Source organism: Spinacia oleracea, chromosome 3, assembly GCF_020520425.1.
Source record: "Spinacia oleracea cultivar Varoflay chromosome 3, BTI_SOV_V1, whole genome shotgun sequence".
In the NCBI taxonomy this organism is placed as follows: Eukaryota; Viridiplantae; Streptophyta; class Magnoliopsida; order Caryophyllales; family Amaranthaceae; genus Spinacia; species Spinacia oleracea.
The window spans coordinates 51,092,362-51,153,309 of NC_079489.1; the positions used below are offsets into that span (position 1 = coordinate 51,092,362).

Here is a 60,948-nt window from a genome sequence, read left to right on the forward strand (position 1 = left end):
GGGATACCAAAAAATGAATGCCAAATCCATAGATCTTGATCCGCAACAGCTTCAAGAATGAGGCCAGCATTCCCGCTACGTCCCTGGTATTGACCTTTCCAAGCGTTAGGGCAGTTCTTCCACTCCCAATGCATGCAATCAATACTTCCGATCATGCCAGGAAATCGGCGCATTTCAATTTGATAAAGGATCTTTCTTAAATCTTCATCTGTAGGACTTCTTAGGTACTCCTCTGCAAAATGCTTGATCACCCCTTGAGTGAAATGCAATAATGACTTTCTTGAAGTTGTTTGACCCATTCTTACATATTCATCAACCCCATCCGGAGCCAGACCATACGCAAGCATTCTGATAGCTGCAGTGCATTTTTGCAATCCTGATAACCCTAGCTTGCCTGCAGCATTTCGTCTCTGCTGCATGAAAATATCATTTTCAACCACTTTCTTCATGATTCGACAAAATAATGGTCTTCTCATTTGAAACCTCCGACGAAACTGCTTTTCTGAATACACTGGATTAACCGCAAAGTAATCGCTAAACAACCGGTTATGCCCTTCTTCACTGTAACACCCCGATAATTCCCTTTTTCTAAAACAACCCTTTTATAAATATAACTATAGAGAATTATCAAGGCATTATCGCCCGTGTGAAAACGTACGGCTTATTCAGAATTTTGCAGCGGAAAACATAAAACTAACTTTTAGGTTCATAAATAATCGATTACATATTAAGTCCAAAACCAATTAACGGAAATAAGGAAATACGAATAGTACGACAACTTTCAAATATAAGTTAACAAACCAAATCACTTAATAAAACAAATATAACTACAAGCTCTCTAATCCTGATCCCAATGATGCATCATCTTCAAACCTGTAGATGGGCAACTCTTATTGATCCTTAGAGACTGCTCACCAAAGTTGGGTCATCACAGGATCAATAAGGCATAGCCATGATCAACACACACAAACAAAGCACGTAATCAGCAAAGCTTAGTACTACATACTAAAAGCAATAATAACCCTAACATGATACTACCAAACGAATCATCCTAACATGATACTAATGAACATAAATAAGGGCAGACAAACATGATAATTTGACGACCATACTTGACTAGACTAGGCTAGACTTATAACAATAATATTATTTTAGTTGAAATAGACAATGGACCGAGTTTTCTAGCTAGAGGCTTCACTAAGGAAGACGAGGTACGGGCGCGACTCCGTAACCTCAGTGACCTGCGATATCGAGGAACGTTTGAATAAAAATAGGACACGGTGATCAATCCGGTCCGAATTAAAGGCCATGGGCTACCACCATGAACCCCAACTCCTGTTTGTCCGTCACTTTAGACGTGCACAGTCTAAAGCTATTGCTACTCAGTTTCACTTTACATGATTTACAAATTGAAACTCTGTTATGACTTAACAATCACATAAGGCATACAAACCACATGTATTCACAACTGTTTTTATCTTGGAATTAAGTAAGTATCATAAAGGGATCAAACAAGATTCATTCCAATTAAATCCAACCTTTCCTTTAATACTGATTAACCCCTCTATATGGGTATAAGGTTTCAACTTACTAAACAAGGTCCTCAACCCTCATAAAGTAGTGAAAAGGTAAAAGGGAACAACAATCAACTGATCTGAATCAATATATACAAAGTAATCTAGTGTTCCCAATAAAAAATGTTTGCATCAATCATCCATACTAACATGTTATAATTCTCATTATGCAATATAGGTTCAATATGTCCATGCAACAATATTAAACATGCAATTTCAACCTGACTAAGTTCGTCAATAATATCAACATCACCAAGTTCAACAATACTATCAACATAGCCAAGTTCAACAACAAATTCAACATGGTTTCAACAATTAGCACACATTCCAAGCACACAGGTATGTACGTACCTTGTATAAACAACTAATAGGCCACTTTAACACTTTCAAATATCGCCTAAAGAAAATTATCCGCCTAAAACAACCAACAAATAATCCCAATCAATTTCTAATCATTCGCAACCATAATAAAGCATTCCAAATACATCCTAAACATACTTAGAACATTCCCCAACATCAAAACTTGAGTATTTGATTTCCTAGCATAATAATTATTGAATCAATGATTGAAATTCGTTGAAAACTCTTCGCAAACATCATACTTTAATTTTCAGCAATATAAACTAATTTCAAACTACTCCAAAACATAATTAACATGTTTGAAATCATAAAAAACAATAATTTCAAAACTATTAAACCTTAAAAATTCATGCTTTAATAATTAAAACCCTATTTTAATCAAAATATATAATCTGAAAATTAGAAATTTCATTGTGCAAAGCATATAATTTAGTTTCTATATTTACGTAATTAAACCATAATTTTAAGCATGAAAACATTAATTAAATTTCATAAACAAAATCAAAATATTAAATAGTTTTAGGGTTAAAGAAATTAACCAAAAAGAGAGGGAATAAAGGGAGTGTTGCCGGCGGCATGGCGGCGCGGCAGGTGGGTGGTCGTCGGCGCTGGGCGACACGGCTGGTGGCTATAGGTGGTCGGGCAACGGTGGTGATGTTGTGTGCGCTTGTGGTGGTAGCTTGCGACGGAGAGGAAGGGGAGAATTGATGGCCGGCAGCGCAGCAACGACGCTGCAGGTGGGCGGTGTCGCGTGGAGGAACGACGAAGGTGGCTGGTGGTAGCGTGCAGTGGTGGCTGTCGCTAGAAACAGAACCACAAAGTGAGGATGAGAGAAGACAATAAAGCAAAGTAAAGGAGAAAGGAAAACGAAACAGAAGAAGCAGGAGGAGATGGAGGAGTACCGACGACGGAGGAGTGGTGGCGCAGCAGAGGTCCGACGGCTGAGAGAAAGGAGGAGGGTTTGAGATTTTTGTGATTTTTACGTGAACACGTGAATGGGGAGAAGAGAAGGGGAGTTGAGTTTCACGTGAGTATTGAAACAAGGATTTGGGTTTATGGGTTATTTGTTTTGGGCTATATCAAATTGGGCTATATCAAATTGGGCTAGGATTAGAATTAAGTTTGGTATTTGAATTCAACACCGCTTAGGATTGTTTTCTAAATTCAATCGTGTTTTCGTAATTCAAATTATTTTCAACATCAAATTCTAAAATTATTATTATTATTATTATTATTTTTTTTGACAAGTGCTAAACAAACATTAAGGAAAGAAAGCAAAAGAAATAGAAGTTGCAGCTGCAGAGGTTGCAATGTCGTGAGCACCTTGAACTTGATCTCGACCTACCTTTTGGATGCTGCACCAGTCGAACATTCTTCCCAGACGCTTAATCTCAGTTATGGTCCAAAGCAGGTTAATGTCAATCGTGCTTTGTTGGAGAAGCATTTCAACCAACATATGAGAATCCGTTAGAACAGTAATATGTCGAACTGTAGCTGTAATGCTCCATCTAAGTGCAAACAAACATGCAAGGACCTCCGCTTGAAGAGCTGACTTCGCTGTCCCTACAGAAGCTCCACCTAAGATCCTATCCGATGTTATCAGAGGATTACTAAGCACCCAACCCATTCCAGCTATCCGAGTATTCTTTTTCCAAGATCCATCAACCTGAATGAAAGACATTATTCCTTGTATCTCTGAGTCAGCAAGTATCCCTCTAAAAAAACCCGGCGGATAAAGCGGATCATTTTCCGGAGGATGTAGGAAACGTAATGCAGGAAATGGATGATTGCTAAAGAATTCTTGCTGCTTCAAACCTTCCCTGATAATAATATACACTGCGAGAACTTCACCCCTTTCATTCCTGAATATTCGGTTATTACGTGATAACCAAAGACCCCAAAGTGTTGCAATGAAATAAATAACCCTAACACTATTCTTCCCATCCTGGCATTGAAAAAGCCGGATATAGTAGAGAACCCAGTCAATAAAGGAAAGGTTCTCATTGATTTCTGAATGGATCGCAAGTGATCCATACCTCCAAACGCGTTTCGCACAGTCACAAAACCTGAAAATGTGCTGAATATCCTCGTTATCTTTTGCACAAAAATCACAAGTAAGAGACAACTGAACTCCTTTCTTTCCAACATTCACTTTTGAAGCAATTCCATTGTGAAACAATTTCCACAAAAAAACCTTCCATTTTGGGAGGATCTTAAGAGCCCACAAAATCTTAAAAAAATCCAAACCTGGATGGGCCTGTGCCAACCCATAATCCTCCACTGCTAACATTGCATATGCTGTTTTAACAGTAAACTTACCCGACTTGTGAAAACGCCAGTAAAGAAAATCTTCAACACTAGTAGAAGGCAATTCTGTTGCCACAATTTCCCTGGCGTCGTTAAACTCAAAACAAGAATGAACCCGATTAAGATTCCAACCAGAACCATTAGGAAGAATAAAATGATTAACTTTCCATGTCGCTGCATTGACTAGTGTGACATTTGATTTAAACTCAGGCACTCTTCCATTGACCCACCTATCCTTACCAGCCCAAACTTTCTTACCATTTCCAATTTTCCAATCACAACCCTTGAACAGAAGATTACTAGCTCGAAAGATACCCCTCATACCCCAAGATAACCTCCGAGAAGAAACATTAGTTATATTACCTGTCTGGAGAGGAAATTGAAAATTCCGCCTACAAATGTCTGATAACACAGAATTTGGATTGCTATGGATACGCCATGCCTGTCTCATTAACAAAGCTTTATTAAGGCAGACCATACTACGTATTCCTAAACCACCCAATCCTTTAGGAAGTTGAATAATCTTCCTCTTAACCCAGTGCATTCCCGAGTTTGCTCGATTTGCCCAGAAGAACCGTGCCAGAATCGAATCAACCTTATAAGAGATTGATAACGGTAATTCCATGCAATTCAGAACATGGGAAGCCATCGAAATAAGCACAGAATTAATGAGAATAAGTTTCTGAGGCTGGGAAAGAGAAACAGAATTCCAGGAGCTAATCTTGTTGACCACCCTATCCACAATAAATTGAAAATTAGTACTCTTCTTCCTCACAAGATCAATAGGAACTCCTAAATGTGTACCCATATTTGAGACCAAATCCATCCTCAAGATTCCTCTGAAATTTTGTTGATCTAACAAAGGAGTATTAGGACTTAGTTTAAAATGAGACTTCTGAAGATTGAGTTGTTGCCCTGAGATTCTACAAAATCTACTTATAGTATTTGAAATTTGTGCACAACTATCACATTTGTTCTTTGCTGATGATGCTCTTTTTTTCTTCTAAAATTATTTTAATTTCATAAATCGTTGAAATATTTAAAACGTATAAAAATAAATATACGTTAATTATATATTTATTACTAAAATTCGTAAATTTTATTTAAATATAATTAACTATACGTTAAAATATATAAACAATGTTTCTAAATTTACGGGGGATTACAATCTACCCCTCTTAAAAGAAGTTTCGTCCCGAAACTTGACACGAAAATTCACACATTTTTCAAAAGTCTTTAATTCATTCTTAGTAGAGAAATACTTGTGCCACTCATGTGCACTCTTTTTCCAACTTAAAGTTGTTTGTGTTACTCAAGAACACATTTTCTTGTGCGAAAAATATCTTTATTTTGCATCAACAAGTATAAGTTGCTAAAAATGAGCATAAAATGCATAAAATTGCTATAAAAATAGGTAAAAAGCGCGAATTTCTATCGCATTCTACCCCTCTTAAAGAAAACGAGTTACGCCCTCGTAACTCATCTCAGGGAATAAGCTTGGATATTTCTACTTCAACGAATCATGTCCCCAATGCTATATTTCCACTAAAATCGTAGCAAGTGGGATTTCTACACTTCTTTCCACACAATTCCTCAACAGGTGTCATCTTAAAGCTTGCATAGTAACTATTGTTGCAAGAAATTCAATAGACTCTAGGTGGTTTTCCCAATTACCCTTAAAGTCAATAACACAGGTTTCAACATAAATTCCGTTAGTAATCTCAATCTGTCTATCGGTTGCAGGGTGGAAGGCAATATTCACTTTCAATGTTGTCCCCAAGATTCAACTGGACCTTATTGCAAAAATTTCAGACTTTTGTTCTCGGTAAGGATCTTACATGTTGCCCTATAAAGGTAATGTCTCCAAATATTCGTAGATAACACCATAACAGCTAACTCTAGGTCATGGGTTTGGTAATTAGCCTTATAAGGTTTCTATTGACGCGACAATAGCTAAATCTAGAAAGCTTCCTTACATTTCTCACTTCACTTGAATTTCGATTCCTTTTTCAACAAGTTGGTCATTGGTTTTGCTTTCTTCCAAAAGTATTTCACAACCTCCTATAATGGTCATCTAGGCCTAGAAAACTTCAGATATCAGACGCGTTCTTGGAATAGGTCACTTACCCACAGCTTGAATCCAGAGACTCCTTCTGGTCAACTTTTCCTTTTTACCAAACCTCATTACACCTTTCATGGATGTATGACTTTTGGGCTTAACTCTTAGCTCTTTCACTAATTCATATAATTCCTCCCATCTTTTCAAGACAACACACGATTTCTAACGATCCTGGACCACTCGAATCTTCTCTAAATTTTATTCCCTTACGTAACGTAGTTTTCAATCAATTTAGTCCTTCACTATTCCGCCAGTGTCACTTATACCCACATGACTTCAAGATTTGTATACTTCATTCATATAAAACTAGATTCTTTCTAAGCGTCTCCAAAATAACTCTCAAGTGTTTACCATGCTCTTTCTCATTCCTTGTTATACGGTGTTTTAGATATAGGTGTCGTTTCAGGATTTAACTCTATAGTCAAATGCTCTAGTTGGTGACATACTCGCAATTCCACTCGGAAACACATCAATGAATTCATTCACACTGGGAACATCCTCGATCTTCACTCCAACTTATTTACTCCCAACTAGCACACTACAGAGAAATAGCTCACACTCTCTATTCATCAATTTCCTCACTCGCATTACAGAAATAACTAAAGGTTCTTGGACTTCTCAAAACATCTACATGAGGTCAATTTCCCAACAAGGTTCCTTAAAATTACTCTCTAAATTTCACAGTCCATCTTAGCCTTGTAAAAACTTAGTCAATCCGTCCCTGGAATTACATCTAGGTCCCTAAAATTAAACTTTTGTCAAATCAGAAGGGAAAACGCAATCTTTTGTCTTCAAAGGCAAGTTCTTAAATAATCTTATACACCTTATGGTTACACCGGTGGGCATAATAACAGGTAAATGAAACATTCAAAATCTACTAATTTCATACTTTTAATAACAAATGACAAAATGAAAGAATAAGTTGCTACCGAATCAAATAATGTTTAACTAGCACAAAATTAATTAAAAAAAAGGTACCATGAACTACGTCTGCAGAACGTTCAGCTTCATTTCTACTCATCACTAATAGTTTGCCCGGAGACTTATCCTGGTTGTTGTTATCATTTGCAGGCTTATTATAGTTCTCTTGATTGTTTTGTGCCCCTCCAGGCTTTGAATTTTGATCTCCAGACTGGTTAAACCTCTCTTGGTTCCCACCTCCATTACTATTTTGTTCCTTTATGTGCTTAGTGAAGCACTCAAACTCTCTATGCCCCCTTTTCTGACAATAGTGGCAATTCACCAATTTTCCTTTACAGTCCTTCCCAGGGTGGTTATTGTTGCACCTCTTGCAGTGATACACTCTCTCGGATTTACTCCTATTGTTGTGCCCCTGACTGTTTCCTCCTCGAAAATTTCCATTTCCATTTTCATTCCTATTCTCATTCATATTCCTCTTGAAATTCCCTTGGTTTTCCTGGACATTAAACTCTTTTCTTTTCTCCCCAACAACATTTTTCTCGTCCCTTATGGACTGCAAACCGTAAATATGAGCGGTTCTCTCATACACATTATCTAAAGAGGTAAAGGTTTCTCCACCTAATCCCAATTGGATCTCATCGGTCAACCCTTGCTCAAACCTCTGAGCCTTTATCTCTTCTGTGGCTACAACCTCAGGTGCGATCCTCGACATCGCTATATATTTGCTATAATATTCAGCGATGGTCATACTCCCCATCCCAAGGTTTATGAATTCCTGCGCTTTTCGTTTTGTTATAAAAGGAGGATAAAAATTTTCCCTCAATGCAACAACAAATGAGTCCCAATTAAATCCTTCAACAACACTTAGCTTAGTTCTATTTTCTTTCCACCATAGACCGGCCTCATCTTTTAGGTAAAGGACAGCTTGGCCTACTTTCATATTTTCGGGACAATTTACCGCCCAAAATAGTTTTTCAAACTCCCTAATCCAGTTTTCTAGGAAGGTCGGGTCTGCTTGCCCCTTGAAGTATGGTGGCTTAACTTTCGCAAACCTTTCAAACATGTCCCCTGCAGAATCGGGGCGCTCGGTTCTTTCCTGGGCTAGTTTTTCCGCCAAGAGGCGAATAACAGCAGCTAGGTCATTATTGTTGGTCATCCTAAAGCGCGACCTGTAAGTAATATATTCTATTTTAGGTTCGAAACTTCACTTAACATTATCCTAGCAATGTAATATCACACCAGCATCCAGAATTCACATACATAAACAATCATTTATGAATGATATTCGCATACATGACATTCAACTGAGAAACAAGGAACAAATTCAATCATCACGAATAATAAGGCAGAATAAAAGAAGAAAACATTCTCTTTGCGTGCCCAAAATAAACTATTGATCCTTTGGATAATCAATGATCTAACTCTATTCCTCAAAAGAATGTTAATAACAATCCTAAATATCCACAACACACCTGTCCTCAAAATAAAATTAAAAGTTCTATGATATAAACATAAACTATTGTTGGCGAATTATGGAATTCTCACATTGGAAACGAATACTTTAACTTTTATTGCTAATTCTATAAAGGTTTAATACATCATTGAAAAGAATAAAGAATAACTCAAACTCTTATTGCTTTAACTTTAAACTGTTGTAGCTTTGCTACTTATTCTCCAAAACATTTAAGAACAAACTAACTATTACAACTTCAAATGTTTAAGGCATCTTGTCTATCTGTTCTTTCCTTGGATATTTGTGAAGTGAAATCTAGATCCTCAGTATTCGTCGATCTTCTCAAAGGATCCTATGTTGGTGTACTTGGAAAGAAGCGTTTTATTCATGAAACAAACAACTTAAGATCTTACTAACGATTTCCCAACCAAAGCATAATCAAAATTCCTCTAAACTGGAGTTAGAGCATGGTAGTGCGTAGGAGAAGTGGGATAAGTTTGGTGGAATCAAACAATTTCTATGCACATTTACATGCAACACTTAAACATTTAACACATGCACATAGCAATTAACTTCTTATGCTAGCAATTAACTACTAATGCACATATAATTCTATCCTATATGCCCTTTCCTATATTACCCATCTCTCATAATAAATCATAATAGGTCAAACATTGAAGAATTTAAAGAATAAAACAAGAACGATTAGTAAGAAAAATTTTTATTAAACGAATTAATAATAAACGAATAAATAAAATAATTTTTTTTTTTAAACGAATAATTAATAAGAAATTTTTATTAAACGAATAAATAATAAACGAATAAATATTTATTAAACGAATAAATATTAAACGAATAAATATACTTAAGGAATAAGATTTTTATTTTATTTTTTTCGAATATATTTAATTTAATTTCGAAAATAAAGAAAAACGTACTTAATTCACATAAACGAAAAGTTTCGAATAAATAAGTTAATTCCGAACTTAAATAAGAAATATTATATACTTTCAAACAAGATAAAAGGAAATCGGCCCCCCAAAAAAAAGTACCAATTTTTGAACACTATAATACGTAGAAGCTCGATTTTTAAGAAATTTATTTTAAATAACTAGATAGTTAGGCGCCTAAAAAAAATTGTTAAAGTAAAACCTTAGCTTCTAGATACCACTTTGCAACACCCCGACAATTCCCTTTTTCTAAAACAACCCTTTTATAAATATAACTATAGAGAATTATCAAGGCATTATCGCCCGTGTGAAAACGTACGGCTTATTCAGAATTTTGCAGCGGAAAACATAAAACTAACTTTTAGGTTCATAAATAATCGATTACATATTAAGTCCAAAACCAATTAACGGAAATAAGGAAATACGAATAGTACGACAACTTTCAAATATAAGTTAACAAACCAAATCACTTAATAAAACAAATATAACTACAAGCTCTCTAATCCCGATCCCAATGATGCATCATCTTCAAACCTGTAGATGGGCAACGATTATTGATCCTTAGAGACTGCTCACCAAAGTTGGGTCATCACGGGATCAATAAGGCATAGCCATGATCAACACACACAAACAAAGCACGTAATCAGCAAAGCTGAGTACTACATACTAAAAGCAATAATAACCCTAACATGATACTACCAAACGAATCATCCTAACATGATACTAATGAACATAAATAAGGGCAGAAAAATTAACATGATAATTTGACGACCATACTTGACTAGACTAGGCTAGACTTATAACAATAATATTATTTTAGTTGAAATAGACAATGGACCGAGTTTTCTAGCTAGAGGCTTCACTAAGGAAGACGAGGTACGGGCGCGACTCCGTAACCTCAGTGACCTGCGATATCGAGGAACATTTGAATAAAAATAGGACACGGTGATCAATCCGGTCCGAATTAAAGGCCATGGGCTACCACCATGAACCCCAACTCCTGTTTGTCCGTCACTTTAGACGTGCATAGTCTAAAGCTATTGCTACTCAGTTTCACTTTACATGATTTACAAATTGAAACTCTGTTATGAATTAACAATCACATAAGGCATACAAACCACATGTATTCACAACTGTTTTTATCTTGGAATTAAGTAAGTATCATAAAGGGATCAAACAAGACTCATTCCAATTAAATCCAACATTTCCTTTAATACTGATTAACCCCTCTATATGGGTATAAGGTTTCAACTTACTAAACAAGGTCCTCGGCCCTCATAAAGTAGTGAAAAGCTAAAAGGGAACAACAATCAACTGATCTGAATCAATATATACAAAGTAATCTAGTGTTCCCAATCAAAAATGTTTGCATCAATCATCCATACTAACATGTTATAATTCTCATTATGCAATATAGGTTCAATATGTCCATGCAACAGTATTAAACATGCAATTTCAACCTGACTAAGTTCGTCAATAATATCAACATCACCAAGTTCAACAATACTATCAACATAGCCAAGTTCAACAACAAATTCAACATGGTTTCAACAATTAGCACACATTCCAAGCACACGGGTATGTACGTACCTTGTATAAACAACTAATAGGCCACTTTAACACTTTCAAATATCGCCTAAAGAAAATTCTCCGCCTAAAACAACCAATAAATAATCCCAATCAATTTCTAATCATTCGCAACCATAATAAAGCATTCCAAATACATCCTAAACATACTTAGAACATTCCCCAACATCAAAACTTGAGTATTTGATTTCCTAGCATAATAATTATTGAATCAATGATTGAAATTCGTTGAAAACTCTTCGCAAACATCATACTTTAATTTTCAGCAATATAAACTAATTTCAAACTACTCCAAAACATAATTAACATGTTTGAATTCATAAAAAACAATAATTTCAAAACTATTAAACCTTAAAAATTCATGCTTTAATAATTAAAACCCTATTTTAATCAAAATATATAATCTGAAAATTAGAAATTTCATTGTGCAAAGCATATAATTTAGTTTCTATATTTACGTAATTAAACCATAATTTAAAGCATGAAAACATTAATTAAATTTCATAAACAAAATCAAAATATTAAATAGTTTTAGGGTTAAAGAAATTAACCAAAAAGAGAGGGAATAAAAGGAGTGTTGCCGGCGGCAGGGCGGCGCGGCAGGTGGGTGGTCGTCGGCGCTAGGCGACGCGGCTGGTGGCTATAGGTGGTCGGGCAACGGTGGTGATGTTGTGTGCGCTTGTGGTGGTAGCCTGCGACAGAGAGGAAGGGGAGAATTGATGGCCGGCAGCGCAGCAACGACGCTGCAGGTGGGCGGTGTCGCGTGGAGGAACGACGAAGGTGGCTGGTGGTAGCGTGCAGTGGTGGCTGTCGCTAGAAATAGAACCACAAAGTGAGGATGAGAGAAGACAATAAAGCAAAGTAAAGGAGAAAGGAAAACGAAAGAGAAGAAGCAGGAGGAGATGGAGGAGTACCGACGACGGAGGAGTGGTGGCGCAGCAGAGGTCCGACGGCTGAGAGCAAGGAGGAGGGTTTGAGATTTTTGTGATTTTTACGTGAACACGTGAATGGGGAGAAGAGAAGGGGAGTTGAGTTTCACGTGAGTATTGAAACAAGGATTTGGGTTTATGGGTTATTTGTTTTGAGCTTTATCAAATTGGGCTATATCAAATTGGGCTAGGATTAGAATTAAGTTTGGTATTTGAATTCAACACCACTTAGGATTGTTTTCTAAATTCAATCGTGTTTTCGTAATTCAAATTATTTTCAACATCAAATTCTAAAATTATTTTAATTTCATAAATCGTTGAAATATTTAAAACGTATAAAAATAAATAAAATAAATATACGTTAATTATATATTTATTACTAAAATTCGTAAATTTTTATTTAAATATAATTAACTATACGTTAAAATATATAAATAATGTTTCTAAATTTACGGGGGATTACATTCACGGTTTCTATCCGCTAGAATACGAATTTCACCATCATTCACAGTTTGACGTCTAGGACCTCGAGGGGAAAATGTGTTTGGTAAATGATGAGTGACGATTTCGTCAATCATTTGATCAATTTCTTGGTTTTGATATTCTTCAAAAGATTCTGAGCTTGAACTATTTTGAAACAACATTTTTTAAATGAGATTGATTGAGAGAATGAGAAGTAGGTGTGAAGATGAAAATGACTTTGATAATGAGTATGTATTTAAAGAGGATTGTTGATAAGTATCTTGATTTCATGATATGATTTTATTGGATTTTATTGGATGTTATTAGATTTTCTAGGATTTTCGATTTGTTGATAAGGTTATCTGGAATTCGTGATAAGATTTTATTAGATTTTGTAAGATTTTCTAAGATTTTAGATTTGTTGATAAGGTTACCTGTATTTCGGATAAGATATTTTTGGACTTTTGTAGATTTTCTAGGATTTTCGATTTGTTGATAAGGTTATCTAGAATTCGTGATAAGATTGACTATGACAAAAATAATAACTAATAACTAAAATATAATACTTCAAGGAAATAAATATATTACATACCACACAATAATACAAGGTTAAAGCCTTAACTAATACAAGTTTAATTAAAGACACAACACGAACTAATACGAGTTTATTGAAAATTAACTAACACAAGTTTACGACTTAAAATCTTAACACACCAAATAAATTATAAATTAAACTGAACTAATTAGTACCACCATAAAGCTCCATAATCAATCTTTCCTTAGTTTGTTCTTCAAATGCAGTTAAATTTCCCTTCGACATCAATATTGGCAAGAACTCATTTTTCATCTTCATCGGTTCCATCTGGAGCCTTTTTCTTTCAATTTCAGCATTTGCCTCAGAAACTTGAACATGCCTCGCCTCTACTTCCATTTGCTGTTTCATCCTGGCTTCCCTTGACATGTCAAACTCCAGTCTCCTTTGGCGAGTCTGGTTCTCTTGAAGCCTCATTTCAGTGTTAGCTTGCAACGTATCACCAAAACTAGAAACTGCCTCTGATGATAATGCCCCTTTTCCTTTTCTTCTAGCCTTAGTTTTTTAACACCATCTGGTCGATTCAGACCCCCAGATACGAAACTGTAATAGCCCGAATTTTAAACAACTCTTAATTAAATAATAAATTATATTTATTAGCTTAATTGCCATTTTTAATTTCTTCTAATAAAATGAGTATGGTTAATTATAAATTAGTATTTATGATCTTAAGGTGTTTTGTGTAATAGTATTGTTTTTAAAAAATAAACTGTTAAATAAACGGTAATTATATTATTTAAATTACGTATTTGATCCTGTGAGGGGGTCGAAAAAGCGCGAGGCTAATGCGTGACCTTGTCCCTCGTGGGTGTGACGATTCTTTTTATTCAATCAAGTGTAATTGGATTTCCTGTGAGTATACACCCAATTGACTAGTAATATAGGAGTCGCCATTCAGTTTTTAACGACAATGAGAAAAACTGACAAAACCCGGTTATCGTGACATAAAGGGAGTGCAATTATGTTTGACCACGACGGCCGTAGGTTCCCTTGTGATCCCTGGTGTGGGGATCTCTCAATATACACCCGCAAGGTAGAGATTGAGGGTTCGGGGGACTGTAACTACCGAGAGGAGTAATTCGCTCGTCGATAACTCCAGAGGCAGGATATCCTTACTAGCTCAGCATAAATAATTGAAGGGACATGCGTTAACTATTAAACTAATCTGAATCGATTTTAGCAATATGCAACATATAATACTAATTCGATCGTGATTATCTGATTTAAATAACATTAAGGGACCTAGCATGATAATCCGATTTCCCAAAAATATTATATTTGTTAGGCGTGATAGAACATTCAAATTAGGTTAGTTTAACAGTTCATAAAAAGGGCGAGGAAAGCGGTTAAATCATCGAAAAGGGACACATTACGACGCACCCTTGAGAGGTGCGTCACGGTTCTCAGAAAACTAACCACTTTGACTTTGCTATTTCTCCTTTTTATTTAACGAATCTCAATTATGGGACAGGATACGTTCTGTTCGATTTATGGATCGATTGCGACAGAACGCGTGAACAGTTTCGCAGCGAGAGGCTTAGGCTAAGGGGTTTAGAATCAATACTCAGAATATATTATGTGTTGTTGTGTCTGTTTCACGTCGAAACTAGGGGCCTATTTATAGGGAAGAGTTCGTGGAAAGATAGAATTGCAGAGTTCTAATCCGCAAAAAATTAGGAAAAGAGACGTACCCAGGTACTTTCAGCGCCCAGGCCTGGGCGCCGAAGATTTCGGCGCCCAGAGCCAGGCGTTGAAAATAGGGTCTGGGTAGTTTTCGTTTAGTCAGGTTCGGATTCTAAAATCCGTAGAGTTTGAGATTAATTTTGAGTCTTTTAGTGCGTATCAATTCGTGACGGAATGCGTCTGGGCCCGTTACGAACTCTAGGCTCGTTAGGATTTAAATTAATACGTAACTCTTATTTCCGAATCCTATTAGGAATAGGATTCTCGCAGTTTTCTATCTCATTTAGGATTTATGTTGGAATGCAACACCTAATTCTGACAGGTTTCTATCTTTTATGATTTGCCACTTTTAGAAGCTACCTTTTACGGTAGTTACTATTTTTAGCGGGTTTCCATAAATAGCAAGTTTCGGGTGAAATGAAATGGGGAATCGAGATTCGTTTATTTTATAGGAGATGCATTGTCAAGTGGAGTTTTTATGCTTTCATCATCGAACCTTTCCCTTGCGGGAATGGGGACAAAAGTAGGTGTCTACAGATCCCGTGTTCCTTGTTGTTGGGTGTTTTTCTTTTCGGTGATTTTGTAGTTGTTGAGCCTCTCTTCCTCTCCTCTATTTCGTCAGTATGGTAGGGTGGTGCGCCACCACCGCAACCCTTCTCCGTCAATGTTGGTGTTGATGATGTTGTCGTCACTTTTGCTATTGCTTCCCCTGTTTCTTTGGTTCAGAATCACAAAGTGATGGAGATTATACTTTCTAAGGTACAATCTAGAGTTTTAAACCCATTTTTGTTTTATTAGGAAAGCAAAATCAGTACTTCATATTTATGCTTTATATTGTTGAAATTGTAATTAGTTGAGTCATATTTTTTATTTTATTTTTTTATTATTGAGATTAAAAAGAGGTAATTTTAATATTGTGTTAAAGGGATTTCGAAAAACAAGTTTGATGAAGCTTTCTAATTGATTTTATGAGAAAGTGTTATCTAGATTTGTATTCTTTGTTTAGTAATTTTTTTTTTATTGTTAACATGAGAGGTTACTAAGTAGAACTACTTTATTATAATTGATTTATATGGATTAATTAGATGAAGTTAATATTGAGAAGTTGGTCAAAAGTGCTAAAGAAAACTATAGGGATCTGTTATAGGAGAACTCTTTATTCTCTTTAATTTTCAGTTTTTAAATCCAAATGATCAAATGTGATCATTGGAAGTTTTGGCGGGAAAGTTAGTTAAAGTTGTTAGCTAGCTTGAAGAATAAGTTGCTTAAAATTAGGGGGTTTGTTAGAGAGTTAATTAGCTGTTTTTGGCAGCTTATAAACTAATTCGGGTACATTGTATTAGCATCATAATACAATACAAATCCTCCCAAACTCTCTCTCTCTCTCTCTCTCTCTCTCTCTCTCCTTTCATCTGAATTCTGAATTCTCTTCTTCTTCTTATCTCTGAGTCACATTCTTCTTTTAGAATCTGTTGTTGGCTTCCATTAAAGGAGAGCTATCCGAGCTCCCTTATCAGGATCGAGTTAGTTACTTGAGTTTTTGTCAAACTTGAAGTTCTATGGAAATTTATTGATTATATCTATTGCTATTGAGGTTCATTATAAAGAAGTAGTACGGAGTTGAAGAAAGTTGGATGGAGTTATCAATTCTCCGAGTTTTTGTTTGTCAAAGTTAAAGAGTGCTAGGCCGATTGAGGTAACTTTTATGTTCAGCAAAATTAATTTATTCCCTTGTGTGTGTTAATTATTATTTTATATTTACATATGATCATATATCCATGTCCATGAATATAATGAATCGCATTTATATTGGATTGTTAATTAATTTGATTGATATTGTGAGATTGTTTATGGTATTGTTCGGAAATAATTTGTCCAATTAAAATAGATTTCGAAATGATATTGTAAATAAAAATGTGCTTCGTATTTGTTTTGCTGGCATTGGATTATGAACGGATATGGAAAAGTGGCAAGGTACAGGCGGAGGAAAGATCCTAAAAAATTAAGTTAAGACCGGAATGGTCGAATATAAGGGAATGTGTTGTGTTGAAATTAAAGCAAGACCGGAATGGTCGAATATACTTGATAAGTTTTTATTCTGTGATAACTAAGTACTTTGTATCCAAAGCCTGTCCTTACCACTGATTTGTGAAGGGAATGATCAATGCCAGCTATACGTTTTCAAATATAACAAAAGTCTATTTTCGAACAATTGCCAAGTTGTGGTTTGAAAAGTCTTTTGATCAAATGATTTTGGAAATAAAACGTTTTTACGGGCTGAAGTAAAGGTTACGAGTTTTCCACTCATTTTGGAATTTTTGTTTGTTTGTATTCTTCTTTTGTTAAACAGGTTTGTGGAGCCTTAAGCTGAATTCTAATGGAGCTTGATTTTACTCAATGGATTTAAATTATGTGTTATATATTAAGGTTGTATTCATTTAGTATATGAATTGTTGTAAGTTTAATCGGGAGGTGAAAGGTTTATTATTTATTTAAGGATTATTCATTTGAGTTATTTAAGGTTATTTTGTGGGTCCGTAACCCACAGGTCTAAGATCGAGTTTAAGATTTAAGGTTAATTATTCCGCTGAGTGTCAAGAGTTAATTGTGATCATTAAGGGTTAAGTGTTGTTTATTAGCAGCTCAAAAGAGCGGGCTGTTACAGAAACTTTCACCACTTCCTAAGACATTGTTACCATCATCATCAAGCCTTGTTCTCTTGCCACTGCCTTCACTATCTTGTGGAGTTCCTTCTACGTTGTCACGTAACTCTCTATCTTCCTTTGAAATACCCCACCTCATCCTTCGCCTCCACTTTGGTTGATCACAAACCATCTTCCAAGCATGCTCACATGTGAAGTTCTTGGGTCCTAATTTTACAGAATCGCGGAAAAGCTTCTGGGCGATACTATATACGTCCCCATTGCTATTCCCACTTTTTGCAAATAAATCTTCAGCTTTTTCTAAGGAAGCAGCCAAGAGCTGTACATCTGCAGCTATCCTTCTCCAACGACTTTCTAACATTCTGAGGCCTCTTTTAGCAACTTCGTAAGGCCTTTCCTCTTGAACTTTGTCGTAGTATGCAGAAACTTGTTTCCAAAGACCAATTGCATTCTGGTCGGTTCCCAATACTGCATCGGTGCAATATGTCATGTAACCAGCAACCAGAACTTCATCCTCCTGAATAGACCAACTCCGAGACGCAATAGATTCAGGGTATCTTTGATTTGGTCTAATAGGCAGCGGATGCGTCATGATCGGAGGTTGTGTCTCTGGGACACTATCCTCTACATCTTCACAAACAGTGCTATTAGCATAAAATGACTGTTGAAAATTTTGAGAGGGAGAATTACCTTGCACATATGAATTATATTCAGAATATTGATTGCTATTCAGATTAAGATCAAAATCATCCAAGTTGAAATTATTTTCCATTTTTTACTAAAAAAATAAACAAGCACAATAATATAGATAATGTTAATATTATTTTCAGACTAAAACAACAAAATAATAATAATAATAACACTAAGAATAATAATAACAATAACAATACTAATAATAACAGTAATAATAACAATACTAATAATAATAATAGTAATAATAAAAAAAAATTATACGAACTTAGAATAAAAAGATATTTATATTTCTGAAAATTTTCAGAAATTTTAACAAGTATTTCAAATTATTGTGTATTTTGCATGAAAAATGATTTATTTTAAAAAAAGAGAGAAAAATAATTTTTGAAAGTGTGTCAAAATATATCAAATTGGGTGTCTATTAATAGAGCTTAAAATTTTAGAGCCATTGGTATTTTTTTTATTAAATATTTTTGGCAAAAATACCGTTATAAAATAGAGTCGTTGTAAATTTTAACCAAATAATCTGATTGGTTGTTTGACTGAGTGGGACACGTATCGCGCTCCCATTGGTTGCGCTGACGCGTCCACTCAGCAAAGATTCCTCTTATTTTTGTTTTCGTTGCTTCATTGTACGAAATATCTCACTTATTTGTACTATTATCTGACTAAAGGGGAAGCATTTGGAGAATATGGCAGCATGTGGGCTCCACTATTTGCACACAATCACATGCAAATGGCACTCACGAGGAGTTTGGTTTTAATTTTGTTCGTCAGCGTTTTTGGTGAGATTTTTTTAACTCGTTGGTGTGGGTCCGTGAACAATATTATACTCACCAAATTTTGTACGTGAGTATTTTTTTTAGCTGATGGGAGTGCTCTTATGGTTAAGTAGCGGATAACGATTGGAGTAAAGAGTAGTTGTTAAGAGTAGTGAGTAGCAATTCATAGTATGAGTGTTTTGTTAAATTAGCGGTTGAAATTGTAAAATACAATAAAGATAAATAGAGAAATTAATTTCTTAACACAAAAATGAAAATGACTAAAACACATATAATAATAATAATAATAACAATAAATAAAAAAAATTAAATTTGCAGTTCGTATCGACAGCAAAACCTAAACATCATATTCAGATGTAAATGGTTCCTAAGAGCATCTCCAATGGTTACATGTAGGGACTAGCTTGCAATTTTCACAAAATTTCTAGCTACTAGCCAACCATTGGAGTACATATGAGCAATTAGCCAAGTTAAGCAAATTATCTCTACAAAGTTAATTAGTTTGGAATAAAAAAGAACGGAAAAAAATTGTTCATTTGATAAACTTGTGAATTGAATAATAAAAATAAATTTAAAAAGTGGTGTAAAAAATTCAAGCAACTTGTTAATCATTGGAGAAAAATACACATGAAAAAATAGTAGCTTAAAAATCTGACATGGAAAATAAAGTAACTTACCAATTTGCTTACCATTAAAGATGCTATAACTAATTTCTTAATCTAATTTATTGATTTTAACAATTTGTCTTCTATAAGCAAAATCTAACATATATATATATATATATATATATATATATATATATATATATATATATATATATATATATATATATATATATATATATATATATATATATATATATATATATGGTTTAGGCTCACGTGAGAAGGGTAAGTTATGTGAGAAGCGTGAGAAGTTGCCTCGGCCATTGGATTAAACAGATTTAACAACCATTATTATCCACGCTTTATTAATGGCACAATCGGAATTGCGGGAACTTTAATATGGAGTATTTTACAAAAACTAAATAATAGTCGAAGGGTGCCAAGCTTCCCATGTCACTTCATCTTCCCCACTTTTTTCTCTCTCCTACCTGAGCCTCCCCTTAATCTTTCTCTTGTTCAAGATTTCATGAACTTTTTACCGCACGTCCCCACCATGTACCATAGAAACTTAATCCGTTTTTCCAATTGCAGAGCTCCGATCCCTTGCTCTACATTTGGTTTTCTTAATGTATCTGTAGTATCATTTTGATGTACATGAGATGTCGATTTAATGTACTTGTAGTACCATTGACGTATTTGCAATGGCAATTTGATGTACTTATGATGGTTATTGTTTGCTGTATCTCCAATAAAAAATTTGATGTGCTTACACTTGGTAATTGAATCGATTTAGTTCATGCATAATTTCCATGGTAAATGATTAAATCTGCCACCCACTTTCTCATTATGATCGATGTATCTGAAATACATTTTTGATGTATCCCTATTGTGTTTTCAATGTATCTGCATTTTTTGTATTGTATTTTTGATGAAGAAGATGAAGACGGAGAAGAGAGAAAGAGAAGACCACCACTTTCTAATGACGATATATCTATATAATGGTTATGTTGTATCTCCAATAGATTTTGGATGTATCTTAATTGTATTATCAGTGTACTTACATTCATACGGAGTACTATAGATGGGGAAGATGAATTTGGAGGAAAGAGAGGGGGATCGAGTTTAGAGGAGAAAGATGGAGTACGGATGTCTTATTTTTAGTCTAACACAACAACTTTAGAAAACCAACAAAAGATGGGGATGGGAAGAAAGAGAAACAAAGAAATTAGAGAAGATGGAGACACGTGCACGGTGTTGTGACAACTGGGGAACCATTATTTATAAAGCTCGGGCTTACGTCCGTGAGATCCGAATAATCAAACGGTTCATATTACTTCTCACGCTTCTCACCTTAATACCACTTCTCACCGGAACCCTACCCTATATATATATAGGTTCCTATGAGAACTACCTTAAGGTGAGAACCATCTTATGATGAGAAGTACCTTCATCACCATTCATTGTGTGAAATCTTGGAGTACCGACACGCAGTCGGCATTTCGCTATCAGCACCTATCTCTCGGATCCCAGCTGGAGGATCCGGGACCGAAGGGTAATAACCCGTATCCTCCGTACAAAGGATCCGTCTATAAATATGGACCCCCATGCAATGCCAAAGGTATGTATCCTCACCCAATAATTCTTACGAGCATTTATTACAGAGCAATCAGCATAATCTAACTTAGGCATCGGCGGGGTAATTCTCGGATAACCCCCGAGGCTAGTTAACAATTCCATTGTGCAGGATACAGTCAGCATCAAGTATCAGAGACAAGTCAACCTTTCCCTGTTCCAAGTCCGCTACCGGAACAATGCTCATACGCCCAAATCTTTAAGAAAACAAGACGTCAGTCAGGCTTATGCAAACAAAGTACAAAATAGAAAATACAAAGTACAAGAACAAGATACAAGTTCAAGGAGTCTCAAAACCTCCAGCACTCTCCACAGGGCCGATATGCTAACTGAGCTCTCCAAAGCAGTTCTCGAAGTATTCTTCATCTCGTACAAGAGGTGGCTATACGCCAAACTACCCCAGCTGAGCCCCGAAACAACCTGCAAGTCCCTCAAAGACTCCAAGTGGCGCACCAAGACGCGGCTATTCCTGCCCTGGATAATCATCCGGCATATGAGCACCAGAAGGAAAAGCCAAACCTTCTGCTCCGATGTGGTACCAGCCATGCTGATACCCGTCAATATCACGCCCACAGAAGCAGCGGTGTCGCTATCAGTGATCAAGTCTACGACGGGGCCTATCAAATCCTTGACGCCAACGGATTTCCACATCAAGTTAGAGTCAAAAGAGACCTCCATCTCAGAAGACGGGAGGCCGATGACCATGGAAAACTCGAAGGGAGTGATAGTAATCTCCCCCCCCCCCCAGCACATGTGGAACGTGTCAGTGGTGTCCCACCACCACTCCAAGAGAGCCCATATCCGGGCTTTGACGCCTGTCGTTCCCTCAAAACCTGTGATTGCCTCCTAGAAGGGGGAGAAGCCAGTCTGCGCTCAAATTCCTCGGGCCTCCTCACCCTTGTGAATAGTCTGAAAAGCCTGCAAGATCTCCTCCCGAGACCAAAACACTCCAATCACCGTCCTATCGGTCTACGAAAGGGGTAGGTCAGTACCAATGGATACAATTCAAAAATTGCAAAATCAAAAGTAGAGTACAAGGCATACCACGCCAATACGTGGCCCCTGAGATAAATGATGTCTCAGACGGAACACAAGGTCCGTCGGCTGCCAGCCACGACCATCGAAAGTAGGCCTGCCGAGAGGGGTTATACCTGTAAGAAGAGCCTCCATCTTAGCAGCCTCATCGTCAGAAGCATCCTCCATAGCTGCTCGACTGCTCGAGCACTCACATAGCTTCCTCCGAGTGTGGCGAGGCATACTAGAAGCATTTGAATACAAAAGTCAAATTTTGGGTGCTATCTCATGCTAGCCCGTATAAAATTCGAAAAACCTAAAACATCCCCAGTGGCAGTGTGAGACTGTGAGCCTAGCCAGGGATTCCTATTTAAAGAGACTATTCAAGTTCTACACCAACGCTTGGGATATCCATGCCAAAGCATGTATTCAAGTTCAACACCAACGCCTATGCTCTCCATGCCAAAGCAGGTATTCAAGTTCTACATTGACGCCTAGGCTATCCAAGCCTATTCCTATACAAAACTCATAAAGGCCCTAGTGAGGTCATCATCTACAAGTTCTAAGTACAAGATTCCAAGTAAAAGTTCAAATTTGCAAAGTTCGAACAGTTCAAGATCGAGATGGCTATCAAACAATTTCCATACGAAGTACAAGAAGCCTACTAGTACCTACATTTCAACAAAATTAGACATTTTCAAGATACAATTACAACATCAACAATACAAGAACATTTGAAGTACAACAAACTATCCTACATGCGATCCTAAGGTATTTTCAAAAGCAAAACTTGAAATACTTACATGGACAAGTGTAGAGGAAGTGCAAAGTAGCAAGATCAAAGGGAGAAGGCTATCGAACTTTGAGAGAAGAAGGCAAAGAAAATGAAGTGTGCTCGACCAAGAGCACACGAGGGGGTATATATACACAGCCCCTGCGCTTGGCGCTGGCAGCGCGCCAGGCGCCGGCCCTGACTGTAACAGCTCGCTCTTTCGAGCTGTTAATAAACAACACTTAATCCTTAAATGATTACAATTAACTCTTAACACACAGCAGAATAATTAGCCTTAATCTTAAACTCGATCCTGGACATGTGGGTTATAGGCCCACAAAATAACCTTAAAATAACTCGAATGAATAACCTTGAATAAATATCACTCTTTAACTCACAACAATTCATAAACTAATCTCACAAATAAATACAACCTTAATATATAACACATAATTTAAATCCCTTCAATACAATCAAGCTCCATTTGAATTCCACTTGAGCTTCCACACAACCTGCTTACAAAGAAAAGACATAGAAAAAAAACAAAACATCTAAAATGAGTGGAAAACTCGTAACCTTTACTTCAGCCCGTAAAAACGTTTTTATTTCAAACCATTTGTTCAAAGAGTTTTCAAAACATAACTTAGCAATTGTTCGGAAATAGACTTTTGCTGTATTTGAAAACGTATAGCTGGCATTGATCATTCCCTTCACAAATCAGTGGCAAGAACAGGTTTTGGACACAAACATAACTTATTATAGAACACAAATTATCACACAAATTCGACCATTCCGGTCTTAGCTTTAATTTCAGTATCTTTCCTCCACCTGTAACTTGCCCACTTTTCCATATCCGTTCATAATCCAATGCCAGCAAAAACAACTAAGAATCATATGTTTAGTTTACAATATCATTTCAAAATCTAGTTCAACACACAAATTATATCTGAACAATTCCACAAACAATTTCACAATATCAATCAAATTAATCAATCATCCAATATAAATGCAATTCATGATATTCATGGCCATGGATATATGATCATATTAAATAAATAATAAATTTTAAACACACAAGGGCACAAAGTAATTTTGCTGAACATAAAAGTTACCTCAATACAATAAGCATTTTCCTTAATAATCTCCAAGAACGATACACTTTAATCTCCGATGATGAACCATAATATTGACCACCAATTTTAACTTGAACTCCATGAATTAATCACCAACAATTTGCCTCACAATCAATAATACTAAAATCAATAACTTGACTCACAATAACCGAAACAAGAAACTCATCGTTAAATACTACTTTAGTTGCTTACTAAAACTGAAATTCAAACTTTTTAAACACAACTAAAAAAATAAAGTTTAGGCCAATAATGATACCTTTCAAATGAGAAGCTAACAACGCAATTAAGAAGCGGTGGAAGTGAGAAAAATCAAGGAAGAAAGAGCAATAGCAACAACACGTTGGCAGCAACAACTGTGAGTTTCGGAAGACCATATCTCCTAGCTCAAGGTTCCGAATTAAGTAATTCTTGAGCCTAAATTGGTTAATTTTCCAAGGGCTATAACTTTTATGAAGGAAGTAATGGCTAAAAACGTTTCAATGCTGGAGATAATGGATGAAAAAAACGACGATAATAGAGGAGAGAATATTAGTGAGAGTGAGGTGGGACTTTTGGGTTCTTCTTTGAGTTTTTAATAGGATGGAAGATTGGACGACACTAATATGTATCATGCACACATTAGAGGAGATGAGAAAACTAAATTTAAGGATATCAAATAATTGCCAACTAACCCTCTAATCAAATTGAGAGAAAATACAAATTGGACACATGTCCATGATCATCTTTTGGTGATTGGTAGTAATGACAACAATACATGTTTCAAGGAAATCCTTTGCATGACACGAGGAAGAAGAAATTGAGTGATTAAGCTAAGAAAATAAGGGTATTTTGGTCATTTAAATCCAATCATTAAAATGTCTTAAGTAAAAATTTGTAACCATACTTTTTTTTAAAAAGGTTTAGCTAATAATACTTAGCCATTAATAACACCAACTTTTAACTCGGGCTATTACATAAACTGCGCACGCGGAATCTTAACGCGAAAAGTTTCGAATAAATAAGTTACTTTCGAACTTAAATAAGAAATATTTATATACTTTTAAACAAAATAAAATGAATTTGGTGCCAAAAAAAAAGTACGCATTTTTTAATGATATAATGAGTAGGAGCTCAATTCTAAGAAATTCGTTTTAGAAAACTATCTAGTTTAGGCGCCTAAAAGTTTTTTTTGAAGTAAAACCATAAGCTTTTAGATACCACTTTGTAACACCCCGGTAATTCTCCACTACAAGAAATTTACCTTTTTGTGGCGATTATTTAGTAACGAATGTATAATCGCTACTATAAGCCAATAGTGTGTGTTAAATAATATAGACAATTATCGCACTTTTATAATCGCTATATCAGCCTTTAATTAATCAATAAAAAAAACGAATTAGATATTATTCCTAAGTATACCGCCCAATTTTTCACAAATTGCGCTCAGCTTTTCCTTCAAAAAATTTCGCGAAATTTTTTTCCGCTGAAAACATTCACTTCCCTCCACTGCCTTCCGTCTTCTCAACTTAGGGTTTAGATCAGTTTTCTCTCATCCTCCATAGGTGATACCAAAAGCTTGAACTCGAAGCGCGGGATTCTGGGGCAGGATGTGAACAATTCGCGCAAACGTTGATCAGGTTTTCATCCTAGATTCTTAGCCTGATTTCACGGAACTCCATTGCCGATGTTTCATCACAAGTTCAAGGTAATTTTCCTCTTTTTTATTTAAATTCTTTTTGAAACTTGGTTATGTTTTCCTAATTTTTTGGAAATTTGGTTGAATTTCCCAATCCTTTTCAAATTTTGGTTGAATTTTCCTAATTCTTTTTCATATTTAGATGATAATTATATATTAATTTGGTTGTGGTTGTTCCCTTGTCATCACTTCTCGCCTTCCCCTGAGGTATTTAGAAAACACGAATTCGCCATCCTCTGTTGATTTCACGAAGTAGTTCCAGGTAATTTTCGAATTTTATATTCTAATTCTTTTCGAATTTTGTATGAATTTTCCTAATTCTTTTTGATATTTGGATGAATTTACCTTTTTCTGTTCAAATTTTGGTTGATATTTCATCCTCTGGTTCATTTTGAATTTTGGTTAGAAATACTGTTATATTTCATCATCTGGTTCAGTTTGAATTTTGGTTAGAAATTCTGATATTTCATCTATCATTTTATTAGTCAAGGGTTACTTACTCTTTGATATTGATGTCTAAGGTTGTAAGAATCAGTTTTGTAGCCTTTTGTGTTATGATACCATTTTTAGACTAATTAACTAAATTGTTATACTGTGTTGGTGTTGTGCTGATATGCTATTTGTTTATTTTTTTAACTTTTTGATATTTTCTGGTCTGTTGTTGTTGCCTTCTTGTGTTCTGCCTTGACAAAGATGTTGAGCTTCTGGTCTGTTGTTGTTGTTGAGATTACTGTGTATGGACTCTGGTAGTTATATCTAAATTTTAGGCTTAGGTAGAAGGGTAAAATACAAAATTCTAACAATTTTTTGTTTTTTACAGGAACTTAATTAGTTGAGCTTGACATTCAGGAAAAGGGAATTGATGATCGCAACGGATGCTGGTTGAGTTGCTTTTCCGAAAACTTCACATCATTGGAGATTATGAACTTCTCCAATCTTCATTCAGAAATTAGATTTCCGTCCCTTGAGAGACTTGTAGCTAGGTGCAAATCTTTGAGGGTCTTGAAGCTGAACAAAAATGTGAACCTGGAACAGTTACAGAGGTTGCTTATTCGTGCTCCTTGGTTGACACAGCTAGGCACAGATGCCTTCTCACATGAGCCCAGCCAGCCCAGTATGCTAGTCTTGAAAACATGTTTAACAATTATCGTAATCTACAAACTATCTCTGGTTTATGGGAAGCCAATTCACTCTATCTGCCTGTCCTTTGTCCTGCTTGCTCAGAGCTGTCATTTTTTAATTTGAGTGATGCACCTTTACAATGTGATGAACTTGCTTAGCTTCTTGATCACTGTCCAAATCTTCGTCGGCTTTGGGTACGCATCTATCTCCTTTTTTTTAATGTTAGATGAAATATCTATTTACTTGTGGAATACTGAGCAAATCAGCTGCCTCTTTGTGTAGCCGATTATATAACAGTATGATCCAAATTGTTGTTTTGGGAAGAAAATTGCAATTTCAAATTACATGGCCTAAATCTGCTTGAATGTGTCTAGCTGCATGATTGTCATTTGTCACGCTTCATTTTTGTTGATTCATAGCTTGGTTTATTCTTACATCTAAATGAAATTGAGTCTTCCAAATCAGTGTAAAGTCTTGTCTCGATGCATTTACATCATGTGGATATCCCTTCATCGTTGATGATTTGACTTGAAGTTTGGTTGCTTGTCAACGATCATAACCAGTGTAATGGTTCTGCACTCGGGCATGACTATTTAAACATGTATGCCTTTTAATTCTCAGTTTTTGGTTTCTAGAGTAGCTAGCATTAAAAAAGGAGTTTTGTACGGTGGATCTTTCAGCTTTTATTATAATAAACAAAAAAAAAAAAAGTTAAAAGTGCAGAGTGCATCTAAGCTGTTTCTTGGCAGAGTAGAGAGGCTATTTCCAAATACATTAGAACGAAGCTAAAATCGTTGAAGGCACACTCACATTTTTTATTTGAGGGCTTATTATTAATAGGTTTAAATCTGAACCAAGTATTAATTAGTGGTAACTGACGAATAATCACCGGGTTTGAATTCCAAACTACTAAAATCAGGAGTGAATTTAAGTTTCTTCGCTGTTAAGTTTGAGCTTGTAGGTTCAACCATAAAAACCTTACCAGATATGGAGTATAAATTAATGTTTCTCATCCAAGTCATATCTATCTTCTCATAAAATTATGTGATGTCTTTTACAAATCTGAACTATACTGACTTTAAGTCTTTAACATAATGTTTGCAAAACTTTTCTGATTAAGTAAACATAACATTGAAGAAGTATTGTTCTTGCTGCATGTTACTCGGGTCTTAACTTGTCTTCCTTTTGTTTAAGGTACTGGACACTGTTGGTGATAAAGGTCTGGAAGCTGTTGGGTAGAGCTGCCCTTTGCTTGAGGAACTCAGGGTATTTCCTGCAAGCTCATATGATGCCGACATAGTCCATGGCGAATTAGTTAAATTTTCTAGAATTTAGTAGGGAGTAAGCCAGATCGTGTGCCTAAAGAACAGTGACTTAAAATAATTTCATACTGGGAGCAAGAGAAGACCAAGGTATATATTTTCCTTGTTTTGTGCCTTAATTGTTAATTTGTTAAGCTTTAAGAAATCAAGTTCTTGATATGTTAAATTTCATAGACATTTAGAAAGTCAGAACTTGGTACCATTCATCAAACCCTGCATATTGGAATAACAACAAATACAATCAAGTTCCTGCAGAGTGACGATCTTAGCAAGCCATAACCATCCACGAACCTTTACCCCAGTACTTGAAAGTACAATTTACTTGGCAGAAATCAAGACGACCCTAGCAAACCAGCAGCAAACAAACAATAGAGACTGATAGTCTGATAGATGAAACTGTAGCTTGGACATCGTATGCCTGATCCTCTTCTTCAGCAGCCTCAGTTGCTGCTATCCCGTCTCTACTACCTAAAATGCAGACATTAGTGCCACCAACAAAATTAGTTGCTGTTCTAAATCAGTCTGCAGGCATCTCAATCCCTGTTTCAGTTCAGATTTTGTATTTTGAGAAGTAGATTTGGGTTTGTCTTGAACTACAGCTCCACTACTCTCTTTGAACTTCTTCTCAATACTCACAATCGCTTCATCCTTCTTCTTTAGATCAGCTTTGAGTTGGAACACTTGTGTCCTTAGTTTCTCTTTCTCCAACTCATCCTCGTATAAAGAATGCTTCAAGATTTCATAGTGAAATTTTAGTTTTTCCACTTCAAACTTCAGACTTATAACTACTTGTTCCGCCTCATACTTGAGATTTCTCAACATAATCAATTCCTCAAGCGACTTTCCCGCCACCTCCTCCGTTGGATTGTCACATTCTGTATTCTCCCTTAGAAAAAGAATATCTCTTTCTTTAGTCAATGCTTTCATCTGTTCAGTCAGTAACTTGTTTTTAGAGATAAGTCTTTGTATCTCTGATCTAAGATACAGTTGCTAGTTGAAACACTTCTCTGGAATTCATCACTTTGTTTTTTTTGGGCTTCCACCTGTTTGGACTTATTTTTATTTTCCTCCTCCGTCTGCTTCACACGAGTTGATTTTGTGTTGATTTGACTGTACATTTCATGTAGTTTTATTTCATATTCATCTTTAGCTGACTTAAGCTCTGCATTGGCCTTCTGAAGCATGTCATGAAGCTGACAATTCTGCATTGATAATTCACTAGCTTCAGTCAACGCTTTGCTAGCAAGCTTCTCATTAGCATCAAATGACGATTGCATTTGTGAGGACAGTCTTTTGAATTCATCTTGAATTCTTGCAGTTGTATTCGCATTTTTCCACCTCATCAATCTCAGGGTTTCTTCTGCCCGTATTGCTCGCTACTCCTGCTCCACTTTGGCATTAGTAACCGCCTCCAGATCAGCTTCAAACCCTTCTTCCTGTTTCTCTAGATCTTCCTTAAGGTTCTGGAAATGAGCTTCAAGTTTCTTTACTGAAGCCAAATTATCAAAAGACTCTTCTGAATGCTTTTCGAGTTCTTTCTACAGTTTCTTGATTTGGTTTTGAGCTCATTTATGGTAGCACTAAATTCGGAAACAGCTTCTTTGGCTTTTGATGCTGTCTGCGTCATATACTTTCTGTAATCCATTTTCTATACATAACTATAAGGTGTTGTCAAATCTTATAGGAAAATGACACTTTGACATGGGGGTCATGAAATGCAAAGCTTAGGTAGCAACACATATGGACGGTAAGAATTGTTTACTTTTTCTATATATATTTGTTGTTGGTTGTTGATCTATAACTGGAAAAAAAAAGCAAAGATATTTTTTGTTGGTGCTGTTGGTGCTACTCGAAATGGAAAATTAAGGAAAGATATTCATTAAGTTGCTAGTTTCTTATGTATCTCAACAATTGATCAGAGCAGAACTGGTCTGAACAGAACTTGTTAGAACATAACTGATCAGAATAGAACTGGTCTGAACATAACTGATCTGAACAGAACTGGTCAGAACAGAATGATCAGAACAGAACTGATCAGAACAGAACTGGTCTGAACAGAACTGATCTGAACAGAACTGATCAGAATAGAACTGGTCTGAACAGAACTGATCTGAACAGAACTGGGCTATCTGAAACTTGTTGGCTTTGAGGTTTTTGGATATAGTTGTTGAAAGTGAGTGAGACTAGGTGAAAGAGAAAATCCTTGTTGTTGGAAAGGAGGTGGTCAGAAATTGGAACTAACTCCTTGTTGTTGCGCATGGAAATCCCCAACAACATGAACTTGATGCTCATATGTTTTTCTTTATCATATTCTCTGCTAGGGCGGTAAAATTGGATACTTGTTACTCAAGCTTAGAGTTACCCACCTCCTTAACCGATGTAATGAAGCGGACTTAGTACGACCTTTAATTCCACAATACTGAGAGTTTGAAGCCATGTTTGCAATCAACTTCTTTGCTTCATTCGGTGTCTTATCAGCCAATGCCCCACCACTTGCAGCATCAATCATGTTTCTATCCTAAGTGTCAATCCTTCATAGAAATATTGCACCAGTAGTTGTTCACTGATCTGATCTGTCATAGGCGCGTTATACTGATATTTTTTTGTTCCATGGTAATAATGGAGGAGTCCTGATTTCACACCATACCTATAGTCATTATCTAAGTGAAACACACACAAAAATTAGGTCAGAACTAAAATTCAACATTATAGCACCCTATACAGATCAAGGCCGTGAATAAATTCAGTCTTGTATTCACCGCACTATTACTTCTGCTTCTTGACTTGATTGGTTGTCTGAAAGTGGCTATTTCACTGTTAAAGGCTGAAAGTGGCTGTTTAGGTACCGTCTCCTGTGGTTGTGTTGCTGAAATTGGTTGTCTGAGATTGTGTAATGAGTGAATTGAAGAGGGATTTGAGGTTCGGGTGTATAAACCAGATGGGTCTGGGAATTTTGGCCTATTATACAATGATGTAATTGCATCCCAATTTACGCTAATCATTTGGCTTGCTATTTGTATGGTATGTTGGGTGTATTGATTGTAGAGAAATATTTTTATACTAGTGATATTAATTATCGTACATTCTTTTGACTTGCAGATAACTCTTTATTTGGCAAACAGTGAATTCATACTTATTTGGGGAAGCACACGACGATATCAATTTATGATGTATTAGTTGTTTAGTTGTTGAATTGTACTACGTAGTAGTTAATTAGTTATTTATCTAGCTTGTCATCTGCAGATTATTAGATAACATTTTCTTAGGTTTTTAAGACTATTAGACAATTATATATCACCTATGTAATGACTTACTTTGTATGAGTTATTTATTTATAATATTATTTTTATCTTATAATTATTTGTGATTTATATTTATACTCATTTATAATTATAATTGTCAATATGCTTAATAGCGAAATTTTTTGACAAGCCATTGTGAAACTAAATTATAGTATGATCTATTTTGTAGCGATTATAATCGCCGCTATACACTGTCAATTTGGATTGTTATTTTAGAAAATGTATCAATTACGAAATTAATAGTATCACTTAAATTTGCAACAATAAGTAACCTATAGTACATAGTGATTATAATCGATACGATAAGTATCTAATAGCGTCTATTGCATTCGCTACTATAACTACTAATAACATCGATTCTTTTGCTGCTAAAACTAATGTATTTGGTATATGAAATCAGGGAATTATAACGATTATAATCGCTACAATAATCGATACGATTATACATAGTATTTCGTATCGATTTTTTTGGTCTACCCCATTGAATGTACTAATCGCTACTAAAGGCTATGGCAACGGTGGCTACCGCCTCGAATAGCTAATTGATGGGGAATGTTTTTGTAGCGAATATATTAGGTTCTAAAGGCCAAAATAATCACCACAAAAGCCCTTTTTTCTTGTAGTGCTCTGTTTCCTAAAATAACTTTTTAATATAACACGTAGAGAATTATTAATGTATTATCGCCCGTGTGAAAATGTAACGGCTTATTCAGAATTTTGCAGCGGAAAACATAAAACTAACTTTAATAGTTTAAATAAATCAACTAACAAAACCAACAAACCGAAGTCGACATAATTAGTTCAAATCAAATTCAAGTCCATTAAAACAAGTTCAACAAAACCAAATTCAAATGAGATAAAATAACGACTACACAAATCTCTCTAGATCCCGAACCCCAGTGATGCATCATCTTCAAACCTGCAATGGACAATGCTTATTGATCCCTAAAGACTGCTCACCAAAGATTGGGTCATCACAGAATCAATAAGGCATAGCCATGATCAACATGCACAAGCAAAAGCACGAAATCAGCAAAGCTGAGTACTACATACTAAATAAATAATAATCCTAACATGATTCTATTAAACGAACAATCCTAACATGATACTAATGACGTAATTAAGGACAACCAAACCATAATAATTTGAAACCACACTTAACTAGACTAGACTAGACTGGACTAGACTTTTATAACATTAATATTATTTTAATTGAAATAGTCAATGGACCGAGTTGTCCAACCAGAAGTCTTCACTAAGGAAGACGAGGTACGGGCGCGACTCCGTAACCTCAGTGACCTGCGATATCGAGGAACGTTTGAATAAAAAATAGAACACGGTGATCAATCCGGTCCCAGAAAAGGCCATGGGCTACCACCATGAACCCCAACTCCTGTTTGTCCGTCATTTCAGACGTGCACAGTCTAAAGCTATTGCTATTCAGTTTCACTTTACATGATTTACAGATTAAACTCTATTGTGACTCAACAATCCCATAAAGCATACAATCAACAATTATTCACAACTGCTTTTATCTTGGAATTAAGTAAGTGATCACAAAGGTATCAATCAAGACTCATTCCAATTAAATTCACCCTTTCCTTTAATACTGAACAACCCCTGTATATGGGTATAAGGTTTCAACTTACTAAACAAGGTCCTAGGCCCTCATAAAGTAGTGAAAAGCTAAAAGGGAACAACGATCAATCGATCTAAACCAATATATATATAAATAATTCTAGTGTTCCCAACCAACATGCTTGCATCAATCATCCATACTAACATGTTATAATTCTCATAACGAAATATATGTTCAACATGTTCATCCAACAACATTAAACATGTAAATTCCAAAATAACCAAGTCCATCGACAAATTCAACATGGTTTCAATAATAACACACATCACCAAGCACACAGGTATGTACGTACCTTGTGTAAACAAACTAATAGGCTACTTTAACACTTTCAAAAGTCGCCTAAAAAGAATTCTCCGCCTAAAACAACCAACAAATATTCCCAATCAATTTCTAATCATTCGCAACCATAAAAAAAAAGCATTCTAAATACATCCTAAACATACTTAGAATCTTCCCAAAATCAAAACTTGAGTATTCGATTTCCTAGCATAATAATTATTGAATTCGATGTTTGAAATTCGTTGACAACTCTTCGCAATCATCATACTTTAATTTTCAGCAATATAAACTCATTTCAAACTATTCCAAAACATAAATAACATGTTTTAAATCATAAAAACAATAACTTTAATAATTTATAATCATCCTACCATGATTTTAGAACTATTAAAACCTTAAAAATTCATGTTTTAATACTTAAAACCCTTATTCTAATTCAATTATATAAATCTGAAAATTAAATTATTAATGATGCAAAGTATATAATCTGAAATTCATAACTTAATAATAAAACCATAATTAAATTCAAGAAATATGAATTAAATTAATAAAACATAAATGAAACATATTTAATAAAACATAATTAGCAAGGGTTTGAGAATTAACCAAAAAGAAGAAGAGAGTGGCTGGCCGGCGGAGCACAGGCGGCGCGGCACGAGGCAGTGGTCGCGGGGAACAGAGACGCAACTGGAGGTGGTGATTGCGGTGGTTTCGGTCGTGCTTGGTGGCTGTTGTGAGAATGAAGAAACAAGAAACGACGGGGAAGAACGATGACCGGTAGGGCTGCAACGACGGCCGACGGGCTGGCGGCGCGGCAAGGGGCGGCGCAACAACATTGATTAATTGGTGGCGGTGGTTGCGTGCGCAAAACAGAGCACAAGTGAGGGGGAAGACAAAGAACAACAAGAGAGAGAAAGGAAAAACGAAAGAGAAGAGGAGGAAGGAGAGGGAGTTACCGGCGGTTGGGCAGCGGTGGCGCAGGGACGGCGGTTCGGCAGTGGTTGTCGGCGACGGCTGCAAAGATATGAGCAAAGTTTTTGAGGGTTTTGGCTGGTTTACGTGAATGGCAAGAAGAAGGGTTTTGTGTATTTGGTTTTGAGTTTCACGTGAAGTTGGAAGGGAATGGAGGAGAAATTTTGGGCTTACTTGTTTTGGGCTTTGTCAACTTGGGCTAGGAATAGAATTGAGTTTGTTTGAATCCAAAACAGTTAGGATTGTTTTCTAAATTCAATCGAACGTGTTTTGGTAAGACGTATTCTTTTCAATGTAAAGTTCTAAAATTATTTTGATTTCATAAATCGTAAAAAAATTGTAAAATGTAATTAACTAAAATAAATATACGTTAATTATATATTTATTATTAAAATTCGTAAATTCTATTAAATATAAATAACTATACGATAAAATATATTAATAAAATCTATAAATTTACGGGGGATTACAATCTACCCCTCTTAAAAGAAGTTTCGTCTTGAAACTTGACACGAAAATTCACCCATTTTTCAAAGGTTTTCAACTTATTCTTACTGGAGAAGTACTCTGTGCCACTCTTGTGCACTCTTTTGCCAACTAAAAGTTACTTGTAATATTCAAGAACACATTTTCTTATGCGGAGAATCTATTTACTTGCATCAACATGTATAAGTTGCTAAAAATAAGCATAAGATGCATAAAATACCATAAAAATAGGTAAAAAGCGCGAATTTCTATCGCATTCTACCCCCCTTAAAGAAAACGAGTTACGCCCTCGTAACTCATCTCAGGGAATGACTTTGGACATCTTTTATTCAACGAATTCTGCCCCTAATACTATATTTTCACTAAAATCATTCCAGCAAGTAGAACTTCTTCACTTCTTTCCCACACAATGTCTCAACATGTGACATCTTACTGCTCGCATGGTAACTATTGATGCGCAAAAATTCAATCAAATCTAGATGATCTCCCAATTTCTCTTTAAAGCCAATAGTACACTCTCGACATATCTCCCATGGTTTGGTTAGTGCTCTCAGGCTGACCATCGGTTGCAGGGTGGAAAGCAGTATCATTTTCAATGTTGTCCCAAGATTCAACTGGACATTTTCCCCAAATTTCAGACTTTTATGGTCGGTAAGGATCTCAAATGTTTTCCCCTAAAGGTAATGTCTCTAAACCTCAAAGCGAACATAATATCATCTAGCTATAGGTCATGAGTAGGTTAATTAGCCTCATAAGGTTTCAACTAACACGACAACGAGTGCGGAAGTCAAACGTTCTTTTAAACTCTGGAAAGCCTCCTCACATTTCTCACTCCACTTGAATTTCGATTCCTTTCTCAACAAGTTGGTCATTGGTTTTGCTTTCTTCCAAAAGTCTTTCACAACCTCCTATAATGGTCGTCTAGGCCTAGAAAACTTCAGATATCGGACGCGTTCTTTGGATTAGGTCACTAACTCACAGCTTGAATCTTAGCAGGATCTACAAAAACTCCTTCTGCTCACTTTTCCTTTTTACCAAACCTCATTATGCCTTTCATGGATGTATAACTTTTGGGCTTAACTCTTTCACCAATTTCATATATTTCCTCCCATCTTTTCAAGACAACAAATGATTTCTAGCGATCCTGGACCACTCGAATCTTCTCTTAAATTTATTCCCTCACGTAACATAGTTTTCAATCAATTTAATCCTACAACCACTTTTCCGTCGGTGTCACTTTTACACACACGACTTCAAGATTTGTATACTTCATTTACATAAAACTAGATTCTTCCTAAGCGTCTCCAATATAATCCTCAAGTGTTTGTCATGCTCTTTTTTGTTCTTTGAATAGATCAGGATATCATCAATGAATACAACAACACACTTATTTAGGAATTCGTGGAACGTCCTATTCGTCAAATCCATAACTTATGGTAGGTTCATTGGTTAGCCCAAAAGACATTACTCTAAACCCATAATGATAATAACGAGTCCTAATGAGGTCTTAGGCCCTTATCAGTTGTCCTTAATTGGTGGTACTTCAAACACAAATCAGTCTTCGAGAGCACACTCGCCCAATTCAATTGAACCAATATGTCATCTATCCTAGGCAAATGATACTTGTTCTTGATGGTGTTTAGTTTCCTAGAATCGATGCATAATTCCATACTCTTATCTTTCTCCTTAACAAACAACACATGAGCTCCCCACGGTGATGCACTAGGCCTAATATATTCCTTGACCAAACAACTCTTGCAACTGTGTCCTAATTAGCTCATTTCAGGAGGTGTTATGCTATAAGGTGCTTTAGATATAGGTGTAGTTTCAGGACTTAACTCTATAGTGAACTCAAAGGCTCTAACAGGTAACATACTTGCAATTTCACTCGGAAACACATCAACGAATCCACTCACAATGGCAACATCCTCAATTTTCACTCCAACTTCTTTACTCACCTCTAACACACTACAGAGAAATAGTTCGCACCTCTATTCATCAATTTCCTCACTTGCATTACAGAAATCACTAAAGGTTCTTGGACTTCTCAAAAACATCTACATGAGGTCAACCTTTCATTAGGGCTCCTTAAACTCACTTTCTGGATTTCACAGTCTACCTTAGCCTTGTAGAAACTTAGCCAATCCATCCCCAGAATTACATCTAGGTTTCCCAGGTTAAACTCTATCAAATCAGAACGAAAACGCAATCTTTTATCTTCCAAGACAAGTTCTTAAACAACTTGATACACCTTATGGTTACACCAGTAGGTATACTAATAGGTAAATCAATCATTCAAAATATACTAACTTCGAACTCTTAATAACAGATGACAAAACGGAACCGAATCAAATAATGTTTTAACTAGCACGAAGTTAATAGAAAAAGTACCATGAACTACGTCTGCAAAATGTTCAGTTTCATTTCTACTCATCACGAACGGTTTTCCTGGAGTCTTATTCTGGTTGTTGTTCTTATTGGCAGACTTACTGGGTTTCCCTGGTTATTTTGCGACCCTATAGGCTTCAAACTCTAATTTCCGTATTTGTTAAACCCTGGTTTCCCTTGGTTACCACTCTCACAGTCATTCTGCTCTCTCTTCTGCTTAGTAAAGCACTCATACTTTCTATGCCCCTTTTTCTAACAATAGTTACAGTTCATTAATTCTCCCTTACAATTTCTACCAGGATGGTTGTTATTGCACATCTTACAATGATACACTCTCTCAGATTGGTTCCTATTGTTGTGCCCATGTTTGTTCCTTCCTTGGCTTATTGGTAGAAAGTATGTATTAATGCTTCTCTATTTACTAGAGATCTGGGTTCGAGTCCCCTTACTTGTTCATTTCTTGAAAGTTTCCATTTCCATTTCCATTCCCATTTTCATTCATATTCCTCTTGAAATTCCCTTGGTTTTCCCCAACATTAAACTCTTTTCTTTTCTCCCCAACAACAATATTTTTCTTGTCCCTTCTAGACTGCAAACCATAAATATGAGCAGCTTTCCCATACACAATATCCAAAGATGTAAAGGTTTCCCCACCTAATCCTAATTGGATCTCATCAATCAAACCTTGCTCAAACCTCTGAGCCTTTAGCTCCTCTGTGGCTACAACCTCAAGTGCAAACCTCGACAGTGCTATAAATTTGTTATAGTAATCGGAAATGGTCATACTTCCCATCCTAAGATTTATGATTTCTTGTGCCTTTTGCTTTCTCATAAAAGGAGGATAAAACTTTTTCCTTAAGGCAGTAACAAACGAATCCCAATTGAATCCCTCAACATCGCTAAGTCTAGCCCCATTTTCTCTCACCACAAATAAGCTTCATCTTCCAAGTACAGTACAACTTGACTCACTCTCATGTTCTTAAGACAGTTCACAGCCCCAAACAATTTCTCAAACTCTCTAACCCAGTTCTCTAAAAAGGTAGGATCAGCTTGCCCCTTAAAGTATGGCGGCTTAACTTTGGCTAACCTTTCAAACATGTCCCTAGTAGAATCAGGAAGCTCATTTCTCTCTTGATCCAGTCTTTTCGTCAAAACGCGAATAGCAGCAACTAACTCACTATTGCTTGTCATTCTAGTGTGCGACCTAAAATTAATGACTCTACGATACATAACTCATATGTCACCTCTACGAAAGAAATTTCGATTTGATCATAGAGATCGCATCATCAAACACTTATTCAAGAATGTACACCAATATTAGAGTAACCATCGTCACTCATCCATAAAGAATAACCCCATCAAGGACAAACAATTTGAAAACCAATGAATGGAAGTTCAATCATAACAAATAAGTAATAATATTCTCATTCGAGTGCCCAAAATAAACTCTTGATCATTTGGATTATCAATAATCTAACTTTTATTCGTCGAAAGAAAATGTTGATAACAAATCCTAAATCGTAACATTGTGTTTGTCCTAAAATAAAATAAAGGTTCTATGACATAAATTTAAACTACTGTTGGCGAATTTTGGAATTCCCAAATTGGAAAAGAATACTTTAACTTCTATTGCTAACTCATAAAGGTTTATTATATCCTTGAAAAGAATAAAGAATAACTGAAACTCCCATTGCTTTAAATTTAAACTGCGGTAACTTTGCTACTTATTCTTTAAAACATAAAAGAATTAATTAACTGTTACAACTTCAAACTCTTGTGGCATTTGGCATATCTGTTCTTTCTTTGGAAACTTGCGGAGTGAAATCTAGGTCTTTAGTATTCGTCGAACTCTTCCTCCGAGTCTAAGTCTTCTCCCATGCCTTCATCTTAATGAGACTCACTTGCCACCTCACCATCCCTAGTCCCATACTTAGCCAAATTTGGGGTTGCATCCTCAAAATGCATGTCTTTAAACCTATTCTTGAGCTCTAGGTATGGCATTTTGTTAAGTGAGTAATGAACAATGATGGATGCTATGATATCCTCTCTCATTAAGATGGGTTGGTCTTGTATCTAGCAAAATACTCACATCCAAACACGACTTTCTTCATAAAGAGATATTTTATTCCTGAAAGAAACAACTTAAGGTCTCACTAACGATTTCCCAACCAAACCATAATCAAAGTTCAATAAAGCAATAAGTTCGATGGAATCAAACAATCTCTCTAATGCACATTTAAATGCAACACTTAAACATTTAACACATGCACATAGCAAGTAACTTCTTATGCTAGCAAATAACTACTAATGCACATATAATTCTATCATATATGCCCTTTCCTATATTACCCATCTCTCATAATAAATCATAATAGGTCAAACATAGAAGAATTTAAAGAATAAAACAAGAACGATTAGTAAGAAATCATTTTATTAAACGAATTAATAATAAACCAATAAATAAAATAAAGATTTTTTTTTAAACGAATAAATAATAAGAAATTTTTATTAAACGAATAAATAATAAACGAATAAATATTTATTAAACGAATAAATATTTATTAAACGAATAAATATACCTAAGGAATAAGATTTATTTTTTTTGAATATATTTAATTTAATTTCGAAAAGAAAGAAAAACGTACTTAATTCACATAAACGAAAAGTTTCGAATAAATAAGTTAATTTCGAACTTAAATAAGAAATATTTATATACTTTTAAACAAAATAAAATGAATTTGGTCTCAAAAAAAAAAAGTACGCATTTTTTTATTGATATAATGAGTAGGAGCTCAATTCTAGGAAATTCGTTTTAGAAAACTATCTAGTTTAGGCGCCTAAAATTTTTTTTGAAGTAAAACCATAAGCTTCTAGATACCACTTTGTAACACCCCGATAATTCTCTCTTTCCTAAAATAACTTTTTAATATAAAACGTAGAGAATTATCAAGGCATTATCGCCCGTGTGAAAACGTAACGGCTTATTCAGAATTTTGCAGCGGAAAACATAAAACTAACTTTAATAGTTTAAATAAATCAACTAACAAAACCAACAAACCGAAGTCAACATAATTAGTTCAAATCAAATTCAAGTCCATTAAAACAAGTTCAACAAAACCAAATTCAAATGAGATAAAATAACGACTACACAAATCTCTCTAGATCCCGAACCCCAGTGATGCATCATCTTCAAACCTGCAATGGACAATGCTTATTGATCCCTAAAGACTGCTCACCAAAGATTGGGTCATCACAGGATCAATAAGGCATAGCCATGATCAACATGCACAAGCAAAAGCACGAAATCAGCAAAGCTGAGTACTACATACTAAATAAATAATAATCCTAACATGATTCTATTAAACGAACAATCCTAACATGATACTAATGACGTAATTAAGGACAACCAAACCATAATAATTTGAAACCACACTTAACTAGACTAGACTAGACTGGACTAGACTTTTATAACATTAATATTATTTTAATTGAAATAGTCAATGGACCGAGTTGTCCAACCAGAAGTCTTCACTAAGGAAGACGAGGTACGGGCGCGACTCCGTAACCTCAGTGACCTGCGATATCGAGGAACGTTTGAATAAAAAAAATAGAACACGGTGATCAATCCGGTCCCAGAAAAGGCCATGGGCTACCACCATGAACCTCAACTCCTGTTTGTCCGTCACTTCAGACGTGCACAGTCTAAAGCTATTGCTATTCAGTTTCACTTTACATGATTTACAGATTAAACTCTGTTGTGACTCAACAATCCCATAACGCATACAATCAACAATTATTCACAACTACTTTTATCTTGGAATTAAGTAAGTGATCACAAAGGTATCAATCAAGACTCATTCCAATTAAATTCACCCTTTCCTTTAATACTGAACAACCCTTGTATATGGGTATAAGGTTTCAACTTACTAAACAAGGTCCTAGGCCCTCATAAAGTAGTGAAAAGCTAAAAGGGAACACCGATCAATCGATCTAAACCAATATATATATAAATAATTCTAGTGTTCCCAACCAACATGCTTGCATCAATCATCCATACTAACATGTTATAATTCTCATAACGAAATATTTGTTCAACATGTTCATCCAACAACATTAAACATGTAAATTCCAAAATAACCAAGTCCATCGACAAATTCAACATGGTTTCAATAATAACACACATCACCAAGCACACAGGTATGTACGTACCTTGTGTAAACAAACTAATAGGCTACTTTAACACTTTCAAAAGTCGCCTAAAAAGAATTCTCCGCCTAAAACAACCAACAAATATTCCCAATCAATTTCTAATCATTCGCAACCATAAAAAAAAAGCATTCTAAATACATCCTAAACATACTTAGAATCTTCCCAAAATCAAAACTTGAGTATTCGATTTCCTAGCATAATAATTATTGAATTCGATGTTTGAAATTCGTTGACAACTCTTCGCAATCATCATACTTTAATTTTCAGCAATATAAACTCATTTCAAACTATTCCAAAACATAAATAACATGTTTTAAATCATAAAAACAATAACTTTAATAATTTATAATCATCCTACCATGATTTTAGAACTATTAAAACCTTAAAAATTCATGTTTTAATACTTAAAACCCTTATTCTAATTCAATTATATAAATCTGAAAATTAAATTATTAATGATGCAAAGTATATAATCTGAAATTCATAACTTAATAATAAAACCATAATTAAATTCAAGAAATATGAATTAAATTAATAAAACATAAATGAAACATATTTAATAAAACATAATTAGCAAGGGTTTGAGAATTAACCAAAAAGAAGAAGAGAGTGGCTGGCCGGCGGAGCACAGGCGGCGCGGCACGAGGCAGTGGTCGCGGGGAACAGAGACGCAACTGGAGGTGGTGATTGCGGTGGTTTCGGTCGTGCTTGGTGGCTGTTGTGAGAATGAAGAAACAAGAAACGACGGGGAAGAACGATGACCGGTAGGGCTGCAACGACGACCAACGGGCTGGCGGCGCGGCAAGGGGCGGCGCAACAACATTGATTAATTGGTGGCGGTGGTTGCGTGCGCAAAACAGAGCACAAGTGAGGGGGAAGACAAAGAACAACAAGAGAGAGAAAGGAAAAACGAAAGAGAAGAGGAGGAAGGAGAGGGAGTTACCGGCGGTTGGGCAGCGGTGGCGCAGGGACGACGGTTCGGCAGTGGTTGCCGGCGACGCCTGCAAAGATATGAGCAAAGTTTTTGAGGGTTTTGGCTGGTTTACGTGAATGGCAAGAAGAAGGGTTTTGTGTATTTGGTTTTGAGTTTCACGTGAAGTTGGAAGGGAAGGGAGGAGAAATTTTGGGCTTACTTGTTTTGGGCTTTGTCAACTTGGGCTAGGAATAGAATTGAGTTTGTTTGAATCCAAAACGGTTAGGATTGTTTTCTAAATTCAATCGAACGTGTTTCGTAAGACGTATTCTTTTCAATGTAAAGTTCTAAAATTATTTTGATTTCATAAATCGTAAAAAAATTGTAAAATGTAATTAACTAAAATAAATATACGTTAATTATATATTTATTATTAAAATTCGTAAATTCTATTAAATATAAATAACTATACGATAAAATATATTAATAAAATCTATAAATTTACGGGGGATTACACCTGTTCCCATTTCGGAACTCAGTACAAAATTCAAGTTCAAAATCCAAATACAATCTCACCCAATTGACCTCTCTATTAGTTTTACAACGCCATTTCCAATCAAAATGCCATTAAACAATCCAAAATCGGGCGTCGACCCATAAAACCGTGCATGTCGGGCCCCATCCTGTAAAATCGAGTCCAAATACGAATCCCGAACTCAAAAGGTGGATTTTTAGTTGCAAATACACGCCTTAATCCCCAAGAAAAACACTACGCTCCAAAATCGTACAAAGGTACAAACCCCCCCTCCCCGGTACAAGAAGGACGACGTCATCGTCCTTTTTTTGGTGGCACCTGGGACACGTCAGTAGCGCCTGACGCAGCAGCCGTGCCCGACGTTGGCTTGGTTTGTTTTTTAGCCGACTAATCCCCTATTTAAACCCTTCATTTCCATCGGATTTGGAGGAGGAAAATTAAATACAACGTCGTAATACGCATTTTCCCTCTCAACATCAAATACAAATTCAATCTTCAAAAATCTTCAATTTTCCTACAATTCTTCAAAACATCAAAGCCATTGGGACCACAAATCAGAAATCTAACCTAACCCTAACAAGGTAAAACCGAATCCCTAATACAAATTACTATGATTTAATCCAACTTTCTACCTTTCTTGTTTCAAGTTACTAATCCTATGATGTTCTTGTGATGTTCATAATCACTTGAACTAGGAAATGCCTCTAAAGAAGTAATATTTGAGGGGATTTTCATACTGGAAACCCCCCCTCAAATGATCTTCCAAACTCCATTTACAAATTTCAAGTTTCAATCTTTATGCTTTGTTTTCAAAAAACATGTTTAGTAAGTTGAGGCTTTCATTCTTGAAAGTGTTCCTTACAACAATCATCATTCAAATCTTCAAAAAGCTTTAACTTTATGCAAGTTCAAGGATGTTTGGAAAAGTGAAAACCCTATTCCAAACTAGAACCTATGAACATCCAAATTTCTATGTTCAATATACAAGTTCTATTTTCAATATTCTATGATGTTTAAATGAGATCAACTTCTATTTGCGGGTATATGGATTATTTGCGTATATTGAAGAATTTCTACTAATAGTTGAAATCTTTTTGAGTTTTATCTTTCGATTGTAAAACATTAATATAGAATTATACAACCCACCCCTAATAAATAAAATGTGAGAGTATGAGAATATTTTCCGTATCTCATTCCTTGATTACCTTAATATACCTAATTTACAATCTAATTGTAGGCTATAATTAAGGGATTTATTTGACTAAATAAAACTAATGTATACTAACTATAATTACACAATCTTAAAAGATTTCCTATAATTAATTATCAATGAACATCAACAATTCTAAAGAAACAATCATCTCGATAGAACTCAACATGCAACATGACCATGAGGTAGGAGAAGTAATTTGATAGTAGATGAAATATTTTTATAATTTGAATTTCTGCAGGTATATCAAATTATCTACTCCGTACCAAATAAATGTTCTCCCCAGTATTTATCATTGTGATATACAATTAAAATCTAGAAAGCATTGGCTATATACGTCTCAACAAATCCCTACTGACTCTCATGATGACCACAAGGCTACTGTTTTACTGTGTTTATAGAATGCATAATGTGCTATCACTAATACAAGTATAAGGAAAATTAATGTCCGAGTATCAGCGGTGCTAAATAATAAGAAGACTTAACTTATAAATGGAATAAAACAGTGAAGCGTGAATTAATGGAAAAATCTAGAACTAACATCTAATATACAACAGAGAATGGCATCACAATTGTTAGAAGAGAGAAAAATCTGGATGTTTATCTGGTCCTAGACAACTGAATTAGCAAAGAGAGAGAGTGTTTGTCAACTGAATTGGCATAGTAAATTGCACATCACTTCCATCTAGCACCCCCTAATCTAATAACTTCTTCAGCACCGCTATCCTTGGTGTAGGCTCTTTCCATGCTTGCATCACCTTTCTGGTTACCTAAGTCACCATATAGATCCTTAAGCTTAGCCAGATTGGTTGATGCTGTAGCTCTCTCTTTTTCTTTGCTTTTATCATTGTGAGTGCTTGAATAATGATCTAAGCGTTCACTACGACCAGGAGATGGAGACCTTCGACTTCTGCTCCTGCTCCTGCTCCTGCTCCTGCTCCTGCTCCTACGAGAGCGGTCATCATTATAATTGTCTCTATTTCCCCTTCTGATTCCCTCCCTTTCACAATATCTGCTTCCATCATAATCACGCCTGCGGTCTCTGTCTCTTTCATAATCACGACTTCTTTCTCTGTCCCTGTCCCGGTAGCGATCTCGATCCTGATCATGGTTCCTCCCTTTACCAACATCCCTGTCAGAATAATCTCTGTCACGGCTCTGACTACGATGCCTGCTCGGAGACCTCCGAGAATCATCTCTACCACCTCGGTCATGAGGAGGTGTAGGTACAGCACGACGAACAGGAGAGGAGTCTCTAGTTGATGCCCGATGCGGAGCACGTTGTCCAAAAGAAACAGAAAGAGCAGCCTTAACAGAAGGAGGGCGACGTGCAGTATCTTCTGATCCAAGTCGACTGTTCTCTCCTATTGACCCTGATGACTTCGATGGGAGATTCATCTTTTCAAGGTTGGAAACAATCTGCCGCACTACAGGTACAGGTACACGGGGGAAAAGGGTGTCAAAGTAATACTGCATTAACAAGTAGAAAGTGAGCTGAATTCCATTGTCAGAGTATACCTTAAAAACAAAAGGACAACAACAGAAACCAAGCACTTTTAATTCTTTGAAAATTCCACTAAGCTATAGCATGTAGACATAATTTTATAAGAAACTGGTTTTCTGTCCCTTCTTTGGCAGTGGGATTCCTTCTGCTTTAAGTTCACATGAATCACGTGCCCAAGGCCATAAGAATAATTAATAATATACTCTCTATAAATTATTTCCCCCCTATAGTTTTAGAGAGAAGCATATGCACGTTGATCATACAAATGACAAATCAATATTTGCCTATTAATCGTCATCATTGTTACAAATTGTTGTGAATTCATTTATTTCACTTTAGAGAATTACCCCCCACACAGTCAAATTAGTTTACCTCAAATTAGTTTACAAAAAATTTATTTCACTTTAGAGTAAAGAGTAAAACAATTGAAGGGACAAAATTTATAATAATTACCTTTTGTGGAACAAAAGAAAAACTAATCATTACATTCACTAATAATGGTTCAGCTTAAGAGTAAAATGAACGTACTTAAGAGAAGTGGACAATCATTTTCACAAATTTTCACATTAAAAGAAATGATGCCCAGAGGGAGACACTGAGAGCATTGTTTCTGACTGATGCTTCACAAAGACGTAATAAGCAGATGGCACTGGAGAAATAACCCAAATCTACTCAAAGTGACACCTACGCATGTCAACATATAACATACTCCTCTGCTTTTTCTTATATATACATATATACTTCGTATATAATTGCACCATTTGCCTTATTTGGAAGTTGCAACCATTTCAATTTATGTACGCTTTCACATACTTTTTAATTGTGTTCACAAACCAAATATCAATTCTACCGTTGTACACATTTTATATTTACCATTTTAACCCAACTCTCTCTTTTGTTTGTAATCACTTGGGCATTTTTGGTATCTCCCACCTTTTACTACCTTCCTTAAATCGTGTGCCGATACCAGAAGGTACAGTTACAAAAAAAAACCGGGGAAGTAGGTTTTTATACATTTTTTCAAAGTGACAGTAGAAGTAGGATACATCCAGAGCCCAGAGGTACTGGCCAGTTGGATATACCACCCCAGCATGTAGATTAGCTAGATAGCATGGGCTCTGATGAATTCCTCCAAACAATGCATTCCTAACAGAAACATTGACTAGAATTAACGAGGTGTTATCTAAGCATATATCCAAGTGAAGGATGTGGTCTCTCAAGGCATAGCACAAAGGAAACACCCATTTTGTTACTAGACAATGGTGGTTACATACAAATGATAATCAAGTTTATTTACCTGTCCAAGAAGTAAGTCCCGCACATACACACCCATTGTGGTCATCCTACCACTAGATCCTGGAGAAAATTCCTGCAATAGAACCAAACTTAATTCAAAGCCTGATTAACACGAAAGAACTAGGGAGCAGGGGGTGACAAAAGCATCAATAAAAGATAACAAAGAATAACAAGATCTCTGTAATCTCCGCTCCTCTTCTTTTAAGTAACCAAGAAGAAGACACAATATAAAAAATAATCACTTAGCGCGAAAGATGGGGGTGTTTATATTTGAGCACATGGCAAAACCTTATCATTCTTGGGATGAATAATGCACCCAACCACCTCATTGTTGATGAAACTGCAACTGTCAAATCTTTAAACAAAATCAGTAACAAAGAACAGGTTGCTATTTGCCTTCAAGAAAAAGGCTGTGAAGTTGATAGAAGCATTTAGACTAAAATTGTAATGCAAACCCTTTTTCTGCCTGTATGTCATTCATAACACATGGACAGCATCGAATGTATCATGGCCAATTTTATGAAAACCTCATGGTCAAACACATAATAATGGACCAACCAACAATGAAAGCCCTAACAACTACACCAAATGGCAGCTGCTACTTGATGTGAATATGTGATGGCCACTATGTAAGGTTTTTAGCTTCTTGTTTCACGATGTAGATACCAAAAAAAAAGCTCATGAAACAAACATCATCATATCAAACACCAAATTACAACATTGACTGTCGCTCCTATTGTTACTATTACAGTATTACTCTATGGTGTGGATGTGAGCCAAACTTAATAGAGAATACAGCAATATGAACTCCAGGGACTAAATGCTATTGCATAATCCGAGAGATCTCATGAAGATGAGAGATCTTGTGCATGCTGAATGTTGAGCAAGAGACTGCGCCTTACAGAGACACCTAAAGAATTAAAATTATCGCATTCCCTGGGGTTATGAGTGACTACGGCAACCCGTGAATATAGTTCTGACAGTCAAGGGGAGAGATATAAACATCTTAAGCATAGTGCTGACTGTTCAAAAGAGACAGTAGATACAAAATGTTTTAACATTATTATTTAAGATGTTATGTGGAATAGTGAAAGTGAAAGGTATGACAATCTTCACTTCATCAGGGCGTTGGTTTTGTGGAATTGGAAGAGAAATTGGGAGTTCAGTTCTCTTTTTGCAAAATGCCTTGTTTTTTAGGGGAACGGGAGTTGAATGTGGGCAGGGGAATAGGAGTTAGAGGCTTGAATTCCAACCTTCCAAATAATAGGTAGTAGAAAAAGGGTATTGAGAGAGCTAAAATGGGTAAAATGCCATTAATGAAGTGAAAAGAGAAGGATACTACTAAGGATGTTAGGGTAATTACTTTGTTTATACCCAATCTATTCGCCATTCCTTCCAACCAAGGGATTTGCAATATTTTCATGAATTCTCAATCACCAATTTCTTATCCTATCCCACCCTTAAAAGTCAAAATCCCACACTCCCATCCCCGAATACCAAATACCCCACAAGTTCAAACACTAAACCACCACTACCCAATTGCAAATTCATAAAAACACCTGTAATCCTAGAGCCACATCAAGAGGTAATCTAGAAACAGCAAGACCATTGGGTGGTGGTGGATTGAGCAGATTCCAAAAACTGAAGAAAAAAGGAGTCAAAACTTTTTATTTATTGAAGAATATAGGAACATATGCTCCAAACACACCACTGATGCTCAGAAAACCAATGAGCCAAATCTAAGATAACCAAACTCACAAACACATACTGGAGACAAAACTTCTACATTTATGGGAAAATTCAGTCCACCACACTGATGGCTATGAGCCTTGAGGTATATAATTACAGTGTGGTGGCCCTATGTTTACATAGTTATAAAGAGGTGGCGTATAGGCTGTAGGTCCACCAATAAAGTTGGTTAAATAAAATTTCCAGTAACCAGAGATGCAAAATAATTAAATACCCCAAAATGCCTCCAGTCTGATGATGTCTTCTACCAGTTCATCAATTTCATCACCTCAGAGCCCCCCAGAGGTCAAAAGTTAGGATGCTTTTGCTATGGCTTCTACTGTGATTGCATAATAACAGATGGGCTGGTTTTAAAACGCAGAAATATACCAAAAGGGTTTGCAAAATACATGAAATTAGATTGCCCATTTCACTCTTTTGAGACAGTAACTCTCTGTTTTGCCCAACACCCACAAATGGGAACCTAGGACTGACACTGTTTTGCCCTAGAAATACGCCTGATTTTGGCTAAATCTTGTGATGGAACATGAATCCTTTCTATCTTGTGACATATGAGGGGGGTTTGAGATTCAATTTTCCTCAAAATCTTAAATGGCTTTCCTCTTTTTTCACATATCCAACACCAGTTCTAGAAACAATATTTTAGATAAACTACATGAGAAAATGTGTGTTTTAACAAAGTTAAGAGCAACAAGGTGAAGGTGTAGATGGAATGGAATAGGAGAGATGAAGTGTAGGACGAGGCCGGTATTATGACTGATAGCCACCAAAACCTTTTATTACATCTCCAGTCACTGGATTCCTTATGGTCACCTATCTCTTGTTAGGATCTTCCTTTCAATAATAATGTAAATGTCAGGCCACGACATTAAAATTATGCAATACTACTAAAAGAAAGCGCACATTCCACACATAAAATAGAGGTTCATAAGCAAAATGTGAACTTCAAGCGTCATCAAATCATGGAGCTGAAGCTCAAAGATATCCAAAAGTCAAAACTTAATATGTCTATTGCAATAGCCAATAATATATACCAGTGCATACAAAGTTCAGACAACCAATTTATTTTTATTCCACCCCAAACACAGAAACACCACACCCTTGTACGGTCACATAAAACCCTTTGACATAGAGCACCAAACCTCACAGTCAATACTTAGTCTGAAAATATGATCTCAAAGGAAAACCTCCAGCAACAGACGGATGCATCAGATATAGCCCATATAGGAAAGGCACATTAGAAAGTGTCATAATAAGTCAGATGTGTGTAGCTTGAGCAACAAGAAGAGGGTAGTTAGTTAGTCTATAAGTACAGGAGTTTAGGGAAAGAGAAGGCATGATGAATATTGATGAGAGTTTAGCTTTTTCTTAGTGAAAGTGTCAAGCCACTTAAAATGGGATTGTTCGTTGGGATTGTATGCTCTATCCGGTGAGTTAATCACATCAAATGTAATCGGACATCGTTCTTCAATAATTTTCTTCTTCATCTCATTATCTTTATTTTTTTTTATTTCCTATTTTATTACAAGTTTACAGCAAAGTGAATTGTATGATGGTTCTTTATCCACTAGCTATCTTACTCATGACTCTTTTTTTCACCTCGAGTACCAATGTCGGATCCTCCACACTCCGACATGGTTAGGAGAAGTGGACACTTCATTTTGGGCAAAAATCATGAAAACTTCCAAAATAGTTGTGTTCACATATACCAGTGTAGAACAAGAGTACACGATTCCGAGTAACATAGGATAGTAGCACATCAATGGAACTGCTATGTTACCTTGACTCGTCTAGGAGTGTCGAACATGGGTACGGATCAGTGTACTCTGTCAGAGATTCGGATACGGGTACAGGGACACGACAATTATTGGTTATTAAAATATTTATTTTTTATTTAAATCATCATTTTAATTTAATTAACGCAAAAGGCATGAAATTAATAATTTGGACTTCGCTGCAAGTTACTTGTTCTTTTTGTTAGGCGCTACAGTACATAGAAAGGAAATCTTATAAGAAAAGGAGTAGACAAAAGCCCAATAATTAATAAGAAATACAAAGCCCAAATATTGTTTTAAACCACCCTGATGAGATAATCTAACCCTAAAGCACAGTGACAAACTTACAGTCAGCCGCCAGCCACGTGAAAGAAAGAGGAGAGAAAAAAAGGTGCTATGAAATTGATAACTTCTCGATGCGATCTCTCTCTCTCTTCCCTTCCCTTCCCTTCCCTTCCCCTCTACCTGTGTCTTTATTTATGTCTTCCTCAACCAGCCATGTCTGAGTGAAAAAACCCGTGTCAGTGTCGTGTCGACACGTGTATGTGGGCACTTTTTTCCAGTCCGGGTAACAGAGTGGAAATGTGTAACAAGGCTCAATGAACACCAAGGTGATTGGGGTTTCTCTTCGCCTTTGGCGCGCCTCGATGAGCCTCACTAATTAGGCACACTTATAAATAGTAAAAAAGTTTGTGAATAATAAGTTGTGCACCTAGGTGTGCTTCATCAACACCACTTCGCCTAGACAAAAAAAAAAGCCTCCCGGTGCCACAACACACTTTTTTAAAAATAAGTTGCCAATGGCATTCCTAGGGAGAGAGAACACGGCCAAAAACATCAAAACAAGAACAAAATATCCAATACCTTGTGATCTCGCCTAACAACAAAAGTATCCTCCACAGCCCGAAGAAGGAGATCAATATCTCATGTCAAAAACAACCATAACCACACATAAATCTGATAAGAAGCCCCAAAAAAAATAAACCAGGGAGAAAACATAATCCACCAAACACTAAATACCACTTGAAATTGAAAACAAATCCCATAAATTTGTAACAGCCCATAAAACAGATCCTGAATTTAAGTGGTAAAATGGGAAATGAATAGTGATCAGAAGCTTGGGGGGGGGGGGGGGGGTACTCGAAGCATAGAGTTCTTGAGAGAGTTTCCTTCTGACTTCCTCAGAACAATGAAAGACAGGTGTCTTTTCCACCTAAAAGAATAATAGGATATCCTCCAATCATTATTGTAAAATTTTCTCAAACCCGAATTTGAGTCATGGCTGCACTTAGGAAGCTTGGACACTGCATTCCATAACTCCAGTTTGAGCAGGGCTGCTCGTCTGAATCAAAGATTTAGGCATCAAATTTTGGCCTGGCTCATAATTGCCAAAGCATTCTCACAGGTCACAAGTCACAACCCTTCCTCTTCCCCAAAGAGGAAAAGGTGGACCTCCCCCAAACTAAGTTATCTCAAAATATGAGAACAAAATCAAAATTGAAAATATAAGAAGTGATGATGGGTGGAAATAAGACCCCTGGTCGGCTGGTCCCCTCCTACCCATGGTACAAATACTCTGTTGAAAAATTATTATCAAATATAGCATCAAAAACCAATTAAATTACTCCACATCTCTGAAACTTAAGTGCTAATGATCAGGTCCAATCAGATTTGAGTAGTAAATGACCTAGAAACAATCAGGAAGTCAGCAATGAATGTCAAAGCAACTTTAAGTATTTTAGAAAGGAATCATTTCAGGCTTTCAGCACATAAAGAGATCAAGAAAATGTGTTCTATAAAGGAATAAACATAAAAGTAGTAATAGAGAAGCAAAATATATTTGCCTCAGCTGCTACAGACTTGTGCATGAAGTCAAAAGTGCCTCAAAAGAAGAGTTGTCCACAGTATATAGAGCAGATGGAAACGAGATGTGGGGAAAGGGGAATTGAAACAGCTAGAAGATGACAGATGCAGTACCTCATCATCTTGAATATATGGTTCAAACCAACTCCACAATGTTTTTGGATCTGCAGCATACCTAAGGTATAGGAAACCAACCTGCAAGACAAACTTAATCATTCATCACAGTATACCAGATAACAGCATCTTGAGGAAGATGCAACACACGATGAACAGAAATAACCATTAAATGGAAATCCCCAAATTAATACCAAGTACAAAATTGCTAAAGCATAGAAGCGAAACTATCATCTTCACAAGTCACAACATTTCTTGAGTTTCTACTAAGACTACCTAAATCATGATTTTCCAAGTTTCAATAAGTCAATAACTACGCTTCCTACAGTTCTACTAACCAGGAGTTTTGAAAAAGATAATGGATATAAGTCTTGCAAATACTTCAACTCAAAATAATCTCATCCCTTCATTAAACTACATGAAGCAAAACACATTTAGATAGTAGATAATAGTAATTGAGTCTGCTTTGTCATGCTAGTACCTTCGAGCAGAAACTTAACATGAAAAATTATTCTTGCGAATCGTGAAATCTAAGTTTCCTTCTGCTCAGTCCAAATATAAATTTTGATGTTGAAATTCTGAAAAAACAACGCTGCAGAAGTTTGCTAATAAAACAAGCATAGAGTCTGAAGAGAGTGAAAACAAGCAGAATACTCACAGCTCGTATGTAAGGAGAATCAGGATGCTTCAGTAGCCCATGCATTTGCTTGACAGTTAGCTTCATGGTGAAAAACTTGTACAACAGGCAAAAGGCCGTAGAAGGTCCCCGGCAGTTTCCGGTCATCCATGGCTCAACGTGATCAACTTGATTGTATATCTCATCGATCACCTCATGGTAAGTCTTCAAACGATAAAGATCTCGGAAATAATCCGAAGAAAGAATGTTCATACACAGGACCTTCTCAAAGAGAGATTCAATTGGCTTTCCTGATAATTGTATATCCCCCATGGAGACGGTCGAGTAATTATCAAAAAAAAAAAAATCCCCGTGAACTGAGTAATTATCAAACAAATCAATCCCCTTTTGCCAGGTGAACTGAGTAATTATCAAACAAATCAATCCCCTTTTGCCAGGTGAACTGAGTATTTATCAAACAAATCAATCCCCTTTTTTTCCAGGTAAACTTATGCTGCCAACAGGCCCGTCCCTGAGCCAGGACAGGAGGGGCGCCCGCCCTGGGGAAAGATGTACGGTGTTTGTCAGAAAATCGAATCATATCAAAAACGATTATACGAATTTCAAGTAGAATTATGAAGTGGGTATAGACTAATTAGACATAAAACAACACCAAAACTAACCCTACAGAATATATTTAACAATTTGAAACCTATCATAGCAGAAAAATCAAATCATATCAAACAGGATAATACGAATTTCACAACACCAACATAAAAGTTAACAAAAATCCTAACAGAATATATGTAACAATTTAGAAATTACATTTTTTAATCAATAAAAATACAAAAATAATCAACAGAAAAATCGATACAAAATACTTGTAGATAATTACCAAGAATAGGAGGAGCAGGGAAGGAGAGGTGGTTGGCTGAGGCGCCGCCGACTAGAGATACAGCTAAAACTTCAAGATGCTGCTTTTGTTGGAGGGTTTTAAGATGAGGAAGGAGATGTAGCTCACTGCGACAATGCGATTTGGAGTTTCAAGAGAAAACTAGTTTCCCGTAGTTTAATACTCTCTCACTACGCTAAAATTCCCATTTGACTGTACAAGGTGTTCAAGTCACGACTTCCACAAATTCTTATTTATAAGGGTTATACAATAAATATTGTACACCGGAGTAAAAGTTAACTAAAAATGCTTAAAAGTTAAACTTATATATGTAAAAGTTATCTATTTTTTAGTGATAAATTTTTTCATTTTAATAAAACGTATTTCTTCAAAATCACTAATAAGGTATAAAATTAATCATATTACCCTTTAAAATGTTTATCTATCAACGTTTATAAAAGTTAATCAAAACTAGGTTAAAGTTACAAAAAATGGGTAAAAGTTATCTTGGTGTACAATAAATTTATTGTACACCTTGTGCGCGCAAGACCTTTTGCACGACTTCAAATGTAAATCAAAATCTTGTTTATACTCCCTCCGTATATATTTATTTAAAAGATACACTTGTTCGGACACAGGTATTAAAAAAAGAATTGAATGAAATAAAGTAATAAAATAAGTGGGGTTAGGTAGATATTTTAATAAGTAAAATAAGTAGGGACCATGTCATTTTAGGGAATGGGTGTAAATAGATTATGGCCCTGTTTGGCAATTGGCTGTTGGCGGTTGGTTGTTGGTTGTTTCACTTGGCTTGTTTGACTGGCTGTTTGTGTTGGCTTTTTATGTTGGCTGTTTGACTGTAGATTTTCTGAAAATGTGTTTGGTAAAGTTGAATGTTGGCTATTAGCTGTTTCATGTAAAATGACCTTTAAGGACATTTGTTTATTTTATGTATTTTTGTAACATATTTTTCTTTTCATAAGCCATTTTACTTTTTGTAACTATTATTACTATTAGTATTATATATTTATTTCATAATGTTAATATAAAATTATTAACCATAACGATAAAATAATAAATATTAACAACAATAAATACTATTACTATTTATTACTTATTTCATTAAAATATTATACCATAATATAATTATTATTTTTGTTTAGCAAAGTAAGTGATAATAATATATATAGTGAATTAGAAAAAGAGAAATAGTGTTTTTATTAGAAGTACAAATAATCAATAAATAGATTGTCGTAATACAATCTAATACAATCTAAAGTGAACAAAGCATGAAGTATCTAAGTTATGTAACTTGTGAATAAAAACCCATAAGAATCTAAATTATCTAATGTACTCGTCTAAGTCTCCTTAGTCGTCTAGCTTCTAGTAAACAAGCAGCAATGTTATCGCGAACTGTTGTCATTTCCCTAGTTGACGACTCTTGAACACATGGAGGGACACTAGTTTCAACATCCTCAATTCCCTCGGGGGGTATGAAGTTAGGATCTCTATCCACGAGTCTAAAAGCCGGATCGCCAATACTACTTCGTCTAATATAGTTGTGTAATGCAAAGCAAGAACATATTATTCTATTTTGATCTTTGAATGAGTACATAGGAACCTTATCTAGAATCTTCCATCGAGCTTTAAGAACACCAAATGACCTTTCAATGCAACTTCTCAAGGATGAATGAGCACGATTAAAAACTTCTTTGATACCTCTCGGATTTGCACCACGATACTCCGATAGATGGTACCTCGTCTTAGGATAAGGTGTCAAATATCCCTTTCTTTCTGGATAGCCTTTGTCCACAACATAGTATTTACCTATAATTAATTTGCGTTTAAAAAATTGAGTACAAGAAACCTTTATAAAAAAAGTAAGCCATAAGAAATGAAAGTAAATATATATATATATATATATATATATATATATATATATATATATATATATATATATATATATATATATATATATATAACCTTCTGGTGGTTTTGGAAACTTGAGTCTTGGATCACCGATTGTATCAAGAAATATACGAGAATCGTGTGCTGAACCTTCCCATCCAGTTAAGACATATGTAAACAACAAATCAAAGTCACATACCGCTAAAACATTTGTAGTTGGTATCCCTTTCCTTCCTCTATAACGTATTTGATCCTCTTCGGGAACAATTATTGATATATGTGTTCCATCTATACCTCCAATACAATCCTAAAAAAATTGGGATCGATCATATTAATTTAAGAGAGCTTTTAAATGATTAATGAAAATGAAAATTCAATTACCTTGAAGTACGGCATGTATCTAGCATCGTTAGCTAGCTTTTGCGGCACCTCCTTGAAATCTCGATCTCTAGGTACAAGTATATCCCTAGACATTCCATCCATAACATATAATACTTCTTTGAATACTCTACTCACAGTTTCTCCAGAGTGCTGGAAACGTTCCCGAGTTATTTTGTTTGGGGCACCATGAGCAAGGACATAAATAAATATGCCTACTTTTTCTATAATCGACATACGATATGATGGCCTCAAACCATACCTAGTTTCCAAATCTGTGCATAATTGCATAAACAAAGGAGGATACATTCTAAGATCATTAAAACATCGTGTTTCATGACCATTTAATAATTCAATCATCCACCTTTGTCCAGTAAAATATGAGGTCATGCATGGTACCTTATAAATATGATTTAAGTAATACTTGCTAATACAACCTATTATGCAAGCCATCAAATCCCAAAATGTATCCTCTTCATCCATGTATTCCTTACATAAGAGGAGCATTCGAATTTGCATATTATAATCCATGTATACCTACAAAGAAATAAGTTAATTTCTAAGTCAATATCAATCATTCCAAAAGATTATACAATATAATTAATAGTATTACATAATATTTAGATGTTACAAAATATGGATGAATTATATCATTCGGAAAAGTTACCCTGTTTATATCAATACAATTCTCTTGATCAAAATATTTGCAGGGGATAGGGAAAAGCAAAAGTAACCCCACTTCATACTTGTTGCATATCCAAAAAATTACAGGGGGTGGGGAAAGAACACAATCCTAAATTGCACATCTAATCCTACATAGTTGGTAAGGTCAACACATATTAGTTGCGTCCCATATTTTGTGCATACATAAACCGGATGTATTCAACTCTCTTCTTGTCATCCGGGAATTCTAAAAGTATAGTTCTTCTTTGTGAATCTTCAATTAGTGTGCAAGCATAGTAAAATTCAGGAGAGGTGGAATCCAAATCGGTCATGGCACACAACTTGATCATAGCCTCGGTCACACTATATTTTGGTGTTGCAATATTCATAGAATTCATCATATTCACCATCGCAACTTGAAACTCTTTTGTTGAATTATTCCTCTCGGCAATCATTTGTACCATGCCATCAATCTTATCTGAAAGTGCAGCACTCCCTCTAGATTTTCTAGTACTTTCAGTCCTAGCACTCTTGTTGCTTTGGGATGAGCCACTCTCCATTACCCTTTTCCCTTTACCTTTATCAGTATTTTCATTTTGGGTAGATAGATGAGTGGGAGATGAAGGTCTATGTTCTTTCCACATCCCATCCCATTCATTTCCCACATTAGAACCCACTTCATCAAAATCATTAAGATGTGAAGACAGGCCAATGGGAGGAGAAGGAACATATACTTCATCTTCTAGTGTTAGAGGATCGGCCACTGGAGTAAACTTCTCAGCTCCTTGGGCACAACCTCCAAAAACCTGATCCATTTTGTATTCGAGCTCAGGCTCAATCCCTTCGTCCCGAAATATTTCAAATTTTGCATTTTCCTATCCAAAAAAATGAGTAAATGTATTACGTACTTACCTCCCCCAGTTTGTTAATCATATAGAATGTATTAATATCATATCACAAAAAAAAAAAAAAAAAAAAAAAACTAACCTGTATTTTTAAGGCCCGCCACTCATCGCTAGCTGCAACAGTTCTTTTCTCATTGTCCCATCCTAATCCGGTCTCTTTGGACTTCAATTGTTTCCAAAGTATCCATTTAGGCCTCATCCCATCCAATTTATTTTTAAGTCGACCTTTATCCCAGACTAAATTTGTGATTATTTCCCAATCTTCCACTACTTTCTTTCATAGTAATTGGTGTGAAGTTTTGGCACCAGATTTCCCTCTACTCCACATTGTGTGTTTTATACAAAGATCGTAAAGGGTATGGATTAATTCATTGGACCAAGTAATCCGGCTTACATTGACCAATTCTTGGATTTCACCATCATTTATCCTATCTCCTATTTGATTGTTTTTGTTCTTTTTCGGGGCCATCTAAACATAAGTCAAGTATACATATCATGAGTATACATATGACACAAATAACAAAACACTTACTTAAGATGATGAAATCGTAATGTGAAAGTTAAAAAGTATTATGTAGTACATGAGAACTATATAAGTCATGAACATGAACTTTGCATCATGTCCAGACCTCTAGAATTTTATGATCGGAAAGATACAATAATATATTAATTAAGTGAGCTCAAATAAAGAAAGATCTAAAATCAATAATAAGACCTTGTTTTATTTGTCATGAGATAAACATATTTAAAATCCAAGGCCTAACCAATTAAAAGGTTATCAAAGTAAACCGTTAGATTTAGCTTGAAGTCAAACTAAACAAAATTAACAAGTAATCATCATTAACAATTAACAAGTAATCACCATTAAAAATTCCAAAAAATCCAAAAAAAATCCAAATCTACCACAAAATAAAATACACTTCGTAAATCTAACAACAAGAAAACATAACTACAACCTAATTAATTCAAAAAATCAAATCATGCATAAGATCTCAAAATCATGCATAAGATCTAAATACCGAAAACAAATTCCAAATATTGTGAAGAATTGAAGATACAGGGGAAAGAACCCCATTAAATTATTTACCAACCCATGCCATAGCAAAATTTGCAAAGGAAAGTATCACAAGGCCAGAATACCGAAAACAAAAATTACAAACTTACCGATAACAATGCCGTCGAGAATTTCACCAGTGATTTTGGTAACAGGAACCCTTCAATTTGACCCTTTTCCCCTTCCCTTATTTGTTTATCAGTAGTAGATGGGGTTTTGTTTTAGGAGAGAGAATGATAAATTGAAGTGGAGCAAGATAAATTAAAAAGTGGAAAGATAAGAGGGTAGTAAATAGGGATAAAAATGTAATTGTCAAATAAAAAGCCAACAGCCAGTCAAGAAAAGCTACTTCTATTGGCTTTTGAGAATTGGCGGAAAAGCTGGCTTTTTAGCCAAGAAAAAAGCCATTTACCAAACAAGTTTTATTGGCTGTTTGACCACTAAAAAAGCCAACATCAAAAAGGCACCCAAAAAGCCACCCAAAAGCCATTAACCAAACAAGGCCTATTTAATTAGATGGTGGGGTTGATAAGTTACTAAAAATGGTAAGTGTATCTCTTAAATAAATACGGCCAGAAAAGGCAAGTGTATCCCTTAAATAAATATAGAAGGAGGAATGGATTATAGTAAATTACTGTACACAAAGTCCATTTTAGGCAAGTCTATCAACTCACACGTGTGAATCTAATTATTTTTATTTTTATTTTCGAAAGGGGATTTAGGCTTCTCTCTCACTTGTTCTTTCTCTCTCTTCGACCGTTTTCCCTCCTTTCTCTCTCCTCTCTCTCTCAGTTGCGATAGTTTTTTCGTGAGTTTTTCTACAACTTCTTCGCGGATTCTTTGCGATTTGGATGCGTTTTTTTATATCTTTGCGTTTTGACTGCGATTTTGTTGCGTTTTTTGCTGCGATTTTGTTGCGTTTTTTGCTGCGATTTTGTTGCGTTTTGGCTGCGATTTAGCTGCGTTTTGGCTACGACTTGGCTGCGTTTTTTGCGATTTCTTCGCGATATGTTCATCAATGTTAGTTTTCTTTATATTCTCTTTGTTCTTTTTTTTTTTTTTTTTGATATTTAGGTTTTCTACTAGATTAATCTGCGAATTATGTTGAGAATTTTTTTTTGTGTTTGTGTTATTTCGATTTTGTTTTTGTGTGTTTTGATTTAGGTTTTTATCGATTATTGCAGTTTTTAGGTTTTATCAATCATTTGTTTTTGCTGCGATTTTGTTCCTTTGCACAGATATGCTAGCTTCTTAGCATAATTTTTCTATTTTATGCTTGAATTTAGGTTTTCTGCTAGGTTTTATTAATTGTTGTTAAAGTTTATAAATCTGTTAATAAAGTTAAGGTTATTCACCTAAAAGTGAAGAACATTGTATTCAAAATTAACACAATATACATGTACCAATCTACAAGCAATTGTTGAATACTTGAATGTGTATCGTTTAGGTTTTTTAGAGGTTTGCTTCTGTGATTGTTGAACTTAGACACACCTACAAAAGTACCTATATTGTTGAACTGAAACCTCAACTTCCTGCTAGTGATGACTTGAAATGCTATTTAATTCTTTGTATGTTTTTTTCTTGGTTAATGTGTGAAAAGATTACCAACTGGCCGGACTTGATTTCATTACGTTCAATGTAAATCCACTTGAGAAATACTTGATGTTGGTTTAGTAGAAGCCAATTAAGACTGAGTTAGAGAGACTAACTTAACTTAATTTAATTTTAACTTAACTATTAATAACTGAACTTTAATTGTTAGAAGTCTAACTTTTACATTTTTACCTTTCTTCAGCTAATTTGAGTCCTTCAGTCTGTTTTATTTGACCGTTGTATTTTTCTGTGTCAAAGTTGTAGTTCTGTAATAAAGTTATGGAAATTGCCCTAAAAGTTAAGACAGTTTTCGGTCATCTAAGACCTAACTTTTTCTATTAATAACTTAACTTTA

At 35.5% G+C, this 60,948-nt stretch overlaps 3 protein-coding genes and 3 long non-coding RNA genes across 13 annotated transcripts in view; 2 read left to right on the top strand and 4 right to left on the bottom strand.

Moving 5' to 3' along the window:
• LOC110797501 (uncharacterized) overlaps positions 1-449 on the bottom strand; it is a 1,051-nt gene extending 602 nt beyond the window's left edge. The window contains exon 1 of the mRNA XM_022002614.2: positions 1-449. This exon is cut by the window's left edge and continues 62 nt beyond it. Within this exon, the coding sequence (XP_021858306.1) occupies positions 1-449 (449 nt within the window).
• Positions 450-9,530: 9,081 nt separating this feature from the next.
• Positions 9,531-12,569, bottom strand: LOC130469001 (uncharacterized). 2 transcript variants are annotated; one of them, XR_008929372.1, is made up of 4 exons: positions 12,186-12,569; positions 11,823-12,084; positions 11,275-11,338; positions 9,531-10,218 (listed from the first exon to the last, which is right to left on the bottom strand). It is a non-coding gene; the product is annotated as an uncharacterized lncRNA (long non-coding RNA). The 2 variants fall into 2 exon arrangements; XR_008929371.1 differs by having other exon boundaries at positions 9,531-10,252.
• A 2,890-nt stretch (positions 12,570-15,459) lies between these two features.
• LOC130469003 (uncharacterized) lies at positions 15,460-17,418 on the top strand. Its single transcript, XR_008929373.1, has 3 exons — positions 15,460-15,696; positions 16,545-16,633; positions 17,288-17,418. It is a non-coding gene; the product is annotated as an uncharacterized lncRNA (long non-coding RNA).
• An 8,194-nt stretch (positions 17,419-25,612) lies between these two features.
• LOC110797506 (uncharacterized) lies at positions 25,613-31,707 on the top strand. Of its 3 annotated transcripts, none has more exons than XR_008930497.1 (6): positions 25,613-25,915; positions 26,049-26,168; positions 26,727-27,222; positions 28,223-28,440; positions 30,035-30,097; positions 31,450-31,707. It is a non-coding gene; the product is annotated as an uncharacterized lncRNA (long non-coding RNA). The 3 variants fall into 3 exon arrangements; XR_002535853.2 differs by having other exon boundaries at positions 25,615-25,915; positions 26,122-26,168; XR_008930496.1 differs by having other exon boundaries at positions 25,617-26,168.
• Positions 31,708-44,743: 13,036 nt separating this feature from the next.
• On the bottom strand, positions 44,744-54,322 carry LOC110797507 (pre-mRNA splicing factor SR-like 1). Of its 3 annotated transcripts, none has more exons than XM_022002620.2 (5): positions 54,096-54,321; positions 53,243-53,760; positions 52,585-52,665; positions 47,085-47,156; positions 44,744-45,753 (listed from the first exon to the last, which is right to left on the bottom strand). In XM_022002620.2, the coding sequence occupies exons 2-5, from the start codon at positions 53,531-53,533 to the stop codon at positions 44,959-44,961; spliced, it is 1,239 nt and encodes a 412-aa protein (XP_021858312.1). In that variant the 5' UTR covers positions 53,534-53,760; positions 54,096-54,321; the 3' UTR covers positions 44,744-44,958. The 3 variants fall into 3 exon arrangements, 2 of the variants coding, with proteins under 2 accessions (XP_021858312.1, XP_021858313.1); XR_008930498.1 differs by lacking the exon at positions 44,744-45,753 and adding an exon at positions 47,372-47,438 and having other exon boundaries at positions 47,099-47,156; positions 54,096-54,322; XM_022002621.2 differs by lacking the exons at positions 53,243-53,760; positions 54,096-54,321 and adding an exon at positions 47,372-47,429 and having other exon boundaries at positions 52,585-52,655.
• A 964-nt stretch (positions 54,323-55,286) lies between these two features.
• Positions 55,287-59,271, bottom strand: LOC130470328 (uncharacterized). 3 transcript variants are annotated; one of them, XM_056840291.1, is made up of 5 exons: positions 59,111-59,271; positions 58,029-58,415; positions 56,382-56,915; positions 56,200-56,307; positions 55,287-55,919 (listed from the first exon to the last, which is right to left on the bottom strand). In XM_056840291.1, exons 2-5 carry the CDS (start codon positions 58,143-58,145, stop codon positions 55,869-55,871), a joined length of 810 nt encoding a protein of 269 aa, XP_056696269.1. In that variant the 5' UTR covers positions 58,146-58,415; positions 59,111-59,271; the 3' UTR covers positions 55,287-55,868. The 3 variants fall into 3 exon arrangements, with proteins under 3 accessions (XP_056696269.1, XP_056696267.1, XP_056696268.1); XM_056840289.1 differs by having other exon boundaries at positions 56,076-56,307; XM_056840290.1 differs by lacking the exon at positions 58,029-58,415 and having other exon boundaries at positions 56,076-56,307; positions 59,111-59,267.
• Between the last annotated feature and the right edge of the window lie 1,677 nt (positions 59,272-60,948).

Excerpts from the sequence above, each read along its gene's own strand:
- LOC110797507 (XM_022002620.2), bottom strand. The coding sequence starts at position 53,533 with ATGGGGGATATACAATTATCAGGAAAGCCAATTGAATCTCTCTTTGAG. Across the intron at positions 47,157-52,584 it reads CATATATTCAAGATGATGAG|GAATTTTCTCCAGGATCTAG; the intron begins GTACTGCATCTG and ends GTTCTATTGCAG. Across the intron at positions 45,754-47,084 it reads GGGACTTACTTCTTGGACAG|TATTACTTTGACACCCTTTT; the intron begins GTAAATAAACTT and ends TTGTTAATGCAG.
- LOC130470328 (XM_056840289.1), bottom strand. The coding sequence starts at position 58,145 with ATGAGGCCTAAATGGATACTTTGGAAACAATTGAAGTCCAAAGAGACC. Across the intron at positions 56,916-58,028 it reads GGCGGGCCTTAAAAATACAG|GTATACATGGATTATAATAT; the intron begins GTTAGTTTTTTT and ends ATTTCTTTGTAG. Across the intron at positions 55,920-56,075 it reads GTTTCCAAAACCACCAGAAG|GTAAATACTATGTTGTGGAC; the intron begins GTTATATATATA and ends AATTAATTATAG.